The 71,739-nt window shown below is 49.2% G+C and overlaps 1 protein-coding gene across 1 annotated transcript; it reads right to left on the reverse strand.

Annotated features, from left to right (window-relative positions):
• Window positions 1-4,701: 4,701 nt before the first annotated feature.
• Window positions 4,702-54,173, reverse strand: PRR5L (proline rich 5 like). The gene is made up of 8 exons (XM_045194293.2): window positions 53,975-54,173; window positions 52,489-52,569; window positions 36,768-36,816; window positions 25,765-25,822; window positions 21,229-21,320; window positions 18,186-18,326; window positions 13,937-14,063; window positions 4,702-8,187 (listed from the first exon to the last, which is right to left on the reverse strand). Exons 1-8 carry the CDS (start codon window positions 54,136-54,138, stop codon window positions 7,793-7,795), a joined length of 1,107 nt encoding a protein of 368 aa, XP_045050228.2. The 5' UTR covers window positions 54,139-54,173; the 3' UTR covers window positions 4,702-7,792.
• Between the last annotated feature and the right edge of the window lie 17,566 nt (window positions 54,174-71,739).

The raw sequence follows: 71,739 nt of genomic DNA on the forward strand, positions 1-71,739 counted from the left end.
TAGTTGTGTTTTAGTCTACCATCTTTCTGCTGAGCACAGCTTTTATTCCTAGAGGGTCACCTTTCTGGAGTCTTAGCCCAAACCCCAGGATGTTGACCAAAACCCTTCTGCCACAGTGGGACTTGAACCTGTGTCTCCTCGACAGCTAACATCCATTCACCTCTTTAGCTTCCCAGCAGTTGTTTTCTGAAGGGTTTCCCGGCGTTCTCGCTGCATGCTCAGCGTAGGAGTCAGCCAACAACATGAAGAGTAGCTTTCTCATTAAGTCCTCTCCATCATTCTCCCTTCAAGTCCCAGCTACTCTGGCAGCCTTACATTCTGATCTCAGCCAGAAAGGCTGCTGCTTCTGCTATCATCATTCTTCCCACCACCCACCCCCACCAGTGACTTGGCAAAATGCCCTCAGGAAGAACCAGGATGAACGTGAAGATTGCCAAATACATTTCCCTTCTCTTAGGGATCATAGCCTTTCAAATTCTGCCTGCACTGGGTGCTCTCCAATTCCTTCGAACAATTGCTTTATAGATTTTGTCCAACTTTTGTAAGTATTTTGGCAGGAAGATTAATCTGAGACAAACCATTCCCCTATGGCCACAACCAGAAGCCTTATGCTATTTCCATTTATTGAGCCTGTCTTCAAACTACCTTAGAATGGGCAGCAAAAGTTTTTGTTGACAGGCAATTGACTTGATCCTAGATCAGTCTACAAAAAAATGGAATGACCTCATAAGATGGATCCCAGACAAAACTATCTGAGATATTTCATTGATATAAAACAGAAGTTTAGGTATTTCTTAAAAGTTATTGGTCCTGAGACTATGAACGAATTCTGGAGCCAATCAGATTCAAGATACTTACGTTGCTTAGGATTCTTCTCAAAGGTCATCAAATGTAGGGCAAAAGACCAAGGAAATTAAGAACCAATTTAATGAGTGGCTTGGTGAGGAGGGAGTGCTTTTGAGGGCAGAGTGAAGAATCAGGCACCTGTGTAAGAGAGCTGCCTGCAAGAGCACTTTTTTAGGTTATGAAGTCACTGACTCGGCCATCATAAATGTCATCCAGGTGCTGTTGGGGACAAGAACTGAGTTCACTTCCCCAGTAATCTCATGAATTACCAAAATTACTTGAAATACTAGTTTCCTTAGATGGGCGGGGGTGAGAAGATTCACCCTGAATGTCTGCAGCTCTGGGTCTCACATGCAAAGGGCCATGAGCAACCTCAGTTAACCAGGATGGTGGTTGTCTTCTTTAGGGAGTGTGCAATTTTCAACCCCTATTCATTGGTCAGGGTGTATTCAGGGGTCAAAAGCCTCATCCATCATTTTAACAGAGTGTTTAATACCAACAATTACGGATCAGGTTTTGGACAAATAAAATGGCGAAGCGGGGACACAGAGGAACCCTGGAAGCGGTGACTACAGGGAGCAACTGGCACCCTTAGACACGGGGAAACAAAAGGGAGAGCTGGAGGTGACTGAGGTTCACAGGGTTGGAGGAGTGGCCCTGAGAACCAGAATTCAGGCTTCTGAGGAGGGTCCGGGCCAGCCGTGGGGAGATGTTGAAGCTGGTTCTGGAACTGGGAAAAACTGTAGACAGAGCTGCCTGTTGCTACTGGAGCCACTCGCCCCTGCCAGCATCGTCTATGCTGACAGAGAGGCACCTTCTCACTCCACCAGCCTCCCTCTAGCGCCCCCCACTGGTAGAGCTAACAGGGACCAGCTAATACAGCAGGAACATAGTGTGCAGCCTTGCAGCATAGCATCCCAAAATACGGAAAAATTCTGGAGCTGAGAGACAATAGCTTAACCACCCACGCACCAGGAAGACTAGGCTTAAGTGTAGAAAGATGTAAGAGGAACAAAACTACAGAATGGATATTTTTAAGCAAGAAAGGAATCTGTGCACAGTGGACACACGATACTTCAGGCAGTAAGGCCCCTTATGGCAACAGTTGTAGAGCTCCACTTTCAAATGTGTAGTTCAGCAACTAATTTAGACTTGTGGTTTTGTTGATGGCGACATCTAAGTTTCAGCAGAGTAGAAGGATGTTTAAAGTTTGCCTGCTTTGTGAGTTGAATTTTTTAGTTCCTATAAGAATTTAGGATTTGGGGAGATTTTGCATGTTCAGAAAAACTGAAGTACTTGAAAAAGAAATAAATATGTCCAATTTGTAAGTGCATTTAAAAGTGTTTTGAAGCGCTGAGCTGAGCTAGTTAATAGGCCCGGGCACTAGTCAAAGCCTCCACCAATGTTATTGCAAAAATCAGCTAGACTTATAAAATAATAAAATTTGTAAGCCAAACTTAAAAACCTAAAAACGGTTTTTTAAATTTGTCTTAAATTGAATATTAATTCTAAAGATTACTAATTGTATTATTTGTTAAGTGATTATTTAATGTATTAAAATATTATGTTTTAAAGCCAAATTTCAACTTATTCATTTCGAAAGAAAAAAAAAAACACTGAACTCTTTTGCACATAAGAAACCTGCTGTCTAGGACACCAGATTGCCCCCTTCCCTTCACCACGAGATTTTCTAGAAGTGGCTGGAGGAAAACAAGAGAGGCAGCTTGGTTCCTCTCTTACAGCAGCTTACCTTAGAGCCCTGGCCTAATTTGTCCTGCTTCCTCATTCTCTATCGAGCCAGGATACCTCACGGAATAGAGGATGACCACTGGATGTGGGTGAAAGAACCTGGGGTTGAGCCCCAGCTCCATCTCCTAAAGAACCCATGCCTCAGTTCCCCCACCCGTGAAATGGGGGTGATACCTGCCTTACACGGCTGTTGTGAGGATCGTGCCCATAGTGCTTGGTATGGGACGCTTCCTCTTTTTTAAAAAAATTTATTTATTTATTTATTGACAGAGAGAGAGAGAAAGAGGGGGAGGCATTACCTTGTTGTTCCACTTATTTATGCATTCACTGGTTGCTTCTTGTACATGCCCTGACCGCCCTGACAAGGATCGAACCTGCAAACTTGGTACATCTGGGCGATGCTCTAACCAACTGAGCGAGCTGGCCGGGGCTTCCTCGTATTTCTTGGCAGGAGGGTTTCTTCAAAGAGATGACCCTGCTGCAGACAGCAGGGGCCCTGGTTCCCTCCCTCCATCAGGCACATGTTCTAGGCCCCAGAGGAATTTCTTAGATAGAAAGGAGACAGGCCCAGGAGCAAAGCAGCAGTCCTGTGGCCCCCAGGTTGGCGCTCTACAGGGACATGGCAGCCACTGGCTGGAGCAGGAAGGGCTCAGACCCGGCCCACCTGTGCTCACAGGGTTACATGGCAAACAGCCTCTGCTGGAATATGCTGAGCAGCAAGGGGAAGGTCCCTGCCTGAGGAGAAAGGGAAGGGGGTGAAGTTCCTCTCTGTAAATACCTGGGGGGGAGGGAAGGTGTGAAGGTCAGAATCATCACTTTCCCACTAAGTGATTCAACACCTGACTTCAAACTCTCTATTTTGCTAGGCCAGGTCACGCAAACAGAAATCCTACAGGTCCTTGCCTTCATGGGACAGCGCCTGACAATGTGCAGAGATAGGAGTGGCTCTTTGTACCCAGAGAAAGGTGGGAGTAGCGGGAGGGAGCAGCAGGTGCAAGCAGGGAGGGTGTGAAGGCAGAAGGCAGCTTTCTGGGACCGTGAATAGTCAGGGGAGTAAAGGAGGCTAGAAAGGTAGGTGGGGTCAGCTTGGAAAGAACCTTAAAGTTAAGCTCAGGTGTGTAGATTTTATTGAAAGCCAGGGAGAAGTTTTAAGTGGGGACTGCATTTTAGAAAAAATCACTCGGGGATGTCCATAGGGAGAGATGAAGTCTGCAGGCAAATTGGTACCAAGTCAGAGGGGCACCAATAGGGGGTAATGAGGGCCTGACAGGCATACGAGATGAGGAGTAAGAGATTTGAGCAAGGGACTCCAGAATCACAGTCACTGTGGGAGTCCAGGCCCTGGGGGGTGGAGACCAGGCTCTAAGGCCTCTGGGCCAGGCCATTCTGCCCTGGACTCTGAGACCAGCCCAACCCCACCCACCACCCAATGTAGCCTCATCCTGCCGGGTTGCCAGCGCACGGTGTGGCTGGCCTTTCTACTACCAGGAGCGACGTTAGCACAGGGCATAGCACAGGCAGTGCCCACAGAAATCTTGAGATGAAGATCCTCCTGAATTACCCAGATGGGCCCGATGGAACCACAAGGGTCCTTAGAAGTGGAAGGAGGAGGTAGAATAGGATGTAGGTTGGTGTGATAGATGCACAACGGATTCAATCTGCCATTGCTGGCTTTACAGATGGAGGAGGAGGGCCAGGAGCCAAAGAGCATGGAGGCCTCCGGAAGCTGGCAAAGGCGAGGGAGTGGATTCTCCCTTAGAGCCTCCAGAAGGGAGCACAACCCTGCCCACACCTCGATCTCAGCCCAGTGAGTCCCAGGTCAGACTTGCAGCCCACAGCACCCGTAAGATAAGAAATGTGTTGTTGTAAGCTACTAATTTGTCATGGCAGTAATAGAAAATGAAAGCAGGCTCTAAGGCTGGCTCCTTATCACTCAGGTCTCGGCTCAATGTCAGAGAGACCTTCCCTAGACACCTCACCTGAGGTCACCCTCTAGTCACTGTGTTTTGCTACTTTATTTCACCCGGTATTGTCCATTACCTGAAATTCCTGTGTTGACTGCTAGCCCTCCGCATCAGTAAAGCTCCAAAACACCAGGCACCTTGGTTATGTCCACCCCTGCACCCCCAGCCCAAGAACTGCCTACACAGAGGGGCAGTTCCACAAACCCGTGATGGGTAGACGAGGGGATGGGTGAGTGAAGACAGGGGTGCACCAATAACATGAAATCTACTGAGGCAGAATGCTCGACGGCCACTTGCCATAGTTACAGCCTCTGAAGACTCAACAAAAGTGTACACACTCCCCTTCACATTCTCCAGGACCTTCAGTCAGTTCAGGTCACACCTCTTGAGATGCTCGTACTAAACCTCCAGAGGTCTCAGGCTTAGCTGCTGCAGCTGTCCTAGGAAAACTTAAGCCGAGAGTGAAGAATACATTCTTTCAGCCAAACAGACCCGGACGGGAATCCGAGACAGTCCATCCATGAGTAAATACCGGCTGAGTGTCCCCTCCAGCTCAGACACTCCGGGAAGAGACTAAGCGGGTGTGAGAAGAGGTGTTGCCTTCTCAGACTTTGTTCGGTGTTTTCCAGGCACCGCAGACAGGCTCTTTCTCCAGGAAATGACTTGCCAATCCAAACAAGGATGCAAACAAAGCCCAGGGAGACCGGCTGGGGTGAGGCTGCTGCCTAATCCTGGGGAGGAGGAGAGGCAGCAGAAAAAGGGACACGGGAGCAGGAAAAGCGGGGACAGGGAGTGTGAGGACAGGGTGCATGATGGGCCGCTGCGCTTGCAAATTCCATCAAGGCACCACGCGTGGGCACAGGGTACTGCGTACGAAATGATGTTTATTGAGTCCGTCTTGGAAACAGACACCACGAAAGGGTTTTGGTTTGTGAGCTCACTCGGAGTTTAGAGTCGTGATCACTTCCTGTCATTAAACCTCAGCCACAGGAACATCCTAACTTAAACAACAAAAATGAACCTTCGTCTCGTAAAGGGGAGAAGCAGTGGTTAAAACACAACAACTGTCCCTCTCGCACCAGCTCTGAGAGTGTTAAAATGGCCGTGAACACCAACAAAATTTTCACGGGTACAGTCTGAAATATCTACTGTGCAAACCTAAGGCGTATACATCCAGGTGAAGCTGTAAACTGGCTAACAGTCAACGGCAAAATTAGGTCCGCTGGGTCTGGACTGGCACTCCCCGTCTGAACCTAAGAGCTCACACACTGACCGAGTGACTGCCATCCTCATTGGGGTCATTTGCTGTATGGAAAAGGCATTTAAAAGCATGTGTATTGCTAACGTTGTAAACTAAAAAAAAAACCCAAACCCAAGCATCATTAATTACTTTGCCTGGATGGATAAACACCAGTCCCCAGTGCTTAGTGTACCACAGGACAGAAGCCGTCAGTTAAATAAATTGTCAGGTTGTTACCTATTGACGTTCCATCTGCTAATGCATGTTAGTCAATCTGTGGGCTTTATCTAACACATACCCCAAGATTTTTGTTGTTTGAAATTCTCAGATCTCCTTTGAACATCTCCCTTCCATCACTCTCTTAGAAGGATGAACATGAAACAACTTGTTAGACACAACTTCCCACTCACAAGCCATCAAAAGCACACCTCTGGTCACGTGTCAGATCTTCCCCCAGCAGGGATACGCCGGGAAGGCTTTGGTGAGCTGCCGCAACTGACCTCTGCCCTTGTAGCCACCGCCCCCCACCCCCAGTGGAAGCCAAGCTGACCCATGCCTCTAGATTTTATTCACAAAGCTTCCAAGCCCAACAGGATACCTAGAGGGTGCCAGAAGGGTCCAGGGGAGCCTTCTCCTTTCTTCTGGAGCTGTCATGAGTGGGGCCGACAGGTGAATACAAAGAGAAGAACAGAGGTCGGAGACAGACAGCAAGCTCGGACCTGGGGGAGCAGGGTGAGACAGCGCAGCACCAAAGCCTGCTGCCCCAACCACATTTGGAGACCTCTCATGTCAGCAATCCCCAGTGCATCTGGATTCTTCTTTAATCACAGGGAATGAGCATCTCCATCTCCCCCCACTGGAAAGCATGGAGACATTCCATTTGCTGCAACCCTCTGCCCATAAGGCAAGCTGTCTCCCCACCTCGCTGCAGCCTTTCCCATAAACCACGACACTCACAAACACAGGCCATTCTGGATTCGAATCCAGCTGCTAGAGCTCTGTGGCCTCTGAACCCTGCCCACCACGGACCACCTTCACCCTTGAACTGCGTCTAGTCTCTTTCCCTGGAGGGCTTGCTTATTTCTTAGCTTGAACACACACCTGGTCAGAAAGGACCAGTGAAATATCCTATGTGCAAATATGTGCAAACAATTGTTTTTGAGACGATGCACATTTTAAAAATTCAAGTCAAATCCAGGAACACACTAGTTGGTCAGTATCAGCCAGCCCTTCACCCACAACAAACAGAAAATGGTCAGTTTCCAAAGTAAAAGAGATGAAGGCATCGGCTACTCCACCAGGGAGGTTAGTTTCTTGAGCTTGGGAGGAAGCCTGAGGGGAAAATGCACAGGCTTAATCCAAGCCAGGTTTCTCCAGCCTTCTGGCCCTCCTGGACGTGGATGTAGGTGAGGATGGACCCTACCACCAGTGGGCAACTCCTTCCGAGTGATTCTGAAACTGAAACAAGGAAGGCACTTTCCCAGAGCCCTGGTAGGTAGGGGCTACTCTCTACTTTCCCTCCCCATAAACACACACAGGGGAGAGGTATCTTTTCACCCACAAGGCTCTGCCTCACCAGACCTAAAGGGGAACTCCAAAAGCCAACGCATCTTTGCTGGCTTCGTATGCCGAACAGATAATCTCCTGCTGTGGCAATGCCAAGGGCACTGGGATGCGTCGTTGGGACCATCAGATAGTCCAATATCTGAGGAGGGAAAGCCCAGAGATGAGGACCCGAGTCAGACAAGCAAGGCTGGAAGTCAGCAAGTGAACATTAGGTAGTCGGGTCCGTGTGGCTGCGAAGAGGTAGTCACAGTCACGAAAATGGAAAGGTTTATAACCAGGTTTCCCCTAGGGCACTTAGGCTAGGCCTGTCCCCAAAAAGACAGAAGGTAGCAATTGCCCAAAGGAGGAGCCACTGGGTGATTCACAGGATGGAACTGTCCTCATCCTGGTTGCTACACAGGAGCTGGGACGTCCTGGAGGTGGGCATTCAGCCGAGGGAAGCACTATTCGTCTCCGAGTCCTCCTGGCTGCCCCCGGCCACCTCCTCCCCCTGGTCGGGGCTGTCGGTGACGTTGGGCTCGCTGGAGCACTGGCGGTGGGGCGCGGAGAAGCTGGGTGGCAGAAGCAGGCACTTGTCCTCGGCGCCAGCCTCCTCGCCTAAGCCTGGGTGCATCATGGAGGCCATGGCCAGCAGCTGGATGTCCGAGTGGGCATTGGCCACCGTGTGCCGCCGGACGCTGCCACACTTCTCCAGGTAGGCCTCCCCCTCTTGCTCCGTCAGAGGGGTCAAGACCATCTCATTCAGTGGCCGGCTGATGGTGGCCATCGGAGAGGAATAGTTCAGGACAGTGACCTTGGACCGGACCCGGGAATGGCGCCTGGCTGCAAGAGAAAAACCAGCAAAGGCTGTAATTGAGGAGGAAATAGTGGGGGGTCAAAGCCTCTTAATCAATGAGGAAGAAAGAATAGGCTACAAAATGCCAGGGAGCAACCAAGACAGAAGAATCTACGCCAGACTGTGGCAGAGGTTTTCTCTGAAGCCACACACTTCCATAATGTCTCCACACTTTTACAACAACCATGTATTACTTTTATGATCACAAAATCGATACTTATAAAATAGAAGCACCAGAAGAGTTCAAAGAAGCAGAGACCCCATTAAAGAACCATTCTTTAAAAATGCCCTTGAAAACAATTCATTTCTCTCCCGCTGCTGTTAAATGCAAGCACTTCAGATGGGCGATTGCAAAACCCATTTTGTGGCCCCAATTCTCCAACCAGCCTGGCTGGAGATGGGGTAAGAGTGCTCGCTGAGCATTTCCTACATGCAGGTCCAGGAAGAGGAAGGGGCCAGAACAAAGGCAGGGCCCAGGGCACAGGTAAGTTGAGGGATGGGCGTGGCAGACACAAGCAGCATCTCCAGGAGAAATGGGAATGCACCTGATGGTATCCATGGATCCCGACCCGGTAGAATGAGCCAGGAAACCTGTCTCAGATGGACACCTGGGTGTCGTCCACCTCTCCGACATCGTGAGTCCAGCAGCCCAAAGTTCTTGGAGGGTTTGGCAGGCAGCAAACTGACAAAAGAGGCCAGTGGGGCTGCTGCTGAGAGCTGGGGCCAGAGTGAGGGTGGGCAACCCGAGGAGGGGGTCGCCATGACTCCTGTACACTCCCCCTCCTCCCCTGCCATAAACACTTCTTAAGCTACAAAGTGCAAAATACCGTGCTCACTGCAGGAGAAAGAGAACATGAATGTGATATGAGGCCTGCCAAAGGGCCTGGAGCCCAGTGCACAGATGCCTGTGTGCAGGAGGGAGCTCTCTTAGACACAGTCATTAACTGAGCATCTACTATGTGCTGGGTACTGAATCATAAAAGGATATGCTTCACCCACATAATCTCCTTGAGACCATTTTGCAGAAAAGGCACCTGAGGTTGAGATGCTACATAACTTTAGTCACAGTTAGTGATGAAACCAGGGCTCAAGCCCAGAGCTGACAGCAGAGCCCCTGCCTGTGACCCCTGGGAGGCCCATACACAGACAACTATTCAAACAGGTCAACACGGCCAATGTCAAGGCAGAGGTACCCACAAAAGCACTGTGGGGATTCAGAGGAGTCACACAGAGGGGTCATTTCAGATGGGCCTGCTCCTTTGAGAGTGATCGACAGACTGGACCCAGACTGGCCATCCACTCACTCACTGAGAGGCCTGTGCCGGGGGCCTAGGTTATAAGGGGAACCACGTGCGCCCTGCCCTCAGTGAGCTCATAGTCTAGGGGGGAGGTTGACAAATAATCAGGCCATGACTACAGAGCATGGCTGGTGCCAGGATGTGGTCCGGGACCCAGGAGAGGGAGGGGGAGGCACACACAGTGGCTCATCTGGAGTGGTTCCCCAGGGGCCAGGCCACCTCTAGCTGGGGCCATAATATGGCAGGTAGCAGCTCTGCCTGGGTCCTGAGCTGAGGTAGGACAAGTCCTTTCTCCTCTGCGCTCAGCCCTGGGCAGCTCAGAGACATTAAGTAACTTACTCCAGGCCACACTGCGGAAGCGCAGCCCTTGTAGTTTCCAAGGCCCCACTCTGGCTCCATCTGCGGCTGGCCCCACCTCTCTCCTTACTGCTGCTCCCTGCCTTCCCTGCGATGACTCACGGAGAGGCCTACAGCTCTTCCTTCTGCTTTCCGGGCGAAATGTTTTGGTTCCCAAGATCGGGTGTGGGCAGAGCCCAGACCACAGGGGCCGAAGGGCTGGGTCAAGCCCCCTGGGCAGACAGTGCTTCCTTGCTGAATTCCCGCCAGACTCCAGATGCAACCCTCAGACAAGGGCGTCAGCTGCGTCCCCAGTGGGGTCAGCCCCTGCTGGGCGCCCTTGGGAGGCCTTCAAACGGACGCCAGGCCTGACGGACAGCTCTGCACACTGCTGCTGTTTGCTTTCTCCCCACTTCTTCACACCAGGGAAGACCGGTCCTGCCACTCAGAGGGGGAAACCTCCCACTAAGGGACTGATGAAGCTGTCAGTATCCCCTGGGGCCTGAAAAAAAGGGTCCCTCCCTTGCCATGGTGCCCTTTGAGCAGGGACAGGACCCGCCCCCTCCGCTGGCACCTACCCCTGGGCCTCCTCCTGCCTTTCACACGGGATGGGGCGAGGGGAGCCTTTTTTCCTTCCTCAGGCACCAGGCTCCCCCCACCGTGGCCTCCGCCCAGCTCTGGCATTCTTCCCCCCTGCACAGAGCCGGCCCGGCGATGGCAGCTCCTTTCACACCCGCTGAGAGAAGAAAGCCTGGGTGAGGCGGTCCTCCAGCCCTTTGTTGGGGACTCAGTTCCCAGGCCTTTGATCTCCACGGCTCACCGGCCAGGCCCCACGGGCATTGTGACCCCTGCACACCAAGTCCGTTGTGGGCGTCCCTCTCCAGGCCGCTGCACCTGAAAGCCCGTGAACGCCTCCTTGTCAGGAAGAGAAGTTACAGTATCTGGAGGCGAAGGGCCCTCCCCCTGGAGACACAATGGGTGGGGGGATGTGTGAAAGGCCGGAGCTTTTGTGCAGGAGAAATGGAGCCCGAGGTGCTTGCTGGGAGGGCCCTGTCAGCAGCCTGGGCAGTGGCTTGGAAAATTTGGGACCTTCTGGAGAAAGGTAGGATGGGGGCTTGGGTTCTGACAAATCGGCCCATTTAGGATGTCATTATCATCTCTCTGTTCCCCACTGCCCGAGAAAAATGACGGCTTTGGAGGGGAGACACACACACACACTCTCACACACACTCTCTCCACACAGCCTCAGACTCATCTTTTCTCTCGGAAGCAAGCCTTGCGTGTCCAGGGAACGAGGCCTATTCCTCAAAACCACGGGCCTGGCTGGCAGAGAGAGAGTCATCCCACAAATCCCGGGATCAAACTCGTAAGGAGCATTTTAGAAATACCACCTCTCAGGCTCTGGTCACCTCCCCCTCTAGTGTGACCCTGGGGATGTGTCTTAATGATGCGGAGATGGGAGTAACCACAGTACCCACCCCCCGACATGCACAGGTCGTGCCAGGATGGCAGGAATGCATGCCAAGCACCTGGCCCAGCACCTGGAACGGGACAGGCGTTTGATACGTGGTGGCTTTTCGGAGGATCACCAGCTGCCCTTGACCACTCCCAGCCCGGGCCAGGCCCCAGGGGACGATGGCAGAGCCCTCCTGAGGTTACAGGGGTTTCTCGTGTCTAACGCGTCTCCTCAGTCTTGCCATCAGCAGGTCATCTGGATGTGGCTCTCCCTCCACAGGGTAAAGGCCACTGTCTCCATGTTACAGAGGGGGAGACGGAGGCCCGGAGAGGCCTCTCAGTCTGGCAAGGAGTGTCCTCAGTAAGGGAGGGCACCACTGTGGCCGTTTTAGAGTTTAGTACCCAGAGGTTTGAGGGGAGGTGCCTGGTCTCAGACACCTCCTGGGCTGGGGAGGAGAGGGGGTGAGGTGGCGCTCCTGGGAAAGTGCAGACAGCTTGAGGGTTTGGAAGCCTGGCTCCAATAGCCAAGTGACCCCAATCTTCATTTCCCTCACCTGTGAAACGGGAACAACAGTGCCCACTCGGTGGCACAGCGCCCAGCCCACTCAGCACAGGGCCCAGGACACTGCCTGTGCCCAGGTCTTCCCTTGCCACCAGCCACTGTGCAGCTCTGAAGCTCTTTCAGTTCCTCAAATGCTGCAACTGCTACCCCCACCCCAGAGCCCTCCTGGAGACCCTGCCCGTGGCCTCAGGGACAGTCTGCCTTTCCTGTTTATTCAGCTAACTCATATTCATCCTATAGGTCCCAACAGATACATCACTTCCCCATCACTTCCCCCGGGGAGCCTTCCCTGATTTCCCATCCAGGTAAAGTTCCCCTGCCATGGGGCCCCTGGCTCTGTACTTCCCACGCAGAGCACTTGCACCCTGATGAGTCAGTGTCTATTGTCTGTGACTTTCCTCTGGACCGTGCTCGCAGAGGGCAGGCTGGGTCAGTTTTGCTCACGGATATACCTGCAGCACCTCATAAGGTGCCTGGAACAGGGCCTTCGTACGCGTTTTCTGAGTTAATAATAAAAAACAAATCGAAAGAGAGTCATTTCCTTCCCTCCCTACCCCTACTGAGACAACTTAGCAGGCAAGGAGTGGCCTTGGTATAGGAATAAAACCTCAGGCCTTTGCTTCATAATTTGACCAAGTATGTATTATTAGTTTCGCTGGAAAACTGAAGGCACCCCTCTTAGAGTCCTCACTTGAACAAACTTCTGCATCTATCCTCGTTCCTGGCTCTAGGCCCAGCAACGTTGGATGGAGCCCCTGCCATCAACCCGCAAACCCTGCTGGCGTCCTGACATCTGCCTGGGTCCTCTGGCCCCACTCAGGGAGCCTCGGCAAGGTGACAGGTGGGCTGAGCCCGAGCGGGAAGCTGGTCTCCAGGGTGGGCACAGCAACGTGGCAGCTGGCCACAGCAAGAAGGGCAGGTTTCTACTCGGGCTGGTTCCAGCTCCTGCGTGGAATGAGGGAGGGAGCCAGGGGAGAACCTGGCAGGCAGCAGGCTGGGGCCACCACCCTCCGGTTTGCGGTGGCTGTGGTTAAGCTGATGTCTCCAGAGAAACATGAAACATGACGGGGCTGTGAAGACTGTAGCCAGCCCTGCCTTTCTCTGCAGCAGAGAGGCCCAGGAAGGGGCGGGCACCTCACCGGGGCTGCTCCTCTCCTTTTTGCTTTGAAGCTCAGCTCCAGCTCCATTCGAGCAAGGAGAGGGGGCCAAAGGTTCTAAATACCGGGAAATCTCTTTCCATCTCTGCACCTATGTGGGTGCTGCTCACCCTGGCCTCAGGGTACAGATGCTATCCATCTAACATACATTTTTGAGTGTCTGTTGTATACCAGACAACATGCCAGTTACTGGATATAGAAGAGCCGACAAAACATCCTGGCATTTGGGGAGCTTTTGTTTCAGAGGGTAACTGAGAAACGTCTTTTATGATAAGCCTTATTATAGAGCTATTTTCCCATCCACACTGAGGTTTCACTGAGATAAAAAACTAACGCGATTCATCTCTAGCTTCTCTGGGGTAGCTAGTACCAAGCCTGACAGTAACGCTAACTTTCCGGACCCCAAGACAGTCCCCAGCAGGACTGGTCTCCAAATCCGGGAGCCCCTTTCCTTGGCGTGAAGGCCCCGGCAGCTCCTCCAGAAACGGAGTGGAGAGCAGCAGCTCCATCTCATCGGGCCACGCGTGCCAGAGCTGGCTTCCCATTTCCAGCTGCTTTCAACGGCAAACAACCACGGGCGGTGTTTTCACTCAAGTGGGAGTGGCGCGATAACGCCCAGTCTCTGGTATCGGGTACAGGAAAAATTAATGCGGCAGGCACAAGAAAAAGATCAAAGCCACCAAGCAAAGGTGCGGACCAGACAAGCGCCACCACAGAGGCACAGGCTAAGTCCCGGGGGAGGAATCACTGCGCGAGGAGGAGGCTACCGAGACAAGGGCCCGCCGGAAAACAGGAGGCATCAGCACGCACACATCTGCCCGGGCCTGCACCGGAAGCAAGCGTCTGGGCACAGGATCAGGGCCCAGTAAAACGTAGCCAGTGGTGTGATTATCAAGGCTCCCCGCAGCTCGAGAGCTGAGCCCCTTACCCAGCGTGTACATGGGGCCCGAGGCGCTGCGGTCCTCGCTGATGCCCAGGAAAGGAGAAACCACTTGCTTCACCAGCTCCTCCAGCTGCAAATAACCCTCACTTGGGCCTGTGGGCTCATGAACACTCTGGAAACAAACATCCAAGAGAGGCAAACGTCAGTCAAAGTCGCCACAGCCAGCTGGCCCTCCTACTCCGTTGGAGGCAGTGGTACCAGCAGGCAGCACCCTCATGATGACAACGCAGGACACTGAGGCCTGACGCCCAAGGCACTTGTGGTGGGTCACTGTGATAGGAATTGTGTATGGTGGGTGCCATGGTGCCTCTCCCACAGGTCCCACCAATGCAGTGGGGTCAGGACTGTCCCCACCCCATCTCCAAGGTCTGGGCTGGTCCCAACCACAGTATGCAAGCCTCGCTGTCACAGTGACTGCTCACACTCAGCAGGCAGGCACGTGCCATGTGTCAGGGCACAAAGGCCTCCCAACAACCTGAGGACGGTGACACTCTCCTCATCTCCATTCCATGGATGAGGAAATTCAGGCCCAGAGAATTTAAGCAAGTTGCCCAGGAAAACGCAGCTGGTAGCTGGCAAAAACCTGGGACTGGAACCCAGGCTGTCTGGCTCCATGCACATCTATCTCACTGACACTCGTTAACAGGCTAGGAAAGAACGGGGGACAGAATATGAAAAGGTCCAGAACGGTAGAAGAAAGGGGGAGTCATTGTGGAACAAGATGTATGTTTAGCTCCAAGATGAAGCCAGTTCAGAAGCCCAGCATGACCAGAGGCCTCTGAGCCAAAGCCAGAGCAAACACCAGCCAAAACAATGACCACAGCAGTCAAATCCAGAGAGGAGCCAGGAAGTAACCATGGTTTCCTTAAAAACCAGCAGACTCCTAGGGGACTCCACTGACCACTGGGAAGGACTCCAGGCCACGCTCTCGAGTTGAGGGCCTGCGGGGAAGCAGAGAGACAGGGATCCGTGAGGGTTGTCCCCAGCCCAACGAGCTGCCCTGTCAAATTCTCAAAGTGGAATGGGTTTTAAATCACCCTCCGTTTAAAGTAAGAACTCACCACTGAACTGGGGTTTTCAGGGATTGCAGGGGGAGACGGTTGGGCAATAAAGCCAAAGGGGCCAATCCGGCAGGCTGGGGACCACCAGGTGAGGTGGATGCTCCCAAAGAAGCAGGCTGACTTGGCCCCTTGTTGGCTTCAGGTTGGTTGGGGTGGCAGGGCAGGGGGCAGCTTTAAAGGCACAGGGCACTGTCCTAGGGTGATCTCAGGACTGGCCTGCACCTGCCAGGAGGAACCAGATCCCACACTGGTCATAGTCTCCAGTTCAGCTCCTTCCTGGGACAGCCTGAGGACGGGGCCATGCCGCCCACAGCAGAAAAGTCTGAGCCCCTTGTGTGTTTTGGAAAGCGGGGGGTGGGGGTTGATCGGGGACATTTTGGAAGCACACTGGAAAAGGGAGGGAGCAAGGCCTGAGAAATGGCTCTATGCCCTGTAAGAGAGTCAGGCAGGGAAAATTGGCCTAGACCTCACGGCGCTGTGGAGGGTGGTGGGCTGGGGAGAGAAGGGGGCCCAAATTTCCTGCAGCAGGAATGGTCCCAGGGCAGTGCAACATGCAAGTTCCATTCAGACCGAGAAGCTGCTGTCCTTCCTGCTCAGGAAGATGGACTTCAGCTGGGGAAAGACCTGGTGTGTCCCTGTCACGCTCCCAGCCCCAGGCTCCGCAGGTCCGAATGAGGAAGGGCATAGGCCCATAGAACTAGTCCCAGGAGGGCCCCAGAGAAATGATGCCAAACACTCCGTGTTAGAGAGGGACCATCTTAAAAGCTCATGGGCATTTCCAAGTACCCTGGGAGACTGCAGGGGGCGGGAGAGGCACTGGTAGCCCACAAAAGCTGAGTGGAAAGGTAGAAAAAGCAAGAGCTGAGGAATGAGTGACAATTTCACCTCTTAAAAATTAAGATGTGACCTTGGGCTACTTAGCCATTTCTCTGAACCTCCCCCTCATCTGTGAAAAGGGAAAATGGGGACTGTTTCCTTGCCTGACTTCTCAGAAATTTGTCACCACAAGAGTTTCTCCAAATATACTTCCCCTGCCCAGGCTAGAATCCCTGTGTGACCGTCACCACCAAGAGGACTGAGGCCAGAGACCTGGGTTCAGTCCTACTCTGACTCTTATTACCTGGTACCCTCATTCACTGAACAAATGTTTAATTAACACCTACTATGCGCCAGAGACTCTGCTGGGTGCTGAAAGCAGAAGACATACAGATCCGCCTTGACCAGAGGGGGCTGGTGGGCCACTGGAAACCCAGCAATCTGGGTGGAGAGAACTGGGGTGCAGGGGTCCCTGCACAACAGGGAAAGGCTAAGAAGGCCAGTGCAGCCGGAGAGCTGAACAGCTGGGAAGTCAGGTTCCAGTGAGGCTGGGGAGGTAGGAGGGGCCAGAGGCCAGGGTCCAGACTTGAGCTGTTCTCCTAAGATTGCCGTGGACCACTGAAGAGTTGAAGCTGCCCCATGGAGAACAAAATGGGGTGGGGGCCGGGGTGGAAGAAGGAAGATTCCCCTAGGAAAGCAGACTAACCATTTTTAGGGACTTCATGGGGGACAATGACAGCTTTTTTATACAGTTGCTGAGTTGTTGGGCACAGGGCCTGAAATGTTGGAATTTATTAAGGCCCTCCTGGTCTACTGTTCATAGGTGAGAGCCCTTCCCTCAACCCTCCTGCCCCCTAAAAAAACAAAACAACAAAAGAGGAATCACCTCTCATCCCTACAATATTATACACGGAAGGAGAGGGTGGAAACCCAACTTTCCTAATCTTCCTATCCGAATCCCCAGGAGCCCATTTTCTAGGTTCCTTATTTGGCATCCAAGCTCTGTTTTCCATTCCTCGGACACGAGGGGCACACACACTTTTCCACCCCTTTCCTTCTCCTTCCCTGCCATAACAATACTGCGCCTGGCATTGCAGCTGGTTACGCCCACGCTCATCCTATGAGGCAACTCTTCCTCCGCTCTGATTTCAGGAAAGGGGGAGAATGCCCAGAAGCGTGGTCCAACTAGAGAACAGGAAGAGAATGGCCAAAGGGGAAGGGAGATATCAGGGCCCCAAGGCTTACGTCCCACCCCTGCTGAGAGGACCGCCTGGGGTCACAGGCTGCCTGACCAAGGATGGAACTGTCTTCCCTATGGACGGGCTCAGAGCTGATGCTGCAGGATCTAAAATTGGTACAGAGGTGAAGGATGGTTGGTTACCTCCTTTTGGGGGTGTCCCTAGCCCACAAGCCCTGTTTCTTGAGAAGCATGCACCCCCATCCATAGGACTGGGATCGCTGAGGTCATATCTGTACTCCTTGATCCCACTCAAGGTCATAGACAGCGGAGGGGAGTTCCGTAGCCCAAGCCAGAGCAATCAACATCTTTCCCCTGAGTGTACATAGTTCTGAATCTTACCACCTCGGGCAAGCGCATAAACTCCCCGAGTTTCGCTTTCCCCACCTGTAACATGGGAACAACAACAGTGCCCACCTCACCAGGCGGTCATTTGGACTGCTTCATTCAGAGAGCAACACACTTAATAAAGTCTTTGGCCCCTGCCTGGCAGGAAGCAGCAAATGTGAGCTCATCTTCCTATTATTGATGTAGAATCAGGACAAAGAGATGCTAGACAACCATCTGGGGTTGTCTCTTGGTGAAAACACATGAGCTATGAGCTGTCATGTTTGATCAGGTGAGAACCAAACCATGGAGTGCAATTCTTCAGAGAGAAAGGCCAAGTCCTAGAGAGGCCAGGCAAGGCCAGGAGAGGCAGCGTCAGAGAGAACCAAGGTGGACCAGACAGAAGGAGAAAGACTGGCACTGTGGCCTGACCATGGTCTCCCTCTGGTTGCAGTCCTTTGGGAAGCCCATCTGCCCCAGGAAGCTTCCAGGGAGTCCTGGTCTGGCTTGAGTGAGGCTGCAGGAGGTTCTTGTTGTTATTTGTAACTTGTGACTCCCTGACAGAGGAGAGGAGAGAAGGGTGTCCACTGTGTGAGTGACAGGGCGTTGGTGCTCCCTCCCCACTGGGATCCCAGCACAGCACCAGGGACCTTAAAGATGCTCAGTGACAAAGGAACATAACCGACTAAAGGATACTACATGAAGCTAAGGTGCTCTGGTTACTTGGTTCCTTCACCCTAGTCCCTACTTTTCTTCTCTCGGCCTTGGGGGCACATCTCCACTGGGGCCTTACCTGCAGGATGAGCAACATCTGGACAATGGACGAGGGCAGCTGGGACTGGGCCAGTAGCAGCAGGTCGCCCAGCTTCACCTTGAGCAGGACCAGGTCGCGGAAGCCCAGCAGGGAGATCTGGCGGATGGTCAGCTCCTGGCCCTGGAGGACAGAAGAGGCAGCATCGGGAGGGGAGAGCTAACGGGACCTGCCACCAACCACGTGGGGTGCAGGGCACCCAGGATGGGAGAGGAGAGGGTGTCTGCAAGGCCCAGGGTGGGGGTCGGTGCTGCCAAAGAGTCAGGGACTTGGCCCCCATCCTTCAGAATGAAAGCTCTGACTCCACCTGCCTCAGTAACACAAAGATGATACATAGAAGGGGGGCCATGCCTGTCATGGGCGCCACGAGTGGTCAGAAAGAAGAAGAGAGGACAATGGGGAGAAACAAGAGAAAAGGCCACCACCTCCTCCCCACATCCAAGGCTGCTTCCTCAGCTTTACCCATTGAATGTTTGAGCACCAGTCACATGACAGGCAAAGGAGGAAAACGTGGGACCTATTAAACTTTTATATACATGCAAGTAACTCAGGAAGTGCCTGGGAAAGTACGAGAAAGGGGCTTGCTCAACCCTGGGGGGTGGGCGCAGAGACAATCCTAAGTGACACTTCCTGAGCTCTGGCTATGGGCTAGGCATGATTCTAAATAGTCTTAAGGCAAATAATACATTCAATGCTACAACCACCCTTTGAGAGAGGTACCATCATAAAACCCACTTCACAGGTGAAAAATCCTAGAGCTCTGAGTGACAGTAATTTGCCCCATGTAGAGCTAGATCGCAAACCTGAACTTGATTTTAGAGCTCCTGACATGTACCCAAACAGAAAAGGGGGAAAAGGACCCGTTTCCAAGGCTCTCCTTTGCACATGTATACACAGAACACACAAAAAATCGATTGCTCTTGGTAGAGACAAAAACACCATTCGAGCCTACGCTACCAAATAGGACCTAGGTTCCCATCCTTCAGGGCTCCCCAGGTTTAAGTTCTGCGTCTCCTGTAACACCTTAGGAAGGTTTGCAGCAACTCGGGCAAGAGTGCACAGCCGTCTCTGCACCCCCACCCTGCAGCCCCAAGAGGCACACACAGCACTGCCCACGCCCTACAGGCTCAGCTCAACCACCGCTTCCAGACAGCCCTCCCTGACAGTGGTCTACGCCCGCCTCCCCCATCTTTTCCACGGTCCTTCAGTTTCCATTTTTTGCACCGCATCCTAGCACTTGGCACTGACTACTCAACCCGTAGGCATCTGTGCCCTTGCTTTACCTCCAGGAGCCCTTTCATTTTACAACGCAGAAAAACGCAGGCAAAGTCCCGCAGCCTCGCACAGAGCAGGCACTCAGAAGCACACTTGTCTGGCGAGGGACCTGTGAGAAGGATCTGGCTGGACTCGCAGACACCTTAGGGAGTGCTACTAAGAGTAGTGAGGACCCTTAAGGCAGGGTTCTGAAAGTGGGGTGTCTGGACCAGCCGCAGCATCGCTAGGAAAATTAGGAGGTAGACAGGGGCTACACCAGTTGTTGCCAGAGCTTACCACTCTTCCAGAGAAGCAGGGCAGCAGCAGCCTCTGACATGCAAAAATGGGGTCCTGCCTGGGTCAGAGCCTAAGAGGGCCCTTGGCCCTCTGATGACTGTCCCGGGACCATGCCCGCCCAGATCCCACACTCCCCATTCTAAACCCACCTGGGTGCCTGCACCTGGGAATTCCATGCCCAGCTGGTCCTACCAGAGACCCAGGACTACCCTTCAGAGGGGTTGCCAAATAAAACACAAGCTGTCTGGTTAAATTTAGATCGTTTTTTAGCATACATCTCAAACATTGCATTATTCGTGTTTGTCTGAAATCCAAATTTAACTCAGCATCCTGTTTTCATTTGCTAAATCTGTCGCCCCTCCCTCCCCACACTGTCTTCTGGAGACCCACTGCTGGCCAAGGAGTGACTACGGCAGGGAAGGGAGAAGCTTGTGGGCTCAGGGACCGGCCTGGCCACGTACATGCCATCCATCCTCTTGTGGGGGCACAGGACGAGCTGAGGACAAGAGGAAGACAGCAGTGGCTGCAGGCTGGAGGCTTCCACTGCAACTGTGAGGGGCAGGTCCTGAATGGAAAGTGGACTCTATAGGCATAGCCCCCCAATGTTTAAATATTTGAGAAATAGTCCAAAGAACCCCAAGTTCCTTTAAAGCAGCATTCAGAGCAAACAAAGCACGTGGGTCATCACCTCTGGCACAAAGTGGTCCCTGCTCCCGCACGGCCCGCTTAGACGTGAAGCCCTGTGCCCGGGGCAGGAGTGAGCACACGGCCGCACAGGTGTACGACAGAGACTTATGTCTTAGGAGGATGGTCTCCTGCTCAACCTGCCGTAGGTGGTGTCCATTCTGGCCTGGCACTGACCCGTCCTGCAGCAGGGTAGCAGGGAATCAGACGGTAGAATGAGCTGAGGTCACAGAATAAGAACACGAGAGGGATGCCTCTCATCTTTTAGTCTAAACGCCTCACTTTGCAGGACATGACATGGAGCTACGCTCAGAGAAGGGAAAAGCGATCGCCCAAACCCGACCAGATCCTGAGTCCAGTGTTCTTTGTGCTGTATCGTCTTCAGGAATCCCTCGTGGAGGGAAAGGAACATTATTCCTTTCCCACAATCTCGGAGCAACGGGAAACTTGCTTAAAATCATGCTTCAGAGAAAGGGAGGAGAGAGGGAAAGAAAAGGAGAAGTCTGCTTTCCCCACCTTTTCTACTTCTGAAAACTAAGAAGAAGCAAAAGCACTCCAAGAATATACAGACAAGCTCCAAACCAAGAGGATGTCGAGGGCCTGCAGATTGCTGCTTCTGCGGGGCCTCCTCTTTACTTGAGGTTAGATGCTAAATATAGAACCAGAATGCTCTGCAAAGATTCCCCAAGTCCTTAGCCGACTCAGGCCCCGACCTCCTGGCTCTCCCCCATCCACCCCGGGAGGCTCCAGGTGGCAAAGGCCAAGCCGAGGCCATTCCAGCGAGACTGACCTGGACTGGATAAAATATTGCCTGCAGGGTGGGGAGAGTCTCAGTGAAGAAGTGGTCCCAGACTTCAGCCAGAACCTCAATGCAATTTTCACCTACACGAGGGCGAGAAGATGGGAGGGGAGAAAGAAAGAAAAGAACTTGTCATTACTTGTAGGAGAGGCCAGAAGGCAGTTCCATGTCAAATGGAGCAGGGGTGAGGGGGGCGCAGGGGAAGAAAGCTCATTAGCTACATTTCATCTGTAAGGTGTAACTACAGTCAACACCGGGTTGGACAGAAAGATTGGACTGAAAATATGCAAATATGCCTTCTATCTCCAAACCAGAAGAGGAACTGAATTTTGAAAATCATGTAACTGTTATTATCACAAGAATGGCTACGACATCATCAGTCACTGAGCTAAACTACTTATCTATGACATCTCATGAGTAGACTCTATTACCCCACGTACAGGCTCAGAGAGGCCAAGTGTGTGGCTCAAAGTCACACAGCAAGGAGGCAGAGCTGGGATTCCAGATGCCATGCTCTTGACTGACATGACCTAGGCAGACCATGTGCAGTTTTACATTGCTTTGTTGTTGTTGTTTTAATCACCCAAACACAGACTTTTTATTCTGGACTTGAGCTGTCAATTGAGGGAGGAGGAAAGAGGGCCTGGAAACTGTCACCTCCACCCACTGCTTTGCAGTAACCGGAGGGCAGCATTTCTGAAGTGGTCACCTGCAAGACACAGGACTCACACCCTGATGCAGTGCCTACTCCCACCCCAAGGATCAGGAAGCCTGAGCCGTGGCCAAGTGCCACCCCCAGGCTAGATATACACGGGTCACCAAATGCCACTGGAAGGCTGTGCAAGGAACTCTGCGTCTGCAGGAGAGGTGGGAGCTGGCAGAGAGGGGGCTGCTCTGTGGCTGCTGTTCGATGACCTAGATAATAGAGCCGATTGGGCACTGTCTTTGCTCATCTGAGGCAGAGAAACTGGGTCAGCCAAGATTAGACACCAAGGGCCGCGTTTGGCAAAACACTGCCAGTTCCACTGAAGTGATTTAGAAAGATTCATTTTAGCATCTCCCGTCTATTAATCTAATGGACAATAAAAGCAGTGGCTGGGAGAGAAGAGCAAGGGCACGACTAGTAGCTAGCAGGGCCAGAGACGTGCAGATTCGGAAAGGTCAGAGTGGAATGTATTCGGGGGAAATGCAAACCCATTACACCCTCTACTTTACCTCGCAAATTGCTAATTGCACTTTGTTGGAATTGCTCATTTTACTTCCCTGTCTCCACGAGAACAGGAGTGAGTGTAGGGGCCCTTTTTGTCCTGCTCACCATCATCTTCCTAGTGCTTAGCATGGGGCCAGACACATCACTAAATCAACTTCAAGAAATCTTTGAAAGAATGAATGAATGAATGGCAAGTAATACGTGTATAGGGGTTTGGGACAAATGCTGGGGCTGGTGAGTGGAAGGAGGTTAGCATGTAACCCAAATATGGGACAGGACAGACCAAGACTTAATGGTTAGCTGCAACATTCCCCTTTGCTTAAAGAAAACCTCTGTCATGTGAGCAACGTGTCTGGGGAGAGTCTGTTTCCTTCTGTGTCTTCACCCTCCTCTATACCCCTCAGCCTTTGGGCCTCCAATGTCGATTTATTTCAGCCCCTCACACTCACCATGTTCCTTCATGCCACAGGGCCTTTGCATGTGCTAGTTGCTTTGCCCAGACTGTTCTTTGCCTCCTCTTTGCCTAACGTACACCTATTTATCTTTGTAGTTTCAGCTCCAACATCACTTCCATAGGAAAGTGGTCAAAGCTCCCTAGCATGGGTGGGATGGTATTTAGCACTTGACCTGGCTGCAGTGCTGTATTTGGTGACGATTTGATTCATATCTGTCTCTACTACCAGGTTGTGAGCGCCCTAAGGGCCTGTCGTCCTATGATGGTTCTGTTCATCACTGTGCCCCCAGCACCTAGGAAAGTACCTGGCATAGAGCAGATAAGGAACAAATGTTTGAATCAATCGGTCAAGCGTCCTCTTTTCAAATGTAAGCTATGCTAGTTCTCTGCAGGGAGGAGTTAGGGAAGTCAAAAGGACCATCTAAAATGTTAGATCATCCTAAAATCAAGGTGAACCCCAACACCTGGATTAATGGACCTCAAAGGAGTAAAGGCTATTCCAGCTCCTTAGTTGACAGGCCTTACCCTAAGCTTTCTATCACAAAGACAAAAAGCAGAGGCCCCCCCAACCTGAAGGAAGAGGGAAAGGAGAATCCTGCAGGCCGGTGCTGGTGCCTGTTTACTCCCCGTCACCCCAAGACGGAAAGCTCACTGGCACACGAGGTAATCCTTCAACCCAGCAGCAGGCAGGCGCCTGTCCTGGAACCTGGGTGTAACTGCTGGCTGCAAACTTCAGAGAGTAATGGAGGTTTTGGAACGTGTTCAGAAAAGAACATGGGACAGACATGAACTAACAAAACAGGGAAGCCGTGGTGTAGAAAGAGTTAAAGGAAGGAGGTGGGGTGACCTGCAGAAACGGCCCACGAGTCAAGGGCTTAGCTCCCTGCAAAGGGGAAGAGGGTTTGGGCAGGAGGTTCTAGATGACTCTTAGAAGACTCTCCTCTAACGTACTATGGGAGTTTAGATCACCAGAGGTATCTGGAGAATAGGAATGAGAAATTTCTTTAACGTCAAGATCACCAGAGCTCTGACACAGATGACTGAGGGTCACGTGCCATACCCCACAAACAAGCAACACATAGGTGGGAGCCGCCTCAGCCCTTCCCGCAGCCGTAAGCCCACGTGTGCGTATATAAGCAACCAGTGAAGTCCACTCAGCAATAGGATGGATCCTATCAGTCATTTCCCAACTATATTTTATAGCAAGAGAATCCTGTTATCCAAACAAAACCTTTCCTGGAGTTGTATAATACACAGAATGAGGTATAGACATTCCGGCTGAAGATATGAAAAGCCCTTCAAGGTTCCCCTCATGCCCCTTCACTGTGCAGAACGGACCCTGACACCCAGACCCCGGGACTGAGGGCCCCGGAGAGAACACCCGGCCCAGTGCTCTCTGGCCACTCTGGGGCAGAGGCACAGAACCCTGGGTGACCTCTGTCTACCCACACAGCTCCACTTTTGAGGTTTCACTCTGAATGGATCTGCTCAGCATCGCTGGGGTGAGAGACAGCCAACTCTCCTGTTGAAGGGCTCTCAGATCGCTGGTTTCGCTCAGTATCTTTTTCATAAAGCTGGTATTTTTCCACATTTACAGGAGCATGTAATAACTCCCCAACTGACTTACAGACAAAGAATGTGGACATGACCATGCTTCTTTTCCCTCTTCCCTAAGTGACCACCTTCTACACATGTGAACTAGACGGCTACCGAAATGCAGTAGGTCCACTAAGGTCTTGTCAAGGCAAGTCACTTATGCATAAGGCCTTGGGTTAGCAGGCATTTATAAGGGTGAAGGGTCTTAGCACAGATAGATTCCTTCATTTAACTCTCAGAGAGGTAAATTTCTAATCTCTATTCTTCCAAAGGTTTGCTGAGCGCTTACCAATGCCAGACACTAACTGTCCAGTGTTGGCTCCTCATTTTCCTTCCCACTTTGTCTTTCTTTCCAGCAAACACTTCACTGGATGCCAGTCTCTTTTTCCCAGAGAATGAGGGAAGAAAGGGGCTGATCTAATGCCTGATATGTCTGGGTCTAGAAGTTTGTCCTACAGGTAAAGGTCCTTAAGCTGGAGTAGGGAAAAAAAAAAGAAGGAAGCAGTCTGTGTACCCACTATGTGCTGGGTACGGTGCTATACCGGTCATGCACTTTATCCTGCCTACAGTGTCTACCCCCATTTTATCATTTTAAAGAAAATAAAAACCAAAGCTCAGAGAAATTAGAAACATGCCAGAAGTCACCCGAGAAGTAGGTGGCAGCTAAGATCAGGCCCCACACAGGCGGGGGCTGACAGTGGTCCCTGGTGGCGTCATGGGGCTGGTGGATTCTTGCCTTTGGACCCATCTTCCGATTCCATTCTGCCCTGTCAGCTGGGCTCTAAAACCCTTTTAAAGCCAGATAAATTTCCTTTGCCTATCAAATCACGCCCCCGTCAGTGGGAGTCTGCGTAACCTAATGTTTCCCAAACAGATAGGCCTCCAGTCACGTATGAGCACAAGGAATCCGACAGAGGCTGATAGGAAAGAGCTCGGACCAGATGAGAGCGAGCAGTGCAACAGGATCTATGGCGTAGCTCACCCCATCCAGGGAGACCACCGGCACGCATCCCTACAAAACCCCCCTCAGTCGAGGTCTCCAGAGAGACTACCCCCAGTCCACTTCGTTTTTCAAAACACAGTTCGAGCTCGCATTGCCCCAAGTGGCTGACTCAAATGGAAATGCTGCCGCCTAGCTGGGGAAGCAACAGCTGGGGTGAAGCACGCACTCGCAGCCTGCCACTTTGGAACAGAAGCACTTCAGCTGTCCAGACATCAAAGGCTGAGTCACGGGGACCCCGCTCTATGGGGGCAGCCTTGTACTTGCCTTCGCACAGCTTAATCTTCTCCTCCACAAACAACAGTCCTTTTGCAAGAAGCTGGTTCTGCCAAAAGAGAACAAAGAACACAAGAGTTGAGCTACTGTGCAGCGTGACAACCCTCTTCCACTTCCAACGGGCAAGGGTACAACGTTCTGGGCACTTGTGAGCTCATCATGCCTCCAAGTTTCAGAAGCCTTTTGTCCCCTTGGAAGGCCCAGGCTTCAGGAGAAGACAGTGAGGCATCCCATAGCAAAGGAGTGAGGCAAGAGCCTAACCCAACCTCCACCCCCACCCCTCCAACCACAGAAGAGGCATGCCACAAGCTTGGCTGAATTCTACAGATGGACATGGACACCCAATGTCCTTCAATTCCTTAATCTAAACTCAGAAAGAAGAACATTGAGAAAATTATGCAGAAACAATAGGTTTTTTAAAAGATAAATGTAGGGTATCTCATGCTGGCATGAAAGAGACCGCATGTAAAATCTTAAGCAACAGAGTATGTATCCATCACTGGGTGTGTGCATGGGAAAGGTGTAGAAAGGGAGTAAGATTTAATCCCGTTGCACTTGCAACTAACAATAGTTACAGATTCTGTGCATATCAGAGGGTTCATATCCTTCATCTCATTTATGTCCAACCCTCCCGATCACCCTATCAGATGGTTGTCTTTACCCTTTACTTTCCTGGTGCTTGCAGTAAAGACTTGCCCACAGGAGACAGAGCTGGTCTTCCTGGCTCCCGAAGTTGGGTTCTTTCCACTCCACTTTGCTGCCTTCCGGCAAGGCTCCCCACCCCACCCAGACCCCTTCCTTCCCTCAAAAGGCTCCAGCTGGCCCAGTAAGACACAGAACATCCTCTCCACAAGTCACAAAAGCTTGGAGAGCGACAGCGGGGTGGTGCCTCTCCTGGGGTGGGGAGGCCCAAGGCCACGTGTATCCTACAACAAAACTTAACGCATTTCTTAGTGTTCTGTTTTATAAAACCCTAAAGCCCTCTTATAATGAGGGCATGAATGGCAGAGTGGAAAGAAATGTGCATCGGGCAGGGGTTCGAGTCCCAGCTCAGCCACATTCCAGCTGTGTAATCTTATACTTAATTTCCCTGAGTCTTGAGTTCCTCATCTGTAAAATGGCATCATACCAGCAACCTCATAAAGTTCTTGTAAGAATTAATCATTACAAACAGACACACACAGAGTATTTTATGTCCTTAGTAATCAGTGGTGGGTAGTGATGACAATAGTTGCTCTCTTAGCCCAACTGTCTTCACAGAAGGAAGGGAAAGTAAAGAGTGTGTAATAGACAGAACTACACAAAAAATGTCAAAATGTTTTACCAAAGGTACTGTCACCTTTGTGACTAACATACATAAACAAAATGTCACAGGCCCTACTAAAATTCACAAGATATGGCCTAATTTTAAAAATTGGTCGCCAGTTAGTTTCAAGATGGCAGATAAAACCCTAAATCAAAGTGATTTACCAAAAGGATTATAGAACGGACAGGTAATTAAGGTAAAACTGTAACCGTGTTCCCTACCTTCCAGCCAAGCAAATGACTTCCAGCAGTTTCTGGGTCAGAAAGCACGAAAGCACCACAGCACCAAATTTAGACTATCAAAATCAAGACTTAGTGATGAGCGTCCTTAAATCTATTGACGTTTACTTCATTTGATAAAAATCACATTGTACACCTTAAGGAATCACATTTTTAAAATGGCCTAGGTTCTCCTTCCTTTCTTTCTAGTTCTTCTCCCTTCAGGAAGACATTCGGGGAAAAAGGTTTTTTTCAAGGAAAAGAAGGTATTTGTGTATATGGAAAAGAAAACATTCTTTTAAAAATTCTCATGATACACAGCATGGAAATTCTGTAGCTTAGACGGAAATAAGAGTAACAAAAACTTGGGGTTCAAGGAGCCTTGAAGACCATCTACGTCTTTCTTTCCTCTCTGCAGTGTTGTGGTCAAATCCAGTGGTCACACATAATTTTGATGATATTTGAACAGACCCACTTTCCAGGGAGCTAAAGCACCTTTCAAAAGCATCTTGAAGATGCTTAGACTCCTGGGATTTTGTAGTTTATTTCACAGTTGAATAAACTGAGACTAGAGGTAGGGTCTCCATCTCTTGTGGATGGAGCACGAGCTGTTAGAGAAGGATCTGGTGGGTCAGCTTAGCCCACAGCCCTGCCGCCTACCCCGTGGAGCCCTGCCCCATCCCACACACTCCCTCTTAACTCCCTCTTAGTGGATTGGCCTGGGTCCTGCCCACTTCCCCATCTGGTCTCAAACTGAGCCAACAAGCTCTCCTGGGAATCTGCAGTGGCCAGGCCCCTATGCTCCAATGGACCCTGCATTCTTAAGGGCCCTGCACTTGGGATTTCATGTTCTGCAGTTCCATCTACACTTCTTAACATTTTTGCCTTCAACTTTGTGCTCTGTAAGTGAAGTCTGATGGGGCGACGGATCATGCACTGGGGGCTCAGGGCCTCAGCTCACTCAGGGACCTGCCTCCTACGACCTCCCCACTCTGGATTTTTAGGCACCTGCTCCCCACCTCCTAGAACCTGGCCCAGCAGGGTCTCCCCATCACTGTCATCCTATCCCTGAGGGAGTGACAGGGTCGTGTGATGGGGTCCTAGACACTGGTGGAGGGAGAGTCGGGGTGGGTGCAGCCCTCCCCGACCCAGACAGGGTGTTCCTTGACGCAAGTGCCGGTGACTCAGTGGGGGACTCTGGGCCCCCTGATCTATGGACCCAGAGTGTGCAGGTGACAGTCTCTTGGGAGGTCACCCATTCACAGGCCCATGGAAAGCAGTCACATTTTCATTTTGCACAGGGCCCCCTGCAAGTGATAGAGCCTGTCTGCTGCTGGTCGCTTCACCTAATGGCACACCAACTGGACATCTGGGGGGCTTAAGGCTGCTGAGACCTAAAAAAAAAAAAAAAAGAAGAAAAAAGAAGAGAAAACCAGCCCTGACCCAGGCAGCTATCTTGCATTGTTTGTCTTTCTAAGCATCTGTTGTCCCCGGATCTCATCCCACAGTATTCCCAGCCTGACAAATGCCTGACTCTGGAAGGCGCTGGGCACTGTTGGTGGCGGGGCAGCGGTGATGGGGCTGGAGAAGAACCAGCTTTTTCCTCTCGTCCCACTCCCTGCCCGACAGTGCCAAACCCACATCTCCCCAGCCCGAAGGCTTCAAGCCAAAACATGGGTACGTTAAGTAGCAGCCACCTAGGAAATGGTCTGGGACTTGGAACTGGGCCCGTTGTTACTTAATGCACCCCTCCGCCCCATAAGTGAACTTAGACATGGGACCCACAAAACTTTAATGAAGTGGCAGACAAGCCCGGAAATGAAAAACAGCTGACATATCTATTTTTCCTAAGGCATCGAAAAATGGGCTGCCAACAAAAAAATGAGGTTCAGCTAGGAAGAATGCACACACAAAAAAACAAAGATGTCTGGGGAAAGGAATTCAAAACCATCCAGCCTTCAGTGGGTGGGAAAGACCCAGCCCAGCCTGGGTAATCACATAGGGTGGGCAGGAGGAGGCAGGGGAGGGCGGCAAAGCGGCCAGGTGGCTGCAATGTGGGGGCTTGTCAACAGTGCACCTCTGCTCACGCAGACACCTCCGCAAACCAGCCACAGGGACCGAAGAAAATGGGGAACCAACAAGGCCAGGGGGCAGGGAGACTGGTGCTGCCCTCGTCTTCACAGAAGAAAGAGCTTTACACACAGTAGAATTCTGTGAATGCTAAGGCCGCTAGCCCTCCACCGCTCCTAATGCTTTAGCAGTGATGAAGATAATGATAATGGGTAGAATGATGGAGTTACTTACTGATTTTTACTCTTTGCCAGCCATTGTAGTATGCCGTATTCACATGTGTTTCATTGACCTTTGCCACAATCCTATCCCCTTTTAACAGATGAAGAAACTGAGGCTCAGGGAAGCAACGAGCCCATGGGAGACCAGAATTTGAATCCTGATTGGACTGGATCCAAAGCCCGTGTTTCCCCCCAATCCCCATATATTCCTCTGATTTACTTCAGCAATGATAACATAAAAAATGCTGAGGTACAAATAGCCATCATTTGTTGACTGCCCACTATGTACCAAGCACTTTGCATATGTCATCTCACCTAGTAACCACAGCAACCTTTTGATGTAAGTACCAGATTACACCTAGATTAATACTAAGAAAACCAAGGTTCAGAGAGGTTAAGTAACTGGCCTGCAGTCACACAGCCAATAAGTGTTCTGGCAAGCATTGAAATGATTGGAATCCAGACTGTATTTTGCCGTGTATAATGATTATATACTATGTATAATGCACACAAAACGTGGGTGCCCGTTATACACCGCAAAATATGGCGCCTGGCAGAAGGGCTGGTGCTTTTAGCCAACACACTCTCCTGCCCCATTCGTGGAAGAAGTTTCTTAGGTCCTTGCCCATAGGGGAAAGTAGCAGAGATCCATTTCGGGTTCACAGATCCTAGAGGCAGTTGACTTGACAATCTCCGGCCATGTGACTAGGTTCCACCACACAGCTCCCATCCAGCTGGGTCACTTCTGCTGCTACCAGCTTCCCAGCTTCCATCTCTCCAGGGCCTTCATCTCCGCCATCCACAGGTGATGTCTAACAAGTAAATACCTGGCTCCTGCTGCGGGGGGGGGGGGGATTCAATTCTCAAATAAGACCTTCTTTTCCACCCCAGAGAGGTCTGGTAGTGTGCCACTCCGCCTACCAAGAACTCGTATTAACCAACGATTCCACTCCAGGCATTTGCTTCCAGGAACATCAATGTCTACAAAAGTTCCTGTTGTTGGCCAGTGATGGAAATCACGGGCCGCCTCCATTTTTCCCCTCGTGACTTTGAAAGTACAGCCATCATCTGTAAGGATGCCTACATTTCCTGTGAACTCTCATGCCTTCCTAGGTAAGCCACAAAAAGTCTTATAAACACAACTCACCCCCAGGCCCAGAGAGTCCCTAATAAATCAGTTCTGGTGTGTGCGTGGGTGTGATGAGACCAGAAAGAAATCCCCAGATGGAGAATGAAGAAGATTAACAACTTGATACAAATACTAATTCTTCATTCAGCACCTAATCAGTGGTTATTAAAAGGTGAATGTGGGTTTTTTTTAAAAGTTATTTTATGAGGAAGCAGGAAAACAGTCAATGTCTGGACCCGCCCCCCCCAAAAAAAAACCCACCAACACTGAAATTTCTCTTCTATGGAGTTTTCAGGGGATGTCTTAAGGGTATTTTAATAAAGTATAATCCAAATTCTTTTCATCTGTAGCCAGGCAGCCTGGGTTTGATCTTCCTCTATGTTTTACTAGTTGTATGGTCTTCGATAACTATCTTCCTTCTCTGAGCTTCAGTTGCAGGATCTACAAACTAGTAATAAAATCATCCCCAGCGACTATCAAGAGTAAGTGACTTAGCACAGGAGAGATGCTTGGAGCCGTTCTCACACTTGAGTGTGCATCAGAATCATGGCGGACCTGCTGAAACAGACTGCTGGACACCCCCCCCCCCCAGTTTCTGAGTCAGTCAGTCAGAGGTGGGGCCTGAGAATTTGCTTTTCCAACGCATTCCCAGGTGATGCTGAAGATGCCGGTTTGGGGACCTCACTTTGAGAACCACCAGCTGAGAACAATGCTGGGCACATAAATCTTGAAGGTGTTAGCCAATGTTACTAATATCATTATTTCCATCCTTGTAGCTCTTCAACAACCCCGGAGAAAGTTGTCCTCTCCAACCAATAGAAGGGCTGTCCTCTCAGCCCTTCCAACGCCTCTCAGTCTTTACTTCTCATGGTCACTGAATTGCTGAACGTTCCCACTTATTTAAACACCTCGTTTCCAGTGTCCATCCCTGCCTCCCACCGCACCCCCACATCCCTGCTGGCTCCTGGATTCCTTGTTCAGTCCATAGGAAGTCACCCAATTTCACATGTAATGGGTTCCTGAAAACATGGACTCACGTGGAACAAGACACTTACAGGATATAAGGAGGCGTTCTGTTCCCATAAAGCTAAAAAGGATTATAAAATCCCCAATTAAGCGCATATCCGAAGCTCATCTTTGGGTGATGTATTTTCGGTACTTTGTACCTACATGTTCCTTCTTTAACAATTGAATGTGCAATAACCTCAGTCCAATGAGGCTAAAGACTTGCCACTTCAGCATGCCTACTGATTTTCATCTTTATCTCAATTATAGGAAGCCCTATGGTTATCGGTTTCAAGATTCATCTTTCCATTTATCTTCATAAAATTTGAGAAGAGTGTAATAAAAAATATTCAAATAATTGCACAAAATTCAAGTAACTGCCAGGGAGAATAAGTAGAATAAAGCTGCTGAAAGGGAACCCCTGCCTGGCAGGCAGCACCCGTGACAGTAACCTGACTGGCGACACCCCACTCTCCCCCCCGCCACAATGCCTTTCTTCTAAGTCCTGGCCAAATCCCAAATGCAACCTCTAGTGACCTTCTCACCTTTCTTGTCTTCTCCCCAGAGCCCAGCTCCTCTTGCTCCAAGCCCTTTTGTCTACTGGCCCCAACTGTACCTTCAAAGCAGAGTATATGTGAATTGTCCCGTACAACCCTCTATCCACCTAATTATCTCTTTTTCCACTTTGGGAATTCCACTCACTTTAAGAGCCTTCCCAGATTGATCAAAGAAGAGCTGAAGCTTTTCCTCCCTATTTAAGGTGGCTTTGAAAAGCACCAAAAACTTTTCCCCACGCTTTATCATCTCTCTACCTAACTCACTATAGATTCCTCCAAGTCCCATCTTTGTTCCTCCAAAATATGTTCATTCAGGGCCTGTTCCTAGGCTCTCAGCATCCATTCAGGTCTTCAGTTAACACCATGCAGTATGTTACCTGTGTGGACACATCCTCATCTCTGCGCTGTCTTCAGTTTCACACTCCATGGCAACAGGGACACTGGGTCCCTTCCTCCAGCTTTCTGTCATGCACCATGAGCCCCGTGAATCTTCCCTGATAATAATGAGCTAAGGGGACACAGGCCTTCTGGATCTCTCACTGACATGAGTGGCAAATGGAAATATTTATATCAAACATTACCAGGCCTGTGACCTATTGGCAACTGTGGTAACTAATTTTCCCTTTTCCTAAATGCTAGCCACTGACTACAGACTGAATTTCTTTATCAGGCAAAACTAGCTCCAAACAAAAGAAACTGAACTTTCTGGGCTTGAAGGAAAGCTTTTCATGAACACAGTGCAGCCAGCAGAGGCAGAATGACAGAAGTGAAAACGCTCCCATCGCCATGGCCTGAACCACCAAGGTACCTAATTACATGACAGAAAAATGCAAAGCACTTCACATCACCGGTTTCCAAAGCTGTAAGGAACCGGTTAGCCCTCGGAGGTTTCTCCAGGATACAGAGTTCCTCTTAGAAACCCCAATTTTCTTTCCAGGCGCAATTCAGAACAGACAGAGGCAAAGAAAACTCAATGATGGAAATGTCAAAGACTCCTCCAGCCAGTGTCTAATGGAAATCGCCGCCGCTGCAGACAGAGTGGTCTGTACTCTGTGCATGCAAGCATGCGACAGGAGATAAGCCCTATTTTCTACCCGCTCTCCCCCTGCCTCCCCTCGGGGCATTTTCACTATTCTCCACTGGAGATATTCCTCCTATGAGTCTTTCTTTAAAGCTGCAGCATGAACCATGTTCGCCTTCAAAAGCAGAGCCACGGAGATGGCTTTGTAAGTGGCGGGTGATATCAGGTTAGGGTTCTGGGACGAGATGGACTTCATCGCTGAATGCGGAAGGCCAGGAGGCTCCCCTCTGATCCTGTTCCACACGGAGAAGCCCAGTGCCAGGCAGCCCATTCAGGACCTTCCCCAACAGCCACATGCATGGCTTTGGGGTCTTACCTGTCCACCCCTGGGTTCTGTTCCTCACCTGTCCCAGACCTTCATCCCACCTCCCTGCCAGAGGAACAAACTTTTGGGGGAGCCCAGCTGACTTTTTTCTTGAAACTACATCTGCTAGTCAAACGAAAAGGCCTGCCTCTGTAAGCCTTCCCTTCCGGGTTTTCCTGCTCGCAGGGACAGCTCTTCTTTGCTCTGCTTTGGAATCAGCCCATTTTCAAGCAGGGCCCAGCATGGGGCTTTCCAAACCTGAGTGTCTCTTGAACTGCCCTCACAATGTGGCCATAGCCAGGGTTGCCTACACGATTATTCTTTTATACTATATTACAAATGGACCCACTTTTAAAGAGCATTAATGTTTGAAAAGGAAACGACAGCAACGTCGTTTGCCATAAATAGAGTGCAACTCAACGATCAACTCAACGCAAACAAAATGGTTTGTAAAATCCTAATTAAACAGTGTCCCCAGCTGAAGACACTAAGTGGGAGGCCTGCTCTCTCCTCCTTAAACAAGGGAGGCCACCAGGCTTGCAGAAACGTATGAGACAGCAGCACAAACCATGGCTCTCCCAGGCACCATCGGAAGCACTAAAGGGAAACAAGGAAGGGAAACACTTCCTCACCACACGGGCTAGTGTTATTTAATGCCGCTGCATGGACCACCTAAAACGCCTCACCTGCCAGCAGTGGACAACCCCACCCGCTCCCCCTAAGAAGCATCACTGACTGTCTACTATGTACCCGGAACTTCCTATGTACCTAGGACGAAACACAGGTAAAACTAAAAAAGGCTCCATGCTCACATGAGACTGAAAACTACACTTAAGCAGTGTCTAGGACAGCCTTCCTCCCGGCTAACACCTTACACCAAGGAAAACCCCCGATTCAAAACTCTGAAAACCAGGATGCAGCCCCAGCACCCAGGGACTCAATATTCAGCAAGCAGTCTCCCTGATTAGGCTCTCAGTAGAAAAATGGCACGTGGTTATTAGCTGTTAAGTGTCTGGCATACTTTGAAAGCAGCATTCACCGCCCAGCAAACCTCAAGGCCTCCTCTGATAAACAAGTCCCCACCCAAATGCCCTTCCCCACCCATCCTCAGGGTAGCCCCTGAAGCCAAAAGGCGACTTGACATTTAAAACCTGATCAAAACCACACCAACCCCTGCCTATTTTAAATGTCAACAAGGAAGGCAGCTGGGGGCAGGCTTCTCCAAGACTGATGGAAAAACCACTTCTCTGTAGCTGGATTTAAAAGTCAATCACTAGAGGCAGCAAGAGAAGGGAGTTGAGGACAATGCTGACCTTTGAGTCAAGGGCAGCTGAAATGATTCACATTTGTGACTAATTATCTCTTTCTTAATCTTTATGTTCATCTCTCCCAGGGCAGGAGCTCTCTTTCAAGCCGCTGAAGCAGCTGACCCAGTTGAATCCCAGGCTTCTGTGGGGTCTTGCTGTGTCCCCATTCGGAGCAGCCACTTCCCACTGTGTGTGTGTGTGACGACTGACATTTGTTATTCTCATACGGTCACATAAAAGTTTGTTTCCTGAATCGTAAAAAGAAAAAATAAACAGAAGCATGCCTGTGCGGTTTTTAAAGCCTAAAACCTCTTTAAACTGTCTTAGAAGTATGTACTCCTTGGATACAGAATACCACCAACCTGAAACCACGATGTTACAGATTTTTCTGTCACTTTCCCATTAAAAGAGGTGGATCACACTTTAGAATAAGAAATATGAACATAGAGAAATGTAACTAATACCACAGTCTTACTCTGTGCTAGTCACTGTTCTCAGCACTTTATAAGTAATAATTTACTTAGTCCTCACAACAACTCTATAAGGTTAGGTCCAATGACCCCTGTTTCTTACCAAACAGAAAACTAAAGCACAGAGAGGTAAAGCAACTTGCTCCAGGTCACACAGCTAGTAAGTGGCTATGATGGGTGTTGAAGCCAGGAAGCCTGAGTCTGAGGGCCATGCTCCTGACCAATCTCATAAGCTGCCCCTGCAATCCACTAAGGGCCCAGTGCTTTACATGTGTAATTTCATACAAACCATATAACAACCTATAAGGTAGGTCATATTTTTATTCCCATTTTACAGATGAGGAAACTGGGCACAGAGCAGTGAAACACCTTGCCCAAGGCCAATACGCGGGCATGCTGACTGCGTTCAGGTGCTACACAATACCTCCCTCCCTCCCTCCCTCCATGTGCCTTTGGGCAGAGTTGCAAAGGCAGCTGTATCAGTGCGTTAGAAACCTCTTCCAATCAAACCTGGAACCTTGACCTCATTTGCCCCATAGCAACAGGGTTTAGGCAAGAGAAATGTTAGGTCATCTGACGCAATTCTGTCTTTAACAGAACAGACCAAGAGGCTTATCGACAAGAAATAACTTGGCGAAAGGATACATATAATTAACCCAGTTATGGACCATATAGAGGTACGGGAGGGAATTTCACTAGAAAAGCTGCTTTCAAAGTGTGGATCTCCCCAGCCTTTTCCACATGGTCAAACTGTTTCCTTAATAATGCCAGACTCTCATTCCCTCGCGTCCTCCGTGAGCGTACTGTGGAGTCATCCAGAAACCACACAACATCCAGAATCCCAACAGACTGCGCGGGAAGAAGACAGGAGGACTCGGCTATCTTCCAAGAAGCCACACCGGCAGAAATTTGCACACATATAAAATAATGCCACTCTTCTATTTTTTATTATGCAGGTTACTTCTCATAAAATTGTTCATGCTAAAATATAATGGGTGTATTGTTTAAGTGAATTAAGGCATGTTGGCAAATTCCTCAGGTTTACTTTCTAATATGAAGATAGGTAGAGATAATCCAAATAGGTATAATTTTTAAGAGCATAAAGGGGTTCTGAGACCAAAAAGCCCAAGAACCACTGCCCAAGACTATAATCCCCATAAGAGCAGACACCACACTTGCCTCCTGGGCACAGTAAGAACCTGAGTATATAATTTTGGATGTTGATCAAATGCCCGGGTGTACAGTATCGGCCATCCCTTTAGGTACACGTTCCCACACGCACTATAATGACAGGTGTTCAGGCTCTCCCCCAACCCCCCAGCTTACCTGGAAATAGTCTGTAATGAACGATCCAAGTTCACTCTTCAGCAGCCGCCTGAGGAAAGAGAAACACGGTCAAGCAGCCCTTGAAGGTAGAGCTCCTTCTGTCCAGGGCACAGATGCATGACAATGATGGAGGGCTGTCCAATGACAGGGACCAGGATCGGGCCTCCGAAGGGCACACTTTCCTTGGCCCTGGTAATACCACCCCGCCCATGGTATCAGAGAATCGGGGTGATGGAAATCTTACAGGGGGATCCACTCCCTATTTCACATGGACAGCCTTCTCAAGAAGGCAGCCACCAGAGACCCTAACGAGCAGAGTTGGTGGAGGCAGGTCAGGGCCCCTTGCTTCATGTGAAACAAGCCAACCAACAAACAAAAAACCAAGGAAGAAAAAGACCACAATTTTGCAAGCCCCGACAGTTGCACGCTTTATGGTTTAAAATGCATTTTTCATGCATTCTTCACCCGAAGATGGAAAAGTATGTGTGTATGGAGGAAGGGTCCATTATTACCCCTCCTGTGCGGATAAAGAAATTGAGAATTGAGGTTCAGAGAAGCCCCCTCAGTAAGTCAGTGGCACAGTTAAGATTCAAAGCCAGACCTTCTGAAAATTCAATATCTTTTCCCATAATCCCCACCCCATCCTCCTCCAAATCCACTGGAGACATTTGACCTGGCGCCATGGTTTGGGGGTTCTCACTGCCCATCCCCAAGGGACTGAGGCAGTCCTACAAGGGGACCACAATGGGGAGGGCAAGGCTTATTTATCCCAGCAGCAGTGACTGAGCTGCCCTTTATGCACTGGAGGTGGTTCCAGCCCGGGTGCGTGGACATTCACAAGATAGATTCAGTCTTTGCTCTCACAGAGCTTCCATTCTGGGGGGAGTGGGAGGGGTGGATAGCACGTTAATAAATACAATCACAAGACAAGTCTAAAGAGTTTTAAGTGCTAAAAAAATTAAAAATAGGCATATTGGCACCAGATTTCCTTCTCTCTGCGACAATTCATGGGACCCTCCCTCCTGCTCTTTCTTTAATTTGATCCAAACCAGGTGAAGGAGCAAAAAACAAGAAAAACTGGCTCCCAGGTCCAGTGAGGTCCCTGGGTGTACGCTCTTCAGGACTTCAAACGAATTCAGTTACTCATCCCGCCAGCCATGGTTATTAAGGAGGAAAACGCTTCTGACAACACCTGCTAGGTATAAACTCCCCCCTAGAAACACATTCCCATGTGTAGGGTAAACAGGAAGTTGTAGCGAGATGGCGTTCTCTGCAGAACACAGACACAGAGGGACTGAGACAGAAGAAAGAGATACCCACAATCTAAATTTCTGTACCAGAAAGAGCCCTGGACAGCTGCAAATATGTGTTGAGCAAGGAAAATACCTTCCTTTTCCCAGACAGGAAATGTGTCTGTGGCAGATACTACATTTTGAGATCCAATTTAATGGCAAGCTCCTGAAAGGCCACCCCATCAACAGAACCCAGGGGGTCCCCCAGATAAGGGCAGGTCTGACAGAGACAGAAGGCTGCATCAGTCACTGGGCAACAGCAGGTAGGTCATCGGAGCTGTTTGAGGCTAGAAGTGACTCTTAAGAAACAAACCCAGTGGGCAGCCCCTGATGGAGCTTTGAAACAGGAAGGCAGAGAGGCTGCTTCTGAGGGAAGACATCTCCCAACTAAGTCTTCATGGCCATTTGAAGTTTCCAAGCCAGAGATGAAGAAGCTTCATCAAAATGGGGAAAAACTAGTCCCATTAATGGGCTACCCCAAACAGTTTCCCCGGCAAATCTTAGTATTCACAATGCTGAGCAACTAACATGACCCAGAGACCAATGACACGGCATTAGTATCCTCGGGAACCCACGCTGGGAAAACCGTGCGCTCACCAAGATGCGTCAGGTAAAATGGAGAGAGAAAGCTATCAGAGGCAGGGGAGGCTCGAGGTCAGGAACCATGGAGCCCCTCCTGGAACAAGGTGGAAGAAGGATCTACCCAAGTGCAACAGTCGTTAACTGGGGCTGAAGGCGATGACTGCCCAGGGATCTTTCACAGCAATGTTCCATCATGGAGTACCCCACTGGGAAATCCAAGAGGTCTCCCCCGGCACCTCTTAGGGATGCCAGAAAGCCTACAGGCTGCAGTGAGGGGGGACAGCATGGCTCCTTACGGTGCAGCCAGGGCTGCAGAAGGCCATGGCCAAGCTGGAATTCTGCAGAGCATCACAGGAAGACAAAGCTGGAGGTAGGAATCAGATCATAACGGAACAGACACTAAGGAGTGAACTTGATGCAACTGCCCAGACAAAGGCTGAGCAGAAAGGACTCTGCAACTACAAGCAGCCATACCAGGGGCGGCGAGATGGTGATGGGTGAGAATAATGCAGCAGGACCCAGAGGGCTTCCACCACACTGATAAGGGTGATCCTCGCCCTTTACTAAGAAGGGACCAGACACAGGTGTGGGAATCTGCCTTCTATACTTTGGATGTAGTGGACTATAGCCAGGTTTGGTAAGAGGACCACACATTTGTCCTTTTATCAAGTCCCAAGTTCAAAACCTTTGCCACTAGGTATCGTCATATAGAATTACCTGAACAGAGTTGACCTTATCTGACCATTTAAGTCAACTCTCTCTTATCCTGGGAGGGCAAATCAGTAAGCTCCTCGGTCCCTTACAAAGTCCCATCTTATTTCTGTCTGAGCAGGTTATGGGTTAGACAAGGTCACTGCATCTGCGTACAGAGCTTTCACTGCAGCAAAACACAGGAATCAGCATAAATGTGCATCACTGAAGTGCTCGCAGAAAAATTATGGTTCATTCAGACCATGGGATTCTGTGCAGCTGGGAGAAAACAAAAGGGAATGGAGAAGTGCTCTAAGTAATGCTATGAAAAGATCTGAGTTTCATGAAGTAAAAAGAAAAATGCATGATGCAGAACAAGAGAGAGAGACACATTTTTATTTACGCAATACCAACAGTCACCTGTCAAATGGCTCTCACTTGCTATTCTGTAATATCTATGTGATTTGCCTTCCAGGAGGCCCTTGACACTGAAATATATAACACCTTGATTTTTAAACACATACAACACACACACATTTTTAAAATTATGTATAAATGCACTGGGCTTTGTCTCCTTCTCTCCACCTCCCCAAGTAAGAGGGTGGAGAAGGTTGGAGCTGTTGCTGGAAATTGGGGTGGGGGGGGCAACAGAACCCTTAGCAAACTTTATTCCCTGAAGTTCGGGGGCGCTGACTTGCAGACACTATACCATGTCGTCCGTGGGCCTTGTATAAAGGGTTGAGTATCCCCAGCCACTTTTCCAGCAATATTTCTTATGTAGACATAAAGAAGCTCTGGAAGACTAGACAATAAACAATTGTTACAGTATCATCCTTGGGGTGGGGGCGGAAATGGGAACTGAGTTTCTGGGACACCAGAAAGTGAGATTCTTTACCATATAGGTCATTATATATTTAAAATTGTGTTCCGTAGGAACACAATCCTATTTAAAACCATTACACATTTCTTTTGAATTAACAGTTACTGCCACCAAGGTTACCTGGATGGCTTAAAGCCGAGAAGAAATTGTGGGAGGGGGTTCCCATGAAGGGAAGCAGACTGTCCTAGGGGTATCAGAGAACCCCACAGGCCTAAGAACCTCCCAGCCCGAACCCCCCATGGGCCGGTAACCCAAGAACTTAACTGAGAGAGAGAAGGGGCGAGGAGAGGGCACAGGTGGCCCAGCCAACCTGGGAACAGACTGCAGCTGAATCATACTGCAAAATCCACTTTCTATTTCTACACCTCGTGTTTATTCTGTTTGCAGTTGGTTTACAAGGAAAAAGCACTTCTGAAAAACTACCCTGGTCTTAGCCGAACTGAGAGAAAGAGGGATTTTCCACCCCTCTGACTCGATGCACCACCTCCACGAGGAACTCGGCAGTAGCTTCCCTCCAAAAAAGGGCAGAGCAACCGATAGAGAATAGGGACCCTGTGAATGAAAGCATTGAATCATAACTCTCTACTGAAAACCCGTGATGCATTAGCCATGGTGCCGGGTGCTGGAGGGAAAGGATGGGACTGATCTTGGACAGTGATTTCTTCCCATCAGGGCTACTCTCTCAGGAGCACCCTCTTCTCCAAAAATTAGGGGTCAAAGTGTCCAGGCATTAGAGATGCACAGACCTAAAATCACAGAGGGACAGACAACTCGCCTTCACCCTTTCTCACTCAGCCACCCAGTTCAGTTTGCAGAGCACGAGAAGGAAGAGAAAAGCAGGATCAAAGCAACAGGATTAAAGAGCCTGTGCTCTGTGGTTCCTTGGATACAAAGAAACGAAAATCTCGATTCTAGGACCTATGTTCCTGCCAGGCACAGGGGCCTAGCATCCCGCAGCCTCCCTTCCACCCTTTCCTCAGGTTTTTTCCTGGGAAACAGGAAGCATTCTTGGAGCAAAAATAGGTGACAGACAGACAGATAAATGAATAAAAAATAAAAACCAAACTGCTCCTCTGTTGGGGTCTATTTTTCCCCAGTTAAAGTTTACTGAGCTCTCACTAAGCAGCGGCACCGTTGTCAACACGGTACGTGAGTTTCCTCATTTAAGCCTGAAACAAAACTGTACAGTAATAGTAGTATCTCCACTTCTTGTACAAAAGGAAACGAGCCCCCACGCCCTGTGCCCACAACAGAGAGCAGCCTCACTGACTGCAAGGGTCTGGAGGCAGCCTCCTGGGCCTGAAGCCCGACTGTCGTCGCTTAGTGGCAGCCTTGAGCGGTAAGCTGTGCAGGTTCACTTCCCAGGTGAGTCCCTTGGGCCTGTTCCCTCAACTGGAATTTAGGGATAACGAGATACCCACTTCACAGGATTGTTGCAACGGCTAGAGGAATTTTGCCAAGTAGGATGCACATACTTTTGCCCAAATTTTTGAGGGAAAAATAAGGATGTGCATTATACATGGGTAATAGTAATTCCGTATCTATATAAATGTTTTTAATTCTTGTTAAGATTTCTTGTACCTTGTATCTGTTCTTCTGTTTTGTAATTATTTGTCACATAAAATTTCTTGTACCATACTATGTTCAGAAATAAACGCTAAAATTCCTTTATAATACAAAAAACAAGTATCTAAATATAAATAAATAATTGAATTTAAAAAATTAAAACGAAAGATTTTTTTTTCCTGAAAGTTTGGGCCAAAAACATGGGTGCGTATTATTCACGGCAGTATAGGGTAATCCTAGACCAGTCAGTTCCTGGAACAGTGCCCAGCACACAGCCACGCTGGCAAGTGTTGGCTACCATGGCAATCTGTCCAGGTTGTCTGACCCTGAAGCCCACACTCCTCTAATTAGTCCATTTACTGCTCGCCAGCATCTCCTTAAAAGTCTCACCAGACTAGCAGCTTACCTGGCATTAAGGACACAGGTGAAGCTCATGAAGGGGGCACAGAGCAGGGGCCACACCACCCTGATAAAAGGTGGAATTAAGATGATCGAGGCAGAGCTTGGGGCAAAGACTGCGGAGACCGGAGGCTGTGGTGGAAGCAACATCCCAGCTTCAGCAGCTCCCAGTTCATCTATTTCACACCTGGACTTCCAAATGCCAGGCTTCACTTGGAAACAGAATCCTGCCGCTAACCACTACCACCACCAGCAGCCACTGCGCTAGAAGCAGAAGGAAGTGGGGACCTGAGACAAATGGGAAAGGAACACTTAGGTGGGACCCAACCCTAAAGGGAAGCGGGCCATGAAGTTCAGTCAGAAGCCAAAAGGACCACAATAGAAAAAAAAATGGGGAACCACTCACTGGTCTGTATTATCTCATCCCCTGTCCCTCCCAGACTGACCGGGTGAGACAGCACCCCAGATGACAGGATTTCCTGTTTTTACACAGACCCACCATCTTGCCCCTCACAGGCTTGTCAACCCACGTTCCCACGTCTGTGGGCCTGAAGGTCAAGGCGGCATTGCTGGAGCTGGGGTCCAGCTGGGTGAGAGGTGCTGGGATGATAGGAGGGCAGGAGAGTGGGGAGCGGCAGAAATGACATAGAGAAATCACCTCGATAGGAGCCGCAATGTCCCTTGCACACAGGACAAAACCCAAGGCAGCAAAGTCCCAAAGGATGAGGTGCCACAGGGCTCATTCAGTCAGTGCAAGTGGGGACAGCCTATTGGTTGTTAAATATTTCTGTGCCATTTGGCAATTAGGGGCTGCCCCCAAGTACCCAGACCCTCTGCCCTCACCCCTTGGCGGGATCCTGCTGGGCCTCCTGACCCATGAAAAGCAGGGGACCTATGGGATCCTGCGCCCAATGCCATAGCTGGTCAGTACCTGTCCAACCTGACTGTTAAGTCCTCCAGAGATGACTCTCCTCACTTCTGCAACAGGATGTGTTTCAAGCAACAACACATGAAAACACCTCTATCCTTCTGGGGTCCATTCTATGGGGACCCATCAAAGGTGGTGTCCATGGCTCAGGTAAAATGCTAGTATCCTGCACCTCTCTTCTGTCTGCACCCCTGTGGGTGGCAGCGGGGATGGTGAAAAGATGGAGAAAACTAACAAAGAGTGCTTACTGAGCTCCTAATTACGGTTCACATGAGATGCCAGGCTGTTGGCACACAGTGTCGAGAGTTCTCCAACAGCCTCTTAAGGTGGGATTTATCCCCGTTTTGCAGATGAGAAGCGTGATGCTCAGAGTCTTGTCTGGACCATACACTGGAAGATTCCAACTCCAATTAAGGCACCTGGAGCATAGCCAGCGGTACCTCCCATGCCCACTGAGGCCAGCGGGCACAGGCCAGGGGGTTGCAGCAAACTCCTCCCAGCAGCCAGGCTCCAGCCCCCCGCTGACCAGTACCAGGCCAGACTGGGGTCCAGCATGGCCCGATGTGAACTTCCCAGAGAGCCCCGGATTTTTAGGGGGGACGTCTATATTTCTAGACACTGTGCAAGACAACCACCACATGGAGCAGCCCTAGAGATTTTGGACTTACTACTTCCTTCTAACTATCCATCCTGTCCCTCAAAGTCAAGTCTGTTTCTTAACCAGAGCAGACAAAATGTGTCAACACACAGGCAGAGTCACCTGGCCCAAAACAAGAGAAGATCTTACTTCCACTCTCCCAAACTAGGGTCCAAATTAGGGCCCTCCCAACCTATGATCTATAATGCATCTATGTCCCAGATCATCAGGGCTTAATATGGACAATGCCAGCTCTGTGTACCTCTTGCAGCCTACATACCGCTTTTAAGAACACAGGAGGCTCAGGTTCAAATCCCGACTCTACTACTAACGAGCTAACAGTTCTGGGCAAGTTAGTCCAGCACTCTGTGCCTCAATTTCCCCCTCTGTAAGACAGGAATATATAGCAGCTGCCTCAAAAGGATGTGGTGAGTTTGACAAGAGGGACTGTATCTAAAGCATGGCTCCTACTGAACACCACACAAACGTCTGCTATTACCATAAATTACCTCACGGAATCTCACTGAGACTGGTGTACTCCGCCTTCTCATCTCCTCCCAGCCGTTCTCTCAGCTGTGGGTCCCTGAGACTCCCTTACTGAGACGGAAAAATTGGAGGTGGATTTCCCTTTGCGGGCTCAGGCAGCCAGCTGACTCTGAAGGAGGATGTTTCAACGCAGACCTGTCAACGATTAAACACAATTCTTGGAACCTCCTCTTTCCTTGAAAACCTCTGGGGTTTCCTTCATGACACCTCCCTCCCAGCAAGAACAGAGAAGCAAGGTGGTTGGACAGAGAAGGAAAATGTCAGTTTCCTGCCTCAGGCCAGCTGCAGATAACTCATCTCTGGTTTCCGGAAAACCTCATCGCTGAGCATTTTTATTACTGAAGAGCAACAAAATGCTGCGAGGGAGAACAAGGCGGTGGGAGGGCATGGAGAGATGGCAAGACGGTTTCCACCGACCTCCTACCTGCTCATCCTTCAGAGTTCAACTGAGGCATCTAATCCAAATCTAATTATGTGCCCATCCTCCTCACTTCCCCAGCACTCAGGATTCAGCCATCACCCCACTTAAAACACCACACAGTTAACTGCCTGCTCAGCTTCCCTCTCTCACTCATCAGTAAGCCGTCCAAGGATGAGAACCACCTACCTCAGTGGCTACCCTGCAAACTGGCCCAGTACCTGGCAGAGCACTCCACAAATATCCATTGAACACACGAGTAAGACACCCTGGCCGGTGTGGCTCAGTAGGTTGGAGTGTCATCCTGTAGGCCAAGAAGGTTCGATTCCCAGTTGGCACATACCCAGGTTGCAGGTTCGATCCCTGGTCAGGGTGCATATGAGAAGGCAACCAATTGATGTTTCTCTCTCACATCAATATTCCCCGTCCCCCTCAAGACAATGAAAAAATGTTTTGGGTGAAGATAAAAAAAAATTTTTTTAAGTCATCAATAAGAAAATCAATGACCCCTCCCTCCCTACACACACACTCCAGCCAATCAAAAAGTGAAAGCACTTTGAAGAACCTCCTTGCATCGGTTCTTATAGGAAACAGTATACACAAATCATAGGTTTCTCACATTTTTCTAATTCTTCTTGGTCACATACAATCAGTAGAATAGTTGGCTGAAAAGAATGTTTGGAAAGAGTGTGCTCCAGTGTCACAGAGTTCGCCCACTCTTGTTCTTGGGAAAGCTCATGAAACCCAAACTGCTAACTCAGACTTGTCCCCATGGCCAAAATGCAGCCACCTCGGGATGGGGACAGGAGAGGGGCATTAAAAACCACATCAGTGTCCCACAGCGAATTTAAATCAAGAAGACACACGGGGCCAGCCCGGGCCAGAGCAGATGGTAATTCAGGGCGGGCGGATGGTAAGTTGTGATGACCAGCCCACATGTACTCTGTTTCACTAGACTGTATCTACTCTGAAAGGTCATTGTTTCCTTGCCTTTAGGGATACACAGTTGTGTACATCCTGCTTTCGAAGGCAGTTTCAGTAGAAACTACTTGGATTTATGGTCTTCCTATTGACAGAGCGAGTACGCTGACTTTTATCCAGGTAAAATTTGCCACTTTATCAAGGTGTGACATTCCTGATGAATCTGTTCTTAAAAGGTCTCCCCCTCTTCTCTTGATCTCATAATGTGTTTTAGAATTTAACCATCCTGAGTCCACAGTTCTTCCTCATAGCTACCCCAAAGTCTACCTGCTAAAATTCATACTGGAGTTCATTTTTGATGATATATCTTAGAAGACAGGACTAATTGTAATGACTGCATTTAAGGACCCAGTTACACAAAACTTCTACCTGCCTGGTCATCATTTGTATAGGCTAATACAAGGTGGGGCAAAAGTAGGTTTACAGTGTGAGTACATGAAACAAGGAGTTCTTTCTTGTATTATTATTTATTAATTATTATATTATTTTCCATACAAACAACTGTAAACCTCCTTTTGCCACAGCCTGTATTTAAAGGAATTCACTTTTCCCAGAGAATATTACTAACGCCACAGTTAGAAAGAAGGTCAGGGCTGGCGGGAGTGACCTGGGGAAACTGATTGACTGAGGCTTTGACACTGGACTTGAACAATCCAAGAAAATTTATTACTGTTTGGCTTGAGTAAAATGGAGAACTGAGAGAGTCATTTCCTCTGTTCTTTTCTCTGCGGAAAGGAGGCAGACACAGCTGGCTCTCCTTGGAAGAACCGAGCCTCACCCACATGTTAAGTCCAGCACATTCTTGGAGGGGCCCATCCAGGACCTGTCTAGTTCAAAGTGAGCTCGCCTCATCCAAACTGCTAGAGAAATCTTTATACTATGCACGGGAAAGTTCATCACATTGCCCTGTGTGCCCATGGGTGGCACTCACCATCATTTATCACTTTAGTATTGCTAAATTTTCACAATAACAGGATAATATTATGCACTGAGTGCCGTACTAATGGAATTTTTAGCATTATCTCGGTCTACCCAACCAACATGAGGTAACGCTACCTCATTACCCCATTATATGGAAGAAAAAAAAGAGACTTAGAAAAACCAAGTGCTTTGCCTAAGGTCCCACAGTTAGTCTAATCGTGACCCCCAGTCTCTTTGAACCCAAAAGCTACTCTCCTAACAAGTTAAAAAATTCTACCAAACCTAGCACAGATCTTCTTGCACAGAGAACCATCACAACTGATTGAAAAATGGGCCTGAGAATAATTTACCTTCTCTCCTTCCATATCTCCATCCCTATATTCCTAGCGTCCTCTGTTCCCCACCCTCACGCATGCGCACTGAACACTGGTCGTGCCTCAACACCGTAGAGTTTCTGGATCTATTCTGCAAACAAGTTTTTCAAAAGGAAAAAGAAGAGAAAAGGAAAATCAAAACCCAACTGCCTATTTGTATGTAACTAGAGAATAGTACGTCTCTTTGGCATTTTAATTACTGCAAAAAGGGCAGCTGTGTTTATTTCCACGTAGGCACTTAGCAATGTGGACACATGTGCAGCTCAGCTCACTTGATTCAACTTGGACGACCAGGTCATGTATAGGCCTGGGACACATTTCACGTTCCGGTCTAACCACCATCCTAGGGCCAAGGGATAGACAGTATAGAGCATGGGTAAGAGAAGCTCTGGTTTTGGACAGCTTGGACTTATTCTGGGATCAATTCACATTTGAGCAATCAGTTTCAAACTCCAACCATATGTACTTCCCATCAGCCTGAAAATCACTCAAAACATAGAGCAGAATATCCAGCAGCCCCCAAAACCCAGCAGCAGAGGGTTGTGTTAAGAATCATAGCACAGCACATGGGACTTCCGGTCAAGATGGCAGCATAGGTAGACAAGGCTTACCTTTTCACTAAACCACTTCAAAATTACGACTGAAATATAGAACCACCAGCACCACCATAAACCACCAGAGCCACCAGAAATCGAGTTAAGTTTGACAACTACCGAATTAAAGAAACCACACTCATCCAGGCTGGTAGGAGGGGCACAGATGCGGGACAGGCCAGTCCCACATCCATGTGTGGTGGATAAAATTTGGGAGGGATATATTGGGAGTGAGGAGTCCCAGCCCCACACCAGGCCCCCCAGACAAGGTTTCCAATGCCAGGAAGATAAGTCCCCACAACTTCTGGCTGCAAAAACCAGTGGGGACTGAGTAGGTGGAAGAAACTTCTGGAGCCCCAAGCAGTTCCTCTTAAAGAAGCCACACACAGACCCACCTGCTCAGACTCACTCCCTCTGGGCTCTGGTGCCAGGGAGGCAGCTTAAGGGGCACCAGTGGTATGCAGGGAGAAACTGAGGTATCTGGCATCAAGGTGAGCAGAGGCCATTGTCCCTTTTCTGGGCCCTCCTCCCACAGAGCCAGCAAACTGGTACTGTATCTAAGATTCCAGCAACATGGCTGACACTGTTTGACCCACCTTGGAGATCCCCAGAGACTCTGCTGCACCCAACTTACTGGCCCACCCAAACTGCTTTTCCATATGAGTAACTGGCATTGGCTCATGCTTCAAAACTTCCTAAATCCTCTCAAACAAGTAACAGCTGGCCTCAGCGAGCCCCAGGCCCAGAACTAGCAGCCTAGATTCACAGCTTGGCTTCACCTGGAAATCTCCAAGCCCAGCACAAGTAGCAGCCATCTCAGATTGCTTTACAACTCAGGCAGCATTGCCGCAGGCAAAACACAGGTGGGTGCTGATCTTGGCCTGCATCACCCGGAAAACCCCTACCCCAGTGTACCCCATGGATAGCTACAGACCTCGTCGGATCACCACCACCCTGCCCCTACACAGCTGATCCTCCACGGAGGGCAGAGATTGGTGGTAAGAGGGCACAGCCAATCCTTGCAGCTGACTGGCCTGGACAAATCCCTCCCATTGATCTGCCAACAGCAACCAAGGCTAAACTACAAGAGGAGGGTGTACTCAGCCCATGAGAAGGGTGTACCTCTAGTACCCAGCTTGGGTAATAGGGGAGGCTGTGCCACTGGACCCTACAGGACACCTACTACATTAGGCCACACTACCAAGACGCAGAGTCAAAGCAGCTCTACTTAATACACAAAAACAGACACAGGGAGGAGACAAAATGAGGAGACAAAGAAACATGGCCCAAGTGAAAGGACAGATCAAAACTCCAGAGAAAGAGCTAAACGAAATGGAGATAAGCAATCCATCAGATGCACAGTTCAAAACACTGGTTCCAAGCTCAAGGAACTTAGTGAGGACCTCGACAGCATAAAAAAGATTGTGTCAGAAATGAAGAATACACTAATTGAAATAAGGAGCAATTTACAGGAAAACAAAAGTAGAGTCGAACTCAAGAATCAAGTCAATGATTTGGAACATAAGGAAGCAAAAAACAACCAATCAGAACAACAAGAAGAAAAGAGTCCAAAAAAAAAAAAAAAAACTAAGGATAGTGTAAGCAGCCTGTGGGACAACTTTAAGCAATCCAACATTTGCTTCAGAGGGGTGCCAGAAGGAGAAGAGAAAGAGCAAGAAGTTGAAATCTATTTGAAAGAATAATAAAAGAAAACTTCCCTAATTTGGTGAAGGAAATAGACATGCAAGTCCAGGAAGCTCAGTGAGTCCAAACAAGATGGACACAAAGAAGCCCACCCCAAGACACATCATAATGAAAATGCCAAAGGTTAAAGATAAAGTGATAGGCGGAGGGGTGTGGGAGAATCGGTGAGAGTTGAGGGGACTAAGAAGTACAAATAAGTAGTTACAGAATAGCCATGAAAATGTAAAGTACAGTATAAGAAAGAGAGTAGCCAAAGAACTTACACGCATGACCCATGGACATGAACAAGGATGGGATACTGCCTGAGGAATTGGGGGGAGGATGCTGGGTAGAGGGGAGCAAAGGGGGAAAATCAGGAAAACTGTAATAGCATAATCAATAGTTTAAAAAAGAATCACAGCACATGAGAAATGGGCTCAGAGGCTCATGAAAGAGACGGTGGCAGAAAGTTAAAGACCATCCCTTTAACCCTTCTTCCTAAAGCCTCTCTCCGACGCTACAGTATAGTGCAAAGAGCACAGGTGTTGCTATAAACTGAATTGTGTCTTCCCACTAATTCACATATTGAAGCCCTGCACTCACCCCTGCCAATAGGATGGTATTTGGAAATGGGCCTTTGGGAGGTAATTAGGTTTATATGAGGTCAGGAGGGGAGGGGGCCCATAATGGGATTGGTGCCCTTCTAAGCAGGGGCACCAGAGAGCTTGCTCTCCCCTGGTATACATAAAAAGGAAGCCAGGTGGACAAGCAAGATGACAGCCAGGAAGACAGCTCTCCTCACACTTCCCAGCTTCCAGACAGTGAGAAATGTCTATTGTTTAATCACCCAGTCTATGGTATTTGTTATGGCAGCCTGAGCAAACTAATACAGGTGTCTAAGTCAGACAGGAGTTCAAATCCTAACTCCACCCTTCATGGCTGCATGATGTTAGACAAGTTATTTTGTTTTTTAAATTGTCTTTTTATTGATTGATTTTTAGAGAGAGATGAGAGAGAGAGAAAAAAAACATCGATTTATTGTTCTACTTACTGATGCATTCATTGGTTGATTCTTATATGTGCCAGACTAGGGATCGAACCCGCAACCTTGGCATATTGGGATGATGCTCTAACCAACTGAGCTACCTGGCCAAGGCCTATTTTGTTTTTCTTATCCACAATTTTGTGGCTATACCACTGGTGACAATGGTTGCCCCATGGGGCTGTGAGGAGGTAAATGTGATCATGCAGGCAAAAGATGCCTAGAGTTTTTCCTAGGGAGTTCCTAGAGCTCCCTTCTCCCTCCTTGCGTGGCCTTAGTGCTAGACTCTGGGATGTGACACCCCCATCAGCCATGACTCCCCCATGCATGCCACAGCTGACCTTATAAACAGGTAAGCTGATAGCCCAAATTCATCCCACAGATGTGTCTGTTTGGCCTGGACCAATGTTTGAGGAAATGTGGATTATTTATCAACATTTAAAATCCAGAAAATTTCATATAAAAATCCCAGTTTCCTGTTCTTGAGAAATCAAATAAGATATCACTGAACCTGCTCTCGGCTGGGGTAATCCCCTTTGGGCAGGGGGTGCGCTCTCACCTCCTGGCACTCAGGCCTCGCCCATTTGAAAGATCTGCTTGGTACCTGAAGGCTTCTGAGTTAACAGCCCCTGAGCTAACAGGGCTGGTGAAATCTGGCGAGGCCTGTATTTTTCCTAGCTGCCCACAAACAAGGACTTTAAATACAATTTCAGGGTTGGTCTCCTGAAGTGAGGAACAATTAGCACATTCCTGAGTCACCGTTTTTTATTTATACTTCTATTGTGAGCTCAAGAACCTTCAGAGAGAGGAGAGGCCAGGGTCTTAGTTCTTAGAGTCAAACTGAGCTCCTGTAACTGGGATTGGCTGATCTCTGTCGCTCAGCTCCGTGGGGCCTCAGTTTCCTCCTGTGTGAAAGGAGGCCTTGGGCTAGATGATATTTATCGACCCTTTCCACATTTGTGTAATTATTATGTGAAATTCAAGCCCCTGGGTAGAAATTTAACACAACTCTGTTTACTTCTGAGCTCTAAAGGTTTTAATGAAAGCAGAGCTCTTAAAATACCTCATTGACCCTTGACAGGGTCTTGACTAAGTGTAAACAGGACCTGAATAATGGCCTTGTTTATTGTTCTGCCCACTCCAGGGTTGGGTCTTTTGCCTTGATGTTTTGTACTTAACGCACCAGACAGGAATGAACACCAGGGCATTAAAAGGCCTGGTATTTAACCTCCTGTCCCGAGGAGACTCACCTGCCTCTCTGCCCTCACTTCACACCATTACCCAACCTCTGGTGCTCTATGCACGTGGGTCTCCTTTCAGTTCCTTGCTCATTGCCACTACAGGGCCTTTGCACCTGCAGTTCCCACCACCTGGAGCCCTGTTTGCCTAGTTGATTCCACAGATGCATCACAGCCCATTCCTGGCCTCCTTGGCAGGACCAGGTCATCATGACACGTGCTTTCATCACTCAGCTCTGTGGCAGCACCTGTCACAGCTGCACTTCCACATGTTGTAGGTGTGATTGGTTGACTAATGATTATCTCCCAGATGGAATATAAATTCCAGGGGAGCAAGGTCCATATCTGTCTTTGCTCATTGTTGTCTCTCCAGTGCCTGGCCAATAGGGAGGCTCAAATATTTGGTGAATGAATGAATGAAAAGTTGACACTACTCTACTGAGATTCTGAAAGACAATGAACTCCTCAAGGACCTGCCCTGACTGGTGTAGCTCCATGGGTTGGGCATTGTCCTGCAAAGTAAAAGGTCACCAGTTGGATTCCCAGTCAAGGCACATGCCTAGGTTGCAGGTTCAGACCCCAGGTGGGGCATGTAGGAGAAGCAGCTGATCGATGTTTTTCTCTTTCTCCTTCCCTTTCCCACTCTCTAAAAATAAATAAATAAATTCTTTAAAACAAAAAAGAAGATAGCTACCCTCTACCCTGGCCACACACACACACACACACACACACACACACACACTCTACATACTTGAACAAATGGATAAATCCCCTCTGGAGTAGAAGTCTAGAGGGATAAGGGTCTCCGAACTTAACAGCCATAAGAACCGACAGAAGGAGCAACAAGAACCAAGCAGAAAACAAAACTTAAGCTGAGGCTCCGGGTGGGGCAGCCCCCTCTGCCCCAGCTCAGGCCCACAGGAAGTGGCCTCTGGCCTGGGCTGTACGTACCTGATATTTTCGTTCAGTGCATAGAGCTCGTTGCTTTGCAAGCCTCCGCCTTTGAAGACGTTGATCACAGCAGTCTGGACACTGCAGGGAAGAGAAACAACCCCTGGTTAGGGGATCTGCCTCCCCAGGGCCATCTCAACGAGCAGCCCAGGGCCGTAGGGGGCTGAAGGGGCCAAAACCCCATGGCATAAACACGGCCACATTTCCCATCCCTGGGACCCATCGTTTTCCTTCCAGGGTGCCTGGAGAGGAAAGAAGACTGAAGTCAAGATGACCCAAAAGCAGCCCCTCCCTCCATGTCCCCTGGCAGGCTGGCAGTCTTCTCCCTCACCTAGCTCCCTGGCAGCCCTGCTGGGGAGTGGCAATGATAACGGGCAGGCAGTGGGACCGGCTCAGGAAACTGCGAGGCCAGCACCACTGGGCCCGGAAGGGTCTGCAATCCTGTTTACTACAAGCAGCAGCTGACCCACGCCTGGGGCTCCTTCACCTGGGAGGCCCTGTCTTCAGAGGGCAGCCCTGGGCTAATAAGAAATGATCATTCCTTGCCTTTTTTTTTTTAATAGTACTTTCCCCAGAAGACTCTCACCTGGCACTAGCCTCACTTGCTCCTTCCATCCCCAACCCTGTGAGGTGTACAGGCAGTACAGTTAACCCTTGACCATATAGAAGCCAACAGGGAAGTCTTGACCCCACCTTCTCTGGGGCCCCAGCCCAGTATTTCAACAAGGAGCTGATTACAAGCTTGTCTTTGCCAAGGGTTCCAGGCCTTTGTTTTTAAAGAACAAGGACCCGGTTAACATCAAAACATTTCAGAGCCCCTTCTCCCTCCCCATCATAAGAGTGGTTCGTTCATTGAGAAAATCCATAATGCTCCAAACTTCTGATCCAAAAGAAGTCAATAATGTTTTCAAATAATGGTGCATTTAATTTATCCAAAGAGTAAGTGCATATTGATTTGAAAAACAGTGGCTCTCAGAAGCACGAGACAGAGTATCAGTTCTTTTACTCAGTGCTTGGTATGCAAAGGTCAGCTGGACACCTTACAAAGCAAGCCCAGTATTTCCTCTCCCAACCACCTGTGACTCATTGGTTAGGTGATGATCTCTGGTTTATGCTGCTCAACTTTTCACAGATACCTGTCTTATCTTCCCAAAGAAGTGGATGGTGACTTGAGGTTACTTATATGGCCCCCACCTTGGGTCCTCTGAGTTGGGGATATGACAAATGAGCATGAATAGTAACTGTAAGATCCAACCCAACTGTCCCGGGCTGGTTAACCAACTATGCTAGCCCAGAGGCCCCCGGTAGTCCACTCTGCCTCTACTAAAATATATTCTCCGTAGGAAAACACCCTCTCTTCATGAATTGCCTCTAGAACCATGACCTTCTGAAGCAGAGATCTCAGAAGCAGCAGAAGCTTAGCCAGTCCTCGGCCCTGCCCCGGCCCTTGGCAGCCCCCCACTCCACACCTGGCTGCCTCCTTTACCTGTTCCAGGCCGAGTTGGAGCTCAGCTGCAGGGCCTGCCGGGTGGCTTGGAATCGGGGCAGGTCGCTGAGCACCGGAGAGCTCATGAAGCGTGGTCTAGGCCTGCGGAAGGAGCCCATCTTGTGGAACTCGGTGGGCAAGCCGGGAACGAAGCCACGGGTCATAAGTCCAGGCGAGGGACGGCTTCTCCTCTGGACCAAAAGGTTCCAACTGCCCACAGAAAGGGCTTATCCCAGGGCTGCTGCCTTCAGGCTCTCAGGTTTTCTTAAAACCACAATTTCAGCCAACATCTGAAAAGAGAGGGCAGCTTTTATTGAAAACTCCTAGGCTGAGCAGACCACCTCTGAGCGGAAGTTAGCTGGGACTTTCCAGCCAAACTATCCTAAAAACAACTCTGGGACCCCCCCAGTAACCTCTGTACCCTGCAGGTTCCTAGTCACAAGTTTTGGGTTCAACAGTGTGGTCACCCCAAAGCAGGAAGGCAGTGCCAATGGGGCCAGGTTGAGGCCAGCCCTACACAAAAGAGATTTCTAAGTGTGTTTGACCATAGCTCCTGTGCACACCCACCAAAGTTCAGGCACTGGCTGCATTTCTGCGGACCCCACAATGCTGTGCATTAAAAGGCAGCCCCTGTGCATTGCTCAGTATTTCCTAAAGTATCTGTGCCTCTTTGCTCAGGCACATCTGCCCCTTACCTATCACTCATTCATCCATCCCATCAGAACTGATTTATCGAGTGCTTACAGTTTATTAACCCCTGGGGCATCCAAGTATTTCTAAGACCTAGTCCCTGTGCTTGAGAGGCTCATGGTCTATGGAGAAGATAACTGTCTGTGTATTCATTCATGCAAGAAATATTTAGTGAGCACCTACTATGCGGCAGGCCCTCACTCAGGACCTGGGGATATAACAGTGGCCCTGGAGACTGTGGTCCCTGCCCCGCATGTTCCATGTCGACATTCTTACTCCCTTTCCCAGGCTTTCTGATTGTATCTACTGCTCCTCTTACCCAGAATTCCTTCCTTTTCCTCTCCACTTATCTAAATCTAACTCACCTTGCAGGGCTGGGTACAAGGGTACTGACCCCTGAGCAGTTTTTGGAAGATGTTATGGCTCCCTGGTTAATGGCAATGGCTTGGCAGTGAACCTTGGTTCGAGGCCCAGTGAGGCCCCTCCCAAGTTGTGAGACTTTGGGCACGCTGAGTCTCAGAGTCCTCAGCTGTCAGCACTGTCAACCTCCCAGGACTGACAAGACCTGAAATGAGACCACGTGACACACCTTCAAGGGGTGTCTATTTCCATTCAGACCAACCACTTTCATTTTTTTTACTTTCAATTTTATTTTGTGCTGGTTTCAGGTGTACAGCTTAGCGGTTAGACAGTCATATACTTGACACAGTGTTCCCCTCGACATTTCCAGTCCCCGTCTGGCACCGCACAGGGTTATTACCGACTCTATTCCCTGTGTGGCAATTTACACCCCCGTGACTATTCGTAATTACCAATTTGTCAGACCAATCGCTTTCCTTCTCGGCACCTCTGGACCTGCCATTTCAGGCCCTTATTCTTTAGTGAACCCAAAGTCCCAATTGATGACTTAAAGTGAGTTTTGGAGCTGATCAGAGTGGAGAACAAAATAAACACCACAGAGGTTAGAGTCACTTTTTTCTCGGGGGTTTTGCAGCTTAGCCCAGAATATTCTCATTGCAACCTCTCTCACCAGCCAGCTCTGCTACGTTCCCAAAACCAAAGCTGCAAAATAAATGTCCACCTTCAGGTTGAGAGGGGGTGAGGTTTTGCAGCCCCAGCTGTAGCATCTGAAGAAGGAGAAACCAAGGTGTCATCTCCCAATCGAACACTACCCTGGTCAGAAGAGGAATGAGGCTCTGAGACAGCCACGGAGGCCATCTAACCGGAGGGCATGGGAGGGGTCAGCAGCTGTCTAGGCTACAGGCAATGGTCACAGTGACAATGAACTTGTAAGACCAAGAGCCCAAGAAGGAATGGTTTACCCTACACCTGTGAAATTTAAAGGGAAGCAGACTTGTGCACCATTTTCTCTTGTAGTCTTCTGTCCCTCCACTCCATTCTCAGAAGGAGTCAGTAGTGACAAAATCGATCAGTGAACGCGGGGGAAGTCATAACATGCCTGCTCAAGTTTCAGAGGGTCTCGGTAACTCCACAAGTGCCACTGGAATCTGGAAAGCTCTATACAAATCAGTGAAGGAGGCACAGAAGTCATAAAACCACGGACGCCCCTTCAGAGTCCTTAAACTGCCTGGTTCGTCCAGCAAAGGCCACACTATAAAGAGAGGATTCATTCTGCTGCCTTCTTTAAATGGGCCTGCTAAGTGCAACTCATCTGTGTAATTATAGGATATTACTCCTTTTACGAGAATCTTAAACTTGAGGTGATGGAGCTGCCTCCCACTCCGTGGCAGTGGCACAGGAAAGGAGGAAAGTGAGCTGAATGAATCACCTCGGGTGTTTACCTTCCGGCTGCCTGCCAAGACAACCACTTCTCCAGGAGGCTGTGCGACACCTGGTGTCACAGGGCTGGCTCCTGTCCCCTCCACTTCTCAGTTGATGTCCCCCCTCCAGACCTCCCACTCCAAGCCACGTACGCATCCAGCAAGACACACAGGCAGCCTCATCCACACAGATGACCCTTTTTAAAGAAGGGTAATTTTCAGCCAGCAGGGACGAGGACTGCAGCTCCCACAGCCTCCCATCAGCTGCGGAGGATCACACAACCAGGAGCTTCCTCTGACTCATTTCTCACCGGAAATCTGCCACCCTCAGATCCTGACGGGCTGAAGACAACCCAAAGCCCACCATCCCGACTTCTGGACAGGCCTCTGCAGAGCACCACAGAGAGGAAGCTGCTGGCAGCCCCGACAAGAGCAGCCAGAAGGGAAAAGCTGACGCCCTACATCCCCCATCTCCAGCGCTGGCCCCGCAGGCACAGGCTTGTCCTGAACTAACTGTGACAAATCAGAAAGTGACAAGACAGATGGGGCCTTAGAGAGCTGCCAATCCAGGCCCCCATTTATAGGCGAAGCCCAGAGGAGCAGAGGAACCTGTCCAGTGTCGCCAAGATAGGAGAGGCTAGCACGGGCTGGAACTCAAGCTCCCTGACTCCTGATCCAGGAAGTTCCCCAGCCCCCACCTAGGCCGTTCTGCAAACTCCTAGAAGACAGGCATGGGGACTTACTCATCTCTGTATCCTCAAGCTTAAGTGTACTGCTTAAGGTAAGGACAAAGGAAAGGAGAGCCCCTAAGGCAGCATCCACTGCCTGCCGGACAGGATGACGAGTACCGGAAGCTAAACATACTCAAGCTTCACAAAACCCCACTGGAAAATCAGAGAAGTTAGTAACCTGCCAGAAGTCACACAGCTAATAAGTGGCAAGCCACGGACAGGTACCCAGACTGGCCTAACGCTACAGCCCCTACCCACTTAATCATGCTACCAAACTCCACCATGAAATCAGAATCGAACCGACCAAGTGAGTCAGGGAACACTCAGTCGCAAGATTTCCTATCCAAATTTAAATCTCATGCCCCTGAGATACGTTGACATAAGGGACTCTATGACCACATTTGATGGGGGCAAGAGGAGCAGGATGAAGGGAGAAAGCATGGCCTGCCCTAGGTATACATCCTCTCCTTATGAGCTGTGTGGCCTGGGGCAAGTTACTTGACCTCTCTGAGCCTCCGCTTCCTCTGGCATGAAATGAGCACCCTAACAGTGATGACCTCAGGGCTGTATGAGGATAAAAGCACTTAAAACAGTGCATGGCAAACAGCAGATGCTACATCACTGCTTGTTAAATAAATAACACAAATTATTTCTAAATCTCCAAGCAAGGGCATTAGCAGGAATACAACAGCACTTCCACCTGCTTGCGGTGGTGACCTCAGCAACACCTGGAAACTGCTGGGGAGGAGCAAGGTCTCTAGTCCCAGGGGTGGTCACAGTGCATTGGGGCCTCGCCTCCTCGGCCCTTTGGTAGCTCATGGTGGTGTCTACTGACTGACCCTTCACGTCTGTGTAGCGCATTCCTCAGTGTCAGAGTGTTTCCACACACACTCACACTTCTAAATCTTACTCTACTCCTATAAGGCAGGTTGAGCAGGAATTCTGTCGAATGAGGAAACTGAGGTCCCAACAGGCTATGTGATGTGGCCAAGGCGGGAAAGCTCTGGGTCCGGGAACCAGACCCAGCTGAAGGTCTCCCAGCCTCAGCCGGCCTGCCACATGCGCCCTGCAGGTGATTCCCCTTTCCCGCCCCTATACATCTTTAAATATTTTCATGATGACACAAACTTACAAAGGAGTTTGTATACACACAAACACACACACCTTAAATGAGGATAAAATGACTGCTGCCAACTTAAGGAATACACTGTGACCTTAGCCATCCCATGTGCTTCTATTTTTCTGATGTCAGCAAATCTGCTCATTTATTACAAAAAGTGTAAACACTCACAGAAGCCTACAAGACAGAAAACAAAAGGCCTCCCTCTGGCCCTTCACTCACACAGGGAAGCTGCCCAGGACTTTCTGAGATGACAGAAACGTTCCCCAGCTGTGCTGTCTGATGTGACAGCCACAAGCCACGTGTGCCTGGCTACTGAGCCCTTCAAATGTGGTTTCATGGCTGAGGAACTGAATTTGAATGTCATTTAATTTTTAATAACCAGACATATGTGCACACTCATTATTTCAATAAAAATGGGCAAATTGTCCCTTTAACAATACATCCTGGGCATCTTCCCATATCACTATATATTTATCTACATCATTATTTGTAATGGTTTCTTAACTATTTCATTTAGGGGCTACCATACTTGGTTTAACCAGTCCCCCACAGGTGGATATTTCAGTAGTTTCCAGCTTTTTGTTACTGCAGAGAAGGAGCATATCTACCCTTCTTAGCAACCACGTGACCATCTGCGGGGAGTGCATTCCCAGAAGTGGAACTGCTGGATCAAAGGGCCTGGTGATTTTTAGCTTACCCACCCCCACCACTTTCAGCCCAGAAAGTGCACCAGGCCTGGAACTCAGAAGCACGAATGCTCGCTAGAGGCTTTGGAATCAGACAAACCCTGGCACCGATGCTCATTCTGCCACTCACTGACAGGGTTGGGCAGGAAAACTGGTGCTCCAAAGATAGAGTCACTTCTTAGTCCCCAGGATCTCTGAACATGACCTTAGATGGCAAAAGATGTGATTAAGCTAAGGATCCTGAGAGAAGGAGTTTGCCCTGGAGGATCCATGTGGGCCCATAAATACAATCACCTGTATCCTTGTCAGAGGGATGCAGAAGGAAACTGGAGACAAGAGGGAAAACACACAGGTTTACAAAGAGGAGAAGGTGATGTGAAGATGGGAAGCAGAGACTGGAGGGATGCAGCCCCAAGCCAAGGAACACTGGCAGCCACCAAAGCAGAAGAAAAGAAACAGATCCCCCAAAGTCAGCTAGAAATTGGGATGCTGTGGGCAAAAGGAAGGGAGGGAGGGAGGGAGGGAGGGCCAGCAGGAGGGAGGAAGGAAGGAAGGAAGGAAGGAAGGAAGGAAAGGAGGAAGGGAGATTGTCCCCTAGAGCCACTGGAGAGGATACGGCCCGGTGACACCCTGTGACTCTGGACTTTTGGCCGCCAGAACTGTGAGAGAATAAATTGCTATTGTTTTAAGCCACCAAAGTTGTAGAAATTTGTTATTGTGGCCAGAAGAAATGAATGCGCTCATTGTGCAGCCTGGGATCACTCTGAACTGCAGTCTCTACATTGGAAAAATGGGAATAGCCAGAGTTACGTTGGAGAGTTGTGGTGACGAGAAAGGCTGCCTATGAAGTGCCTGGTCGGATTCCTGGAACTATGCAGGTCTAGGCGCAGGTGCAGTGGAGGTCTAGGCAAAGGTGCCAGAGTCAGGCTTACTGTGTGACCGGGGCAAGTGACTTAGGATTGGTATGGGGTTGGATGGAATGATTCAAGTACGGTTTAAAATTGTCCTGCTATGCGAGAAGTACTTGACAAATGGTACCCATTATTGATTTTTATTACCACCATCACCACTGTATTAGTCTTCTAGGGCTGCCGTGACCAAATACCAGAGCGAAAGGCTTAGACAATAGACATTCGTTTGCTCGCAGTTCTAGAGGCTGGAAGCCAAGCTGCCAGCTGGTTTGGTTCCTTCTGAGGCCTCTCGCCTTGGCTTGCAGATGGCCACCTTCTCACCGTGCCCTCACACGGTCTTTCCTCTGTGTGTGAGCTCCCTGGTGTATCTCTGTCCGAATTTCCTCTTCTCGTGAGGACACCAGAAGACTGGATCAGAGCCCACCCTCACAACCTCGTTTTAACTTACTCTCCTGTTTAAAGGCCCTGTCTTTGAATACATTCACATTCTGAGGTGCTGGAGGCTAAATCTCCAACATACAGATTTTGGAAAGACACAGTTCAGCCACAACTACCACCACCACCACCATCATCATCATCAAAAAAGTTATTTGCCTAATGTCTCTGAGTTAAAAAAAAAAAAAAAAAGCAGTGTTTTGGTAGGTGTTCTCTTCCGAAGGACCAATGTAGTTAACATTTAGAAAACTGTGCTTCTAAAATGATTTAAAGCCTAAGTTTTAGGCACTTAAAGGGTTCACTTCCCCTGTCTGGAAAGCTGGGTCCTGGATTCATGAAGCACTGTCTCAGTTACTGGGTTATCGGGCCTCATCACTGCCTGAGCTCTCCCAGGCTCACCGGGCAAGAGTTTCTTTGAGAAGCTCCACAATCAGCACCTGGGATGTGTTTCCTGGAGAAAAAGAAGGCAAAGTGTTGCTCTCCCATCCCTGCTGCCCAGGCCAGGGCACAAGGAGGGGCACAGCCAGGGGGCGGGGCCAGCGGGCAGAAGAAGGTGGAACTCTCAGTGGAAAATGCAAATGAATTCCACTAAGGCACCAACCTTGACTCTGAAAAGGGAAGTAGATGAATGGCACAACCTAAAATAAAGAAGTGGGCGGCTTAGAGTGACTCTGAGGCTTCCAGGAAAAAGCCATCCTGCGTGTAAACAACAAAGTCAAAGAAAACTGAGCACAGTCTGATGCGACCGCCCCCAAATTAGGAAAAGCCAGTTCCCAGGGGAACCAGGCAGGCAGTGGGCTTACACAGCTCTGCTCAGGACCTCCTCCCGCCAGGGTCCCCAAGCACAGAACTCTCCCCTGGGACAGGGACACCGGAACAGAGGGCCACATCCTTCAGGACTTAGACATTGTCACTTCACTCGGCCGGTCCACTCTCCAACTACAGCCAGAATTCTCTTTGTAACGACGACGATGAAAACAGTAGCACCATTCAATGAGTTCTAGTTGTAGAGCAGGCGCTTACCATGAACTATCTCAGTGGTTTTAAAATGACTGTCGGGGGTCTTCACCCAAAATCTCCAATGAAATAGGTCAGCAAGGAAATCATCAGAGCGCACCAATCACATTATGGGGAAACATACTTACTACATGTGTTCTCATGTGTACCGAGTCAACATGGACCACATAGTTCACGTGTGTGTATGTAGCACTCAAAATGTGTGAAAGCCCTTGTCTGGTCTTCACAACCTCCAGGACCCTATTGCTGGCCCCGTTTTACAAAGAAGGAAATGGAGTGCCAAGCGTTTAACTTGTCAAAGGTCACGTGGCTTGTGACAGGCGGTACCGGGGCCACAACCCAACAGTCCGGGACCCACCATGCTCACATCGCCCTGTAGCTTCAATGCCTTCAAAGGTTCTGCAGAGCTCTTAGAATAAACCCCCAAACCCCATCCTCACACCCTTACCTCCCACCACTGCAGGCCGGCTCACTGGCCTTCCTTCATTTCCTCCAACAGCACCTGCTCTTGCCTACCCCAGGACCTTCGCACACGCTGTGCCCTCTGTGTGAAATACTTCCCACCCACTTCTCTGGGTTCAGACCCACACCTTTAGTTCACAGAGTCCGTCATTTGTTCACAGAGGCCCTCCTTCAGCCCTACCCCTGATTCAGTCACACACCCCCACAGACCGCCCTCCTCACCTCCTGTGTTGTCCTGTCACGATCTACCACAGCAAACCATACGAAACGACTTCTTATTGTGTATGTGTGGTCCATAAGGGCAGGCAATGGGTCTGTCCTGTTCTCAGATGCATCCCCAGGGAGTATGGGGCAGGAATTCACAGATATTTGATGAATGAGCAAATGAACCCGCCATGTGAGAGGCACTATAGCTGGGAGGGACACAGGAAGTGTAAGTATCACCTGAGAACACCAACACTTAAATTACGTAAAGTTTTACCATATGAAAACATCCTGGTATTGAAATCAGATCACCCTAGGTTTAAATCCAGCTTCTACAATGTATTAGCCGGGTGACCTGGGCAAATGACTCGAACTCTCTGCATCTCAGCTTCCTCATGTGTCCAATGGGTGTGACACTTCTCTCAACATTGTTAAGATTAAACAAGACAACCTAGTTCATGGCCTGGCCCATAGTAAGGCCAAAAAATAAAAAACTGTAGCTAGCAGTAATATTTTTATATAACACTGTGTTCTTCACTAAACCGTGATAGGCTCCAAAAGATGACAGAGGGCCAGGGTATGGGGCAATGGACCCTCTCACACATTGCTGGAAGGAGAGCAGTGTGGGGCAGCTGTTCCGAAGGGGGATTTGACAAGACCTACCGAAATGACAAAGGTTATGGCCTCTGACCCAGCAATTCTACTTCCAGGAGTTTTTCTCCAGGCATGTCAACTGACTTACATAACGAGGGATTTCACCGCAGCCTTCTTTATGCCAGCAGTGGGTTGGAAGGAACCTAAGTGCTCAGCAACAGAGGACCAGCCGTGTAACGAGTCCTGCACAGCTCTACGAGAGGCGAGAGCTCTTCACGCATTGATCAGGGTGCTCTCCCGGGGACACTCGCAGGGATGTCCAAACATTTGGCATCTCTGGGCCACCCTGGGAGGAGAAGGGTTGTCTTGGGCCATGCATTAAATACACAAACCCTAATGAAAACCAAAAAAAAAAAAAAATCTCATAATGTTTTAAGTAACTGTATGATCTTGTGGTGGGCTGCATTCACAGCCATCCTGGGCCACATGCTGCCCACAGGCTGCGGGTTGGACACCCCAGCAAATGAAAGTATGCTAAATAGCTAAATGCAGAATCCTGAGTTCACATATTATGCTTCCATCTATGAAAAAAAAAGAGCATTTACATATTTCACTATATGTGCACAAAATATCTTTGAAAGGACAAACCGGAAACTGCTAACCCTGGTTTCCCGCAGGGAAGGGAGCTGGGTGGTGGGAACACCGTGGGGAAGAATTTTCTCTATAAACCTTCTTGTACCTTTGGCCTTTAAAACATGAAAATGTATTGCTTATTCAAATAAGTAAGAATGAACCACAGTGAACCCCCTTCCCCAGCTCCCTAAAAAAAGAAAGACAAAAATACAGGTTATAGGATTTGTTCAAAGTCACTCAGCTGTTTGAAGGAAGTTGGGATTCAAACTTGGCTTCTGATCCCAAGTTTGGCACCCAATCTATTACAGTCCATTCACTTATTCAACACAAATTTATTTATTCAGCACTTATTCTACAAAGGAGCTGCCTTGTGTAAGGACACATGGGCCAGAAAATAAACCCTGGTAAGAACAGAAGTTAAAAGGAAGAACCACTTTCTTTCCTTTTTGCACCATGTAATACATACTTCAAAAGGTCCAGGCCTGGAACATCACAGAGAGGGGACAAGGCCTGCCCAGGCTCAAGGAGGCAGCCACACCATGACTCAGTCCAGTCTGGCTTTTACCATATCGGGACATAAGCCCAGTTTTGCCAGATGTGAATTTTCCAAGAAAAGCCAGAAATCCAGATGTTTAAAAATGGAAAATCACCAGATCTGTAAGTGTTGGCACCTAACTCACCAAGACGACTAGCACTTCAGGAGCTCAACATACAGGTCTGTGACCTTTATTTCTCCCATCGCAGCTATGGCCACCAGCCACGTCCCACCTTTGAGCCAGGGCCTAAGCCAGGTATAATGTAAGCCTGCATGAACCAGCCACTGTGGGCTCCGGCAAGTCCCTTCCCTTCCCTAGAGCTTATCAACTAATTAAGAGTCTGGCCTAGTGGGTAGCCATAAAGATCTCTCAGCATCGCCAGGTAAGCATTCAGCCCCTACCTGAGAGCCTGGGCACCTCTGGGGGAGTAAGTAGCACAGCACAAACCCAGAACCTTCCGCTGATGTTTCCACTCCCATTTACCACATCATCCAGCTGGCCAGCCTCTTAACTAGCTGGCTCTCTGTCTTATCTCACTCTTAACCCCACCACCGAGTGCTCAATTCCTCTTTGTATTGTACACACACCCAGGTCCACTCTTCACACCGTGCAGGCCAGCAGCACCCGGGGGGCAGCTAAAAGAAACACACAGCAAACAGAACCCACCAAGCCAGCCTGGGAAACTGGATCTGACCTCCACACGCCAGACCTTGCCCACGGGATGGAAACCAAGTCAGAAGGAGGTCTGCAACAGCGGTGAGGCCATTTTGCAAATCAAGTGCCTAACGTGGCTGTTTTACGTAAAACAGCATCTGCCATCAGAGGCTGCCTGTCTGTGGTGGTCAGGGTGGTGGCAAGGCTCTACTGGCACCTGTCACCTCAGTTCATTTCTACCCTAAACCGCTGAAGTAGGTTTTATTATTCCCATTTTGCAGAGGGCAAGACAGAAGATGGGAATTAACTTGCCCAAGGTCAGGCTGGTAAGAGGGACCCAAAGTGGGACCCTATTTGATTCCAGGGCCTGAGCCCCTAACCCCCCAATAGGCAACCCTCATGCCTGCACACACATGGGCGAGAGCTAAATGCCACCCATGACTTCCCATCTTAGACATTATCAACAGCTTCTTACCTTGTCCGGGCAGCAAGCACAGGCAGCGAGTGTGCTCTGTCCCTTACAGGAAGGAGGCTTTGTTTTGTTTCGTTGTGGCACTTACCAAGCCAGCTGAAGTCATCGTGTTTGTTTACTTGTTCACATTCTGACTATCCCTCATAGCATGTAAGTTCCTCAAAGTCAAAGACCTCGCCTGCCTCATTCACTGCAGTATCCTGCTGTGAGCACAGTGCTGGCCACGTGAAAGGGGCCCAGGAAGTATTCTTGAATGATGGAATGAAATGTGGACTTTCAAGCCACTGGGAAGAACAGCTTTCCCATTTCCAAGGGACCAGAAAAAACCCCCTTCACAGCTGACCGAGCTAGGGTCCACCTAAGCATTACTGAACGTGAACCCTAGGTCTGTTTACTGGTCACTGGAGCCTATGAACGTGGCAGAGGGGAGGCACCTTCTGCATAGCACAGCATGTTTGTTTTGATTGAGGACCAACTTCGCAACTCTTAGGAGACAAAAGCCTGCCAAGGGACAGATACTCACTGCTCCAAAGGAGAAAATGTTAAGGGTCAAGTTCGGACTATGGAAAAGGCTCGACAGGAAGAATGAGACAACTTTCTCTGCACTCCACTGAAGTGCAGACAGGAGAGTCTGGAAGTCCGAACTTGCGCAGTAGTAAACACTGGAGCAAACAGGATACCAGCTCACGTGTTTGTCTCTGGCAGTGTTGGCTAAATGTCCCCAGGACTCAGAGCACTGACAATTTAGACTTGTCCAGCAGTAATTATTTCATCACGTCATCCCCACCACCCCAGCCTGCAAACCACTGCGTAATCACCAGAAACCCCCCTGCTTTGGTACCAGTCAAGCAAAACTGTGGGGAATAACCACACGTCTCATTTACTCAGCTACACGGCCCACTTTTAAGTGTCGAGTTTCTTGGAGTGCAAATTATTTGGGTGTGGCCCATAAACGCCCTCCGGGGTGATTCTGCAGTGTCTCTACCAGATGATAAACCGAAAAGTCCAGACACAAGCAAGTGGGAGCTTGACTGACCATTACGTGAGCAATTGCATTTCTGACCTATAACATATTTCAAACCCTGGTGGGTGACAGAGCAGTCCAAAGCTACTGTCTGGCAGCCAGCTCGAGTTCAACTGCGGGGAAATGTGCTCTAGACGAACATGTGCTACTTATTAACAATTAGTTGCACTCTCTCAATTGCAGGAAGAGGATGAAATGCTTTTTCATAAGGAAAGGAGGGGAAGGGAGAGGAAACTTCTCCCCATGTCACGTACTCAGGTATAAGAGCCTTGCACAGGGGGTCAGAAAGCCACATGGGCGCTCAGAGCTGATCATTTCCCGGAGGTCATGAGTTCAACTCAAGTGCTTTCAACACCAGAGGAAAAGAGAATGGAGTATCTGCCCCCCACAAGGGACTCAGGGTCTTGCAGGAAATACTCAGAAGAAATGTTATAAATGCAACTGGACACCATGGGCTGTGGTGGAAGACGGACAGTTGTGACGAGATTGAGGCAGAAAGTTTCGACCCCTTCTCCAGTTACAAGGCAACGCGAATGAGAGGCCAACTGAAAACGGAGTTCTCTATTTTCTCGTCCTGTTCCGCTAAAGAACATGGACACTGGAAACCAGAAAAGAAATTTTGGGAAGGCAAAACGAGCTTCCCTAAGTAAAGCTCAATGAATATGCTTTTTTACCTGTGACAGGCAAGGACGGGATGAACACACCACATTTCAACAAATACCTGCTGAGCACCTACTCCCCCGGGCACCAATATGGGCAAGATGTGGTTCTACCAATAACGAAGAAAAGGAAAGAATAACTGGTCGTGATTAAAGATAAAGAACAGGATAGGAAGGCCAAAGGCAGGGATGGCAAACTCGACACCTGCTGATGGTGGTGGGGGAGGGGTCGAGGCAAGGAACACGACCAGGGTTAGAAGGCCAAGGGTGGATGACAACAAACGGAAAACACCATTCACACCAAATAAAACCTATCTGATGGCAAAGCTTGGCTCACAGGCGGGATGTGAGGCTGAGCCCCTTGGGTGAGAGTGACTGCAGGACAATGTGCCCAGGACTGGGGGAATGATGAGCAGAGACAGTGTGAGGGTCACTGCGGCAGGCCAGAGGGAAGGTGAACCCAGTCCTGGGAAAAATAAACAAAGTAACTGGACCAATAAAATAAAACTCCAGAGGCCTGTGGTATAACACTCACCACTAACATCTGCACAGTACTGTATAGTTTCCAAGTTCATGATCAAGTCATCTCATTTGGTCTGCCCAACAGTCCGATGAAGCAGGCACCATTGTCACCCGTTTTAGAAGTGAAGAATTTCTGGTTCGGAGCCTGTGAACTCTGGTCCCGCAGCTATGGAGGGATGCACTGGGACTCAAGTCCAGAACTTCTACTTTTCCAGAATTTCAAAGAGAAGAACTCCAGGCTATTGCACTTACTAGACATTTTCTAAGTGAATCTGATACACAACCAGGCTTGAAAACACTGGTTTAGACCAATGTTCTCAACTGGGGTGATTTTGCCACCCCCTGCGTTCCCCCAGGAGACATTCAGCAATGTCTGGAAGGATTTTGGGTTGTCATAACTGTGGGGAGTGGGGATGGATGATGCTACAGGCATCTAGTGGGTAGAGGCCAGGGATGCTGCTACGTATTCTGCAAAGCACAGGACAGTGCCCCACAATAAACTGTCCAGCTGGAAATGTCAATATGGCCAAGGCTAGAAAACCGTGATTTAGACTCTAGCACCTGGCTTCTTAAACTGTGATCTGAAAATCAGCAGAATTAACACCACCTCGGAGCTTGTTAGAAATTCCGGCCCCAACCTAACATCACTGAGTCAGATTTTTGGCTTAATGAGATCCCAAGGTGGTTCATATGCAGTTCAAGCCCTGCTCTAGGCCACCACACTCCCTTGGCCAACCCAGAACTTCAGAACAGAAAGGAACTTCCGCAGTAGGGCAAGCGCATGGTTTTGTAGACAGGAAAACTGAGGCCCAGAACAAGCGAGCAACGGGCCCCTGGTCCCATGGCTTGCCCATGGCAGAGCCCAAATCAGACTGCAGATCTCAATTCCCTGACCTGTGTCGTCCCAAGAGGCCACTTGGGACCAGCACCCAAACTCTTTCAACAGTTCCCCTTTCTATAAAGTTGATACCGACCTTTTGGGTGTTTAGAGGGCTTTTGTGAAGCCTAAAAGGAAATGATGGTCCTGTTGGTCAAGTATTTTTTTTATCAGGGAAGGGGGAGAGTGATAAAGGGGGAAAGAAGGGAAGGGCCCAGTCAAGGAACATGTATGACTGACCCACAGACTTGGACAACAGGGTGGGGACTGACTGTGGGGACGGCAGGCAGGGGAGAGCAACGGGGAAAAATTGGGACAAATATAATAGAATAACAGTTTTTTTAAAGAATTTTTTATTAACTTATCTCAGAACACCACAAAGGAGTACCATGGTTGCCCACTAATTTTTCCTCCAGATACTTTACAAGGACCGTGACCATGCAGCTGCCATAGTGGCGACTCCAGCAGCCAGCAGGCCGGAGCAGAGTCTGCCCAACGGACGGCAGCAGTCCACACGGTCCCCCCCCAGAGACAGCTGGGGAGTGATCCCGAGCCAGTTCCAAAGCAGTACTTAGAATTAACCGGCAAGTGTAAAAGGGTTTACACAAGGATTTACGCAGCTGAGGTCACGGACAGGTTGTGGCAGGGTTTAAGGCAGCTCAGTTCAGAGTAATGCAGACACACGTCACAGCCCCGGCTGGACTTGTGCCCCAGTCCTTGGGAAAACGACACAGACAAATTCTCTCAGGCATTCTCCCAGGCTCAGCTTAAGCTGACATACAGTCTAGTCCCTGAATGCTGAGGGAGCCCAAAGTGGTCCCTTAACCCTAGTATTCGCCAGAAACCTAACTGCTGACACGGACGCCTTCCACAGAACACAGAACCCAGCCTGTGGCAAAAAGAACCAACAAAACTGGAGGCAGTTCTGGGACCAGTGAGGAGAGAAGCAAGAAACTGAAGGGGTTCCTGACGATAGGCAAGCAGCCAGAGTGGAACCAGAGCACCGATGGGTGCGTGACAGAAACCTCCATACCTCAAAACTGGGGAGAGGAAAAGAAAATGAAAGCCTAGAGAGGCCAATACATGCTTTTATGTACTGTATGATTCTACACAAAACAAACTGTGCAGGCAATTACAACGGGTTGACTGGGCAGTAGTGGGGGTGGGAGGATGTTGACCAGGTTTTCCCGTAGGCCCACGAGCAAAAGAGGGAGAGAGAGAGAGATCTTGTGGCGAGTTTCATTGCTCTCCAAAACCCTTCTGGGCACAGCTGACCCCTAGGCACACCAGGACCGAAAACAGGGTGAGGCCAGTGAGGCACCCTCTCGGAGTGACGCCCCAGGCTTCACCCCTTGATGCCTCAACTCACCACAGCCTAGTCCCATCCCTGAAGCGCACACACCACACACTCTGATAAGGAACACTCACATTTTTTCTCAAAGTGCAAACACAGAGTAAAGGCGGCTGATGTTCATTCTAGGCCTATCCTTTTATTATAGGGAAAAAAATGAACAAGCCACACTCTATCCAAAAAGCTTCACACGGGTGCTCTTCAATTTCTGACAAAGAACTCTGGTTGACTGCCTTGCTCTCCAGAGGCGGACAGAGCCAGCTGACCCCTGCTGTGAGCTTCTGCTTTTGAATGACGCCAGTATATATAATATTTATTATCCTGCTACAGAAATGCACTATTTTTTAAAAGGGGGTGGTACAGAGGCCGAGAATGTCCTCTACACATTTCAGGAAGAGACAAAAAGCCTCCAAAATCCCAGAATATGTTGGAGCTGGAACAATCAAGGATTTAAAAAAAAAAAAGAAGTCAAATTTAATAGACCGTTTAAATTCCTAGTTGATGGTAATTAGAGAGCAAACAGTATTTCTTCAAACCCTGCTAGACAGAACTTAATCCAATTTAGGTAATCACTAACCTTGGCCTTCTTTCCTCTCACTTTGCTCTCTCTCTCTCTCTCTCTCTCTCTCTCTCTCCCCCTCTCCTCTAAATAAAATGCAAGAATTGATCTGCAAAGGCCAAAACCTGGCAAAGCATAAGAAAAGAGTGTTTAAAGAGAGTGATTGGACAAATGTTACCTCAAAGGGCCAAGTCCAATTAAAATGAAAACAGGTCTCATGGGTGCCCTAATGTATATCGACTCTAACCTGAGGATTCTAACTAGGCATCTTCACAGCAGAAGGCTTGCCAAGGGAGGTCAAGGTACTTCCTCCCCGGCCCTTCTCCTCCGGGCACCTCGTCTGGCACACCGGGCCAGTCGCCAGGTCCTGCTCTGCAATGTGACAGCCATCCCCTGCCAGATCACACTACCTACAGCGCCCCTCTCCACCTTCCGTGGAATCACTACTGCCTTAATTGTCCAGACTGTCCAGTTCTGGACTGTCCGGACTGTCTCTCCAGTTCCTTCATTGCTCACCCACCTCCTGTCCTGCCCCCTCCTTTCAGAGTTCCTGCATTGCTCTGGTACCAGCTTCCAATCCGGAAACTTACATGCGAACACCTAGGATCTTCCTGAATACTTTGACCCTGGGTTCTTCATGGAAGGCCTTCAAGTTTAGAGATCAAAATGTACTGGAAAGAACAAGGAGCTTAAGTTAATGGCTGTGTCACGTCAGGACGGTAAAGAGCCTCTTTAAGCCTCCATTTTCACATCTTAAAGTAGAGGACAGAATATCTAACACTCAGGTTATTGGAAGGCTCCAATAACGCTACCAAGGTTGTACCTGGCTCTCAGTATCCGCCCAATACATAAGTTGGCTCATTTAACTGTACAAGTTTCAAAGCAAACCTTAGACCCCCAGCCCTTAACAAAAATGTGAATTCACTCAAGTTCACCTCTAATGTGCCATCATCACTTTGCATCATCTGTGCTCCCATCCTCCCTCTTGGCTCCAAGTAGGATCTTGCCTTGTAAAGAGGGTAACTCTCTCTCTGTTCCCAAATTCTTAACCCATCTCCCATAAAAAACTCACAAAATATTTGATTCCCTAATTTCAGCAAACTGAGATATGAATTCACACTAACTTGTTAACGAATGATAGTTTCTATAAGCATTGTTTTTAACAAGCATTTGCAGTCTATATGGAGAGAGGCAACTCTAGGGAACACACTTTTAACGACAGATTAAACACAGTAGGGAACTTTCAAAGGGGCTCAAACTCTATTTCTCAACTCAATTCTCTACTGCCCTAGCTCTGCAAAAAAAGATTTAAAGGGAAAAGTTTGCAATTCTAGAAAGATTTTGGTATATTTTACTTAGTACTAGGGCAGCACAAAAGGGATGGCCACAGGGAAACACGCACGTGTGCACCACAAAACCTCAAGCTAGAGAAATAAGAAGTCCACAAAGTCCTTACTAAATTCAATTTTCTATTGATAAATGGTTTAAATATTGCACATACATCATCAATGAACATGAAAGATTATGATTTAGTTCTGGATGACCAGCATGAAATTTTCACGTAGCAGTTTTAAAGGGTTCTAAAGACAGGGTTAGGTTTTTTCCCCCAATAATTGAGCCACTGTGTATTATGTGACAAAGGAAGGAGGAAGGCAGGAAGGAAGGACAGAAGGAAGAGAGAGAAAAAGAAAGAGGCAGAGGGAGAGAGAGAGAAAGTAAGATAGACTAGTTTATCTCTAATGCCTTATCTTTTTTACACTGCTAATGGTTCTGGCTGTTAGAAACATCAATAAAATACTGAAAGGACGCCCTCGGAAAAACCTAAGACAACTTTGTGAATTGAC

The sequence above is a fragment of the Desmodus rotundus genome, chromosome 5 (genome assembly GCF_022682495.2).
Source record: "Desmodus rotundus isolate HL8 chromosome 5, HLdesRot8A.1, whole genome shotgun sequence".
Classification (NCBI taxonomy): Eukaryota; Metazoa; Chordata; class Mammalia; order Chiroptera; family Phyllostomidae; genus Desmodus; species Desmodus rotundus.

Coding starts and splice junctions, on each gene's coding strand:
- PRR5L (XM_045194293.2), bottom strand. CDS start 54,138: ATGACCCGTGGCTTCGTTCCCGGCTTGCCCACCGAGTTCCACAAGATG. Junction 36,817..52,488: donor GCACTGAACGAAAATATCAG/GTACGTACAGCC, acceptor CTCTTTCCTCAG/GCGGCTGCTGAAGAGTGAAC. Junction 18,327..21,228: donor CAATATTTTATCCAGTCCAG/GTCAGTCTCGCT, acceptor TCTGTCCTCCAG/GGCCAGGAGCTGACCATCCG.